At 46.1% G+C, this 71,041-nt stretch overlaps 3 protein-coding genes and 3 pseudogenes across 3 annotated transcripts; 5 read left to right on the top strand and 1 right to left on the bottom strand.

Moving 5' to 3' along the window:
* The first annotated feature begins 17,657 nt into the window (after positions 1–17,657).
* On the top strand, positions 17,658–18,708 carry LOC149744384 (melanoma-associated antigen B1-like). Its single transcript, XM_089903885.1, is given in 2 exon segments — positions 17,658–18,676; positions 18,678–18,708. Coding segments are annotated over 2 exon segments (1,050 nt in total).
* A 9,650-nt stretch (positions 18,709–28,358) lies between these two features.
* LOC111171204 (melanoma-associated antigen B4-like) lies at positions 28,359–29,496 on the top strand (annotated as a pseudogene).
* A 16,467-nt stretch (positions 29,497–45,963) lies between these two features.
* On the top strand, positions 45,964–47,479 carry LOC149744383 (melanoma-associated antigen B3-like). The gene has a single exon (XM_089904656.1). The coding sequence runs from the start codon at positions 45,968–45,970 to the stop codon at positions 47,000–47,002; it is 1,035 nt and encodes a 344-aa protein (XP_089760782.1). The 5' UTR covers positions 45,964–45,967; the 3' UTR covers positions 47,003–47,479.
* A 6,464-nt stretch (positions 47,480–53,943) lies between these two features.
* LOC149744382 (melanoma-associated antigen B1-like) lies at positions 53,944–54,375 on the top strand. The gene has a single exon (XM_089904942.1). The coding sequence runs from the start codon at positions 53,944–53,946 to the stop codon at positions 54,373–54,375; it is 432 nt and encodes a 143-aa protein (XP_089761068.1).
* Positions 54,376–56,341: 1,966 nt separating this feature from the next.
* Positions 56,342–57,001, bottom strand: LOC149744381 (ubiquitin-conjugating enzyme E2 D3 pseudogene; annotated as a pseudogene).
* A 9,110-nt stretch (positions 57,002–66,111) lies between these two features.
* LOC149744380 (melanoma-associated antigen B1-like) lies at positions 66,112–67,168 on the top strand (annotated as a pseudogene).
* The last annotated feature ends 3,873 nt before the right edge of the window (positions 67,169–71,041 follow it).

Genomic DNA, 71,041 nt, shown 5'->3' with positions numbered 1-71,041 from the left:
CACTGAGAGGCTTGGTGAGGTGCTTCCAGGTTGCTGGAGCTCTGCCATTGAAATCAAGGCTGGTTAGGGTTTAAACAAAAAAAGAAAAAGAGAGGAGACACAAATTACTGGTATCAGAAATGAAAGAGGAACCAGCTCTGCTAATCCCATGGACAGTAAAATGATAATAAAAGAATACAGTAGACCCTTGAACAACACAGGTTTGAACTACAGAAGTCCATTTATACACAGGTTTTTTTTTCAATGAATACTACAACACTACATGATCCACAGTTGGTTGAGTCCTTGGATGCAGAACCATGGATACGGAGGGCCTACTATAAAGTTATGCGTGGATTTTTTACTGCAGAAGGAGTCTGTGGCCCTAACCACCACATCGTTTAAGCGTCAACTGTATTTTGAACTCTACACCCACAAATTTGATAAAAGGTGAAATGGACCAATTCTTTGAAAGACACCATCTACCAAAACTCACACAAGGGGAAATAGGCAATCTGAGTAGACTTACAACTATTAAAGAAATTGAAATCAATAATTAATAACCTTCCAAAATAGCAAGGACCAGGTCCAAATGGTTTCACTATTGAATTTCACCAGACATCTAAGAAACAAATGATACCAGTTCTCTACAATCTGTTCCAAAAAATAGATGCAGTGTGAACACCTCGTAACTCATTTTATGAGGTCAGCATTATCTAGTACCAAACCCAGGCAAAGACATTACAAGAAAGGAAAACTACCAATCAATATCTCTCATGAACATAGATTCAAAAATCCTCAGCAAAATATTAGGAAATAAAATTCAACGATGTATAAAAAGGATTATACACCACAACCAAATGTGTATTCCAGGTATCCAAGGGTAGTTCAAAATTTTAAAGCCAATTAATGTAATTCATTACATCAACAGGCTGAAGCAGAAAAATCATACGATCATATTAGTGGATGCAATAAGAACATTCAACAAGATACAACACCCTTTCATGATAAACTCTCAGTAAACTAGAAATGGAGGGGAAATTTTTTCAACTTGATAAAGAACATCTTCAAAAAGACTGCAATTAATATCATAATGGTGAAAAACTAGATACTTTCCCCCCTAAGATGGGGAACAAGGCAAGGACGTCCCCTCTCACTACTCTTTATCAAAATTGTACAGTACAATTATAAATTGTACTGTAAACCCTATGTAATGTAATAAAAAAACACAAGAAAAGGAAGGAAAATTTAGAAGAGGGAGTAAAACTGTCTTTGTTTGCAGGTGATGTTATTGTCTATATAGAAAAATCTCAAAAAATTGACCAAAAAACCCCTTCTGGAACTAATAAGCAATTATTGCACAGATGCAGGATTCAGGGTTAATATAAGAAAGTCTATTGTTTCCTATATATCGGCAGCGAACATTTGGAATTTGAGTATAAAAAGTAAAATACCATTTACATTAGAAGCAAAAAAATTAAAATACTTAGGTATGAATCTAACAAAATTTTATAAGGTCTATATAAGGAGAACTACAAAACTGATGAAAGAAATCAAAGATCTAAATAAATGGAGAGATATTCCATGTTCTTGGATAGGAAGACTCGATATTGTTGAGATGTTAGTTATTCCTAACATAATCTATAGGTTCAACACAATCCCAGTGAAAATCCCAGAAGTTTACTTTGTGGATACCAACAAACTGGTTCTAAAGTTTATATGGAAAAGCAAAAGTTCCAGAATAACCAATTCAACACTGTAAAGGAACACAGTTGGGGGACAGGCAGTACTCTAGTTCAAGACTTACTCTAAAGCCACAGTAATCATGACAGTGTGGTGTTGTTAAAAGAATAGACAAACCAGCTTAATGGACCAAAAACCCCAGAAATAAACCCACACAAATATGAGCAACTAATTGTTGACAAAGGAGCAAAGGCAATCCAGTGGAAAAGGATAGTCTTTTCAACAAATGGGGCTTAACAACTGCCATTCATATTCAAGAAAATGAATCTAGACACTGACCTTATATCTTTTAAGAAAAGTGACTCAAAATCAATCATAGACCAAAATGTAAAATGCAAAAATATAAAACTTATAAAAATATAAAACGATAACAGAAGAGAAAATCTAGGTGACCTTGTGTTTGACAATGAGTTTTTAGATACAATACTAAAAGCATGCTCCATGAAAGAAAAAATAGCTAGGTTAGAGGTCATTGAAGTGAAAAACTTCTGCTCTGCAAAAGACACTCTGTTAAGAGAATGCAAAGACAAGGCACAGCCAGGGAGAAAATATTTACAAAAGCATATCTAATAGAGGACTTGTATCCAAAACATATAAAGAGCACTTAAACCTCAACAACAACAACAACAAAATGAACAACCCAATTTAAAAGCTGGCAAAAGATCTAATCAGCTTACCAAAGTAGACATACAGATAGCAAATATGGCACATATGAAAAGATGCTGCACATCATACGTCATTAGAGAATTGTAAATTAAAACATCAATAAGATACTACTACACACCTATTAGAATGGCCAGAATCCAAAACTCTGACAGCATCAAATGCTGGTGAGGATATGGAGCAACAGGAGTTCTCATTCATTGCTGGTGGAGATATAAAATGGTACAGCCACTTTGGAAGATAGTTTGGAAATTTCTTACAAAGCTAAACATAGTCTTGCCATATTTTAGCATTCGTGCTCTTTGGGATTTATCCAAATACATTGAAAATTATGTCCACATAAAAACCTACACAGGAATGTTTATAGAAGATTTATTCATAAATGTCAAAATTGGAAGGAACCAAGATGTCTTTCAGTAGGTGAATGGATAAACAAATTGTGATGCAGTCATGCATGCAATAGAATATTATTCTGTGATAACAAGAAATGAGGTATCAAGCCATGAAAAAAAAAATGGCAGAAACAAGCATAGTGTTACCTGAAAGAAGCCAATCTGAGGGAATTTCCTGGTGGTCCAGTGGTTAAGACTCCGTGCCTCCACTGCAGGGAGTCCAGGTTCAATCCCTGGTCGGGGAAGTAATCCTGCAAGCCACACAGCACAGCCAAACAAAACAAAACAAAGCAGAAGAAGCCAATCTGTAAAGGCTATATATACTGTATAATTCCACCTGCAGTTAAGTCCCCTACATATGAACAAGTTCCATTCCGAGAGCACGTTGTAAGTCCAGTTTGTTCCTAAGTCCAACAAAGTTGGCCTAGGTACCCAACTAACACAATCGGCTATATAGTGCTGTACTGTAATAGGTTTCTAATACGTTTGCATCTTTGAAAGTTCGCAACTTGAAGGTTCGTATGTAGGGGACTTACTGTATATGACATTCTGGAAAAGGCAAAACTATGGAAACAAAAAGATCAGTGGTTGCCAGGTGCTGAAGAAAGGGGGAAGGAGGAATAGTTGGAGCATAGGGAATTTTTTTAGAGCAGTGAAACGCTTCTGTATCAGAGAGAGAGAGGAAGGGGAGGGAGGAAGGAAGGAGAAACAATTTGTATAGATCAGCATTTTCTAATAGCATTTCCTACATTAATGGACATGTTCTATATCTGTGCTGTCCAGTATGAGAGCCACATGTGACTACTGAACATTCGAGATGTGGATAGTGCAGCTAAAGAACTGAATTTTAAATTTTATTTAATTTTTATTCATTTAAATTTAAATAGTCACATGTGGCTAATGGCTACTGTGTTGAACAGCACAAGTATATATACTTTTCTCAATTGAGAAAATTCAGTGTTGAAAAACATCTTTTGGGTAAGTCATTTTTGAGAGTCTACTACACTTAAAATACTAACTTTAAATATTCTGCATATTAAAAGAAGTAAAATCTGTGCTCCTCCTCCTGGAAATTTATTTGAGGGGAAATGCATGAACAATTAAGTAACAACTGAAATGTGACCTATGAAATGTAACCTCTACACATAACCTACAGACACTACTTTCAACTGTAAGTGTGAGGATATAAAGAAACTTAATTATAAGGATAGAAGTGAAAAGAGGTTAATAAATAAATGAAGTCTTTAAAAGGAATGGAAAAAGAATATTATATGTGACCTAAAACCTGTTTTTATTCTCACCTACCAAAAAATTCTAGATATTAGTAGTGCCCTAGGAGGGTTTCAAGTAACATTTTGAGACATTCTTATTTTATTCATCCTGTCACAATTTGGACAGTTTGAGGCCTGTATTTTAATAAATGTCCATAGCTAGCTTAAAAATGTTCATTACTGGAGGAAAACTCAGCACTTGAATATGATCATCAAAAAATTTCAGAGAAGTTCCAGAATATCTATAGACTTCCCATTAATATGTTTAAATTTAAATGAAAAACACCTTATCTTCTGGGAAAACCTTAATTTCTAAAAGTTTAACACTTCTTAATGAAGTGCTAACAAGACATCAGTGTGGGTAACAGTGTGGCTCCAAAGTCGGCTTCTCATCAGAATCACTTGAGGCTAAAAAAAATGGTTCTGAAGAACCTAGGGGCAGGACAGGAATAAAGACGCAGACATAGAGAATGGACTTGAGGACACGAGGTGGGAGAAGGGTAAGCTGAGACAAAGTGAGAGAGTGGCATGGACATATATACATTACCAGATGTAAAATAGACAGCTAGTGGGAAGCAGCCACATAGCACAAGGAGATCAGCTTGGTGCTTTGTGTCCACCTAGAGGGATGGGACAGGGAGGGTGGGAGGGAGACGCAAGAGAGAGGAGATATGGGGATATATGTATAGGTATAGCTGATTCACTTTGTTATACAGCAGAAACTAACACAACAATGTAAAGCAATTATACTCCAATAAAGATGTTAAAAAAATAAAAAATAGGGCTTCCCTGGTGGCTCAGTGGTTGAGAGTCCGCCTGCCGATGCAGGGGACGCGGGTTTGTGCCCCGGTCCGGGAGGATCCCACATGCTGCGTAGCGGCTGGGCCCGTGAGCCATGGCCGCTGAGCCTGCACGTCCGGAGCCTGTGCTCCGCAACGGGAGAGGCCACAACAGTGAGAGGCCCGCATACCGCAAAAAATAAATAAATAAAAAAAATTAAAAAGAGCAAAAATTTTAATTCTCTGTGAAGAAAAAAAAACAAAAAATCTCGATTCCAAGGCTGCTCTTGGGTTACAGTGGGCCTAGAAATCTGTATTCTCAGTAACTCACCAAGTGATTTCAATTATGGGGGGTATGGTACCCATTCTTTTTAAGAGCTCACAATTTCTGTTGCCCATTGCTTTGCCTCAGCTAATGCTGAGAGACTGGAAAGAACCCACCGCTTCCCCAGTATCCTGTCATTTTGTTTTACTTCCAGTGTTCCCGTTTCCCATCCCACTCGCTGCAAAACACACAAATCCACTTTCCCCCTACATCACTTGTATGACTCTCAGCAGCATGATTGTGCATTCTAGATATGTGAATGGACTCTGAATTTAACAAAGATCTCCTTTAATTTAAACAGAGCTCTAATTTAAAACAGTGCTCCTTTAATTTCAACAGCTATTCATTTATATTGTAATATCTTTGTACCTTTTATTTATCATTTGATATTGATCTGGATTTTGAATCCTTAGTGTTTTTTTGTCATTACTCTTAGTGTGGAGTCCATTTTGTTCTTTCAACAGCTTACCTATGTCTTCACCTTCTGTGGAGTACTGAAAGCCAGGGAAGTCTTGGTTCTATCGATTTGGACTTGGATGCACATTTGATAAAATCCAGAACTTAAGGCCCCGTCTCTTTAGATCACAGACAGTTGATCTAGACTTCTAGCTTTCAGTCGCAAATGTCACATTAAGTCCAACTCATTAACTAAATATCTAACAAATGTAGGCCACTTGGTCATTGGGTGTTTAGTCGATATTAAAGTCTGGAGAAAAATTACATTCTACATTCTACACGTCAATCGCTGACGAAGCCTGAAATTCAAACCCTGACGGTGGATTTTTGTTTCCGTTTATTCTTGCTCTCTGAATATCCTATGCAACTTTTAAGCTATTTTCTCTGTAGGGTTCTTCTTTTAAAAGAAAAATCATTGTCAATGGCTTAAACAAAGTCCTGCAGTAATCAAAGCAGTATATAGTCATACGATGAAGAAAAGTAGGGAGGAATAATTAAAAGAGCAGCATTCTTTTCTTGGGGCTGAGTTTCTTTACCCATCTGCAAACTGAAAAGAACTAACTAGGTGGTAGGAGTCTGCCATTGTTCACTAGGTGGTTTGTGTATGCCAAGCTGAGATTTTTTCAGAGTCTTCCAAAATTGCCTAGTAACTAATAGAAAGAATAGTTTGATAACAGCAGATGTCTCTGAGTAGTGGAGATTATATTGTTATTGTTGTTTTTCTTTGTGCTGTTCCTACTTCCCTCCCTCTCTATAACGATCACTTTAAACATTAATATTTTTGAATAGATTTTTACAATGAAGTGGAAAAACCAGTTAGAAGAAACATAAGAATGATTTTCTAAAATTAAACTGGAATTTTGAAAAACTGATAATCCTCTTAAACATTGATTGAGGTTTTTTGGGGTTTTTTTTGCGGTATGCGGGCCTCTCACTGTTGTGGCCTCTCCCGCTGCAGAGTTTTAGTTTATGCCAAATGTCTCTCAAAGGTGAACTCGCTAAACACCAGTACTTCTGACTCTATGTAATGTATTATCCTTAATTGACATTGATATTCTATAGAAGAGTTTTACGCTTTCATGATTTCCTGAAAATGAAAGTAAGTTTTTCACCTTTCTGTAAGCAAAAAGTTCTTCTAATTCCTTGGATTTTTAAAAGCTACCACCTAAAGAAAGCATAGAAGTTATCTTTTTTTTTTTTTTTTTGGTGGTACGCAGGCCTCTCACTGCTGTGGCCTCTCCTGCTGCAGAGCACAGGCTCCGGACGCGCAGGCTCAGCGGCCATGGCTCACGGGCCCAGCCGCTCCGCGGCATGTGGGATCTTCCCAGACCAGGGCACGCACGAACCCGTGTCCCCTGCATCGGCAGGCAGACTCTCAACCACTGCACCACCAGGGAAGCCCCTGATGGAGATGTTTTTATTTTGACCTGGGTTTCTTGCTCTATAATGAAAGAATGGTATTTGGTAGCACATAATTATAAAACTTGAAGTTGCCTCCCAATATCAATGGGAACTCTAAAGGTGTGTTTTCAAATGAAAAGATTTTTAGTAAAGTCACAAAGCCCTGTTACAGTTCCCTGATGAATAATTTTATAATATTTTAAAATCATATACATATCCAAATATCATAGAGGGAAATATTTAAGTACTAAAATCCCATTGAAGAGGCATTGCTAAAATACATGCCGGAGGCACAGGTTTCAGAAATGGTTATATTTAATATCTTTATTAATTAGCTAGTACATGACTAAAACAATATTTTAATGACAGTCATGAGTTTTGTTCCACTGAGAGATGAAGACACTAATGAATACTAAAATTACCCAGGAGATGCACTAATATAGCTCTAAATATGTTACTTATATGCTGTTTTTTTTTAATGTCCGCTATCTTGAGCCACCATCTTGTTTCTCTTTTATTTGAAATCCTTTGAAATACAGCATTTAAGAAAGTAACTTGCTCAGATCAACATACTTCTAATTACCTGTATATACCCTAAGTCCAAATCACAAGATAAAGGCTGGGTTTGCATTATAGCTTTGCCTAGGAAATTGCTTTAGTTTTTAAATTTATTTGAACTGTAAAGAGGAAAACGGATGTGTGTTTTTAGCTGTACTCCTCTAGACTTCTGCAGGCATCTCTGGGTCATTGCTCTCAGCCCCTGTCTCTATTCCCTGCCTTTGTCTTTCCCAGATCAACTATGTGTGTCTTCTGCAGGAACATGGCCTGCACCAGTTTCTGAACTAAACACTGTAAGAATAGCAGAAAGAATACCAATAACCTCAATCCTAACATCTGGAGAAGTCCAGAATCAGGTCTTTTGAAAGACACAGTACCCTGTACCACTTGGATGAATTGCAGGCACTTGTGTAACTTCCTTATTACTGTGTTCCCCTGCCACTTCCACTATGTAAAACCAGTTTATAAGATAGAATTTCTCCCTTGTGGTTTCCAAACATTCCCATTCTCCACTGAGCCTGAATACCTACCCTGTAGTCACACCTTTATTTATTTATTTTTTTTTTAAATTTTTTTATTTTTGCGTTACGCAGGCCTCTCACTGTTGTGGCCTCTGCCGTTGCGGAGCACAGGCTCCGGACGCGCAGGCTCAGCGGCCATGGCTCACGGGCCTAGCTGCTCTGCGGCATGTGGGATCTTCCCGGACCGGGGCACGAACCCATGTGCCCTGCATCGGCAGGCGGACTCTCAACCACTGCGCCACCAGGGAAGCCCCTGATGGAGATGTTTTTATTTTGACCTGGGTTTCTTGCTCTATAATGAAAGAATGGTATTTGGTAGCACATAATTATATGTAGCACCAAAGGTAGCACCTTTTGATTAGGTCCCCTACAGCTGGGCTAGCTCTAGCATATTTTCTCCCTGGAGCTTTGGGTACTTACAAAATATGCATCTACTCTCCTTTAAGTAGCTGTAACATAGTAGTATTCTTTGGGAAATTTAGGATGACCTATATTTAACATGACCCTTAGAGTATGTCTCTCAATGATCAGGCATCTCAAGCAAGTTTTGGATGTGGTTGCATCCTATTGACTCTAAATTGAAATTTTGGAAAAGTATCAAGAGTTGATATTTCATGTCACTTATTAAGGTCTTTGTGCTTTAGATATCATCTTTATTGGCACTAAAGCAGCCATTTTGTTTTGAAAATGTGCCTGGCCAGTCTTCTTGCCCCATCCAAGGGCCACTATACTGTAACTGAAAACATTCAGAAAAACATAAGCTGAGGATCTGCCAGGAACATCATAGACAGCATCTCCAAAATGTTCTGTGTTGAAGTCCTGAGATTCGATGTGAAAAAAAAAATGGCAGGAGGACGTGCTTTTCATGGTCAAATATGTTAAGAAAACTCATCATGCTGTATTATCCCTCTTGGAGTTTCTCAGTGCATATTGGCATATTGAGGGCTTTGGGAAGTCTTGCAGTGAAAACAAAACCAGAAACTAAAACTTACTCAACTTTATTTAAATAATTTGCCTTTTTTGGAAGAGCACCTATTATTACTTCACAGGCCCTGTTTTTGAAAATACTGATGTAAACACCACTCCAGCACTGATTAGGGGGTATATTTGATTTCCTGTAACAATGTCTCAGCAAGACATGCAGGCACAGTCTGACGTTCCACCTGTCATTTTTGTCACTCTCTCCCCAATAGGTCCCTGGCACGCCCTCAAACTTGCTTTTCACTGAGTACCATGATTTCTCCAAATACCTCCCATATGAACTGAGAATAATATAACTCCAGAAGAGAGGAACCTCAGAGGCCTGCTGCACCCCTGCCCTGAGACCTGGGAGGCCCAGACACTTTCAAGCTAAGGACCCTCACTTCGCCCTCAGGTAGGTTTGCCAGACATCCTGTTAATAAAAAAACAGGTCCTATATTTCTTTGTCCAGTGTTATTTTCTCCTCAGACGACTCAAGGAAGTGAGGCCTGAAGGGGATGAATGACCCCAGTTAGGCAGAGGGAGGAATTCCATACTCTGTCAGGAGTCAAGGTGAAGAACCGGCGTGAGCGGTGAGGGGACTACTTACCCCAGAAGAGAGGGTGTCCCCCAGAGTCAAGGCCCTGCTGTCAACCTTGGGAGGACCCAGACAGAGGTGACTCCTCCTTGTAGGAGTCTCAGAGAGATGAAGGCCTCGATCTGAAGGGAGATGGCCTCAGGTCAGTTGACTGAGTGTCCCAGGAACTGCTAGGAGTCACAGTGAGGACCCTGAGTGAGGACTGAGGGGAATACTCTAATACCAGTGCACCTAATAGAGCCCATTTCTCCCTGCCCTACCGTGAGCCCTGGGAGGTCTCCAACTTGGTTGGCCGGCTGAGCTGTGAAATGCCTTCTCAGTTCCTTCTTCAAGTACTTGTGGAACAAACAGGACAGGAGACTTGTGAGGCCCTAGAACACTGCCCTTAGGAAAAGTCTGGTGGAGTTGGCCTTCATCAGAGCAAATAAAATTGAGTTTACCAGCTGACACCACTTATATCTTCCTCCTCTTCCTTAGCCTGTGGTGGCCCATTGCCATGCCTCCTACCCACACTCCTGCCTACTGGTACCAACAAGAGCTGTCATGCCTCAGTATCAGAAGCAGTGGTGCTGCACGCATGAGCAATGCTTTCAGGCCCTCAAGGAGACCCAAAGACTCAAAGTCAGGAGTGTTCATAGGCATCTCATCAAGCAGGACTCCAGTGGTCAAATAGAGGAACAAAGTCAGAGAACCATACACTTTGCCAGACACTAAGAAGTTGCCCAACACACTCTTGACTAGAAAGTGGTTTTGGTGGTAAATTCCCTGGTTCTCAGTTATCAAGTTAAAGAGCCCATCACAAAGGCAGACCTGGTGAATAATGCCCTAAAAAATGATGAGGAGCGCTTCACTTCCTGGGATCCTTAGGGGAGCCTCTGAGCACATGGAGCTGGTCTTTGAGGTTGATGTGAAAGAAGTGCACCACTCCTATGTCCGTCTCAGAAAACTGGACCTCACCTAAGATGAGAGGCTGAGTTACGTAAAGGGCATGCAGAAGATCAGCCCCCTTGTGACTGTTCTGAGCCTATTCATGAAGGGCAAGTATATCACTGTGCGAGGGATGGGATGTGTCCTGTGCTCTTGTGCCAGAGCAGGAGAACACAGTATGCAAATGAAATGTTTCATTCACATCGTCTTCAGGGAGTTTCTGAGAAATAAGTGTAATTCTCCTTTGAGGCAAGATGGTAAGAAGCCACTGGGCACCTTTGCACTGGGCTGGGAGGGTCTAAGCCCTCTCCATCAAAAGGGCATTCAAATTAAGTTATCATGTGTTTAATCTGATAAACTCTATATAGAGTTCTGGGTTTTTGGTGATGGTTAAATTAATGAAAACAAGGGTAGTTTAGATGGAAGGGCTGCTTGTAGGGAGGGAAGTTGGTGATCCTTGACACAGACTTAGGGGGTTTGTGTTGTATCTAACTGGGAAAGTATATCTTGTAGTCATATTGAATAATTTATCATGTAATAGGGAAATATTACTTAGTTTTTCTTGCTAATTGGCATTTTGGATGATTGGGTTTTCTTTGTTCTAGGTTGCCACATATTTTCTGGCTTCTCCTGGAGTTAAAAAAAAAAAAAAAAACCAACCCCAGCAGAGTGGGTGGTATCATGGGGTCCAAATTAATCATAGTAATAAATGCCACGTTGAAGTCTCAACACAGGCCAGTCACTGTGCCAGACACTTAACACATATTAACCACCTTTCACTAGTTCTACAAGACAGAGCTTGCCAAACCCACTTCTTAGATGCAGAGCCCGGTGCTCACAGAGTTTAGTAATGCACCCAAATTCATATGGCTGTTAAGGGACAGGTTTGAAACTAGATCCTGGGTCTGGATTAATCAAGAGCCCACACTATTCCAGTTCTCCAAGGCTGAGGCCCACCTTGTGTTTCTTATATTCAGTTTTCCTCTTTCTTCTTAAAAATGCATCTCAGGCAATAAATAAAAGAAAAACTGTGCTCATGCTACTGGGTTGGAATACATTCCCAGAGCAATATGGATACCAAAGTAAATGACAGGCATGAATAAAGAAAAGGAAGCTAATACTCATTGACTGATCATCTTCATGTGCAGTGTCAGATAACCTCAGAAGATCATCCTGGACGGCCCTTCCGCATAAAATCTACATCTGTCATGATGGAATTTACACTAGCCTCTGAGTCTGGCTGGTGAAGAGAAGGAAAATATCAGTGTATTTTTCCCCTGATACAATACCACCTGTCTGGAACTCCTGCCTTATGCTTTAGCTTCCCCATCTCACATCGCTCCTAAGGCAGGGACCAAGGTTTGCAGAGGGGAAACTGCTCAGGTGTTTGCAAGGATGAGGTATTTCTCAGGAAACCTTTAATCCAAGAGCCAGGAGCCAAGCGGATTGCCTCAATATTAGAGGGCTTAGAAGACCAACACCCCAGAATACAGGGAGTCACACCTAGACAGGCTTCCACCTGCTGTCGGATTTAGAGAGCCTCAGATAGAGCTGTCAGGCTGAGCATGCCCTCACGTGTTCTTCAGACTTCTCAGGGACTTAAGAGCCTTGGCCTAAAAACAATGGAAGGAGATAAGCAGAAAGAGTCCCAGTCTTTGATAGATATGAAGGTAGGGACCCTGAATGAGGAATGATGGAAGGACCCAGCCAGAACAGGGAGTTTTCTGTAAAGTCTGACTCAGGCCATCAACCCTTGGAAGTCCAGAACAGTCCTGGCTGGATGCGGCTCATCCTGGCTTCCAGTTGGAGGTCTCCAGAACGGGAGTACCTTGATTTGATGGGAGCAGCCTCAAGTTAGCAGACAGTGGAGTCCCTAGGCTGGTCAGGTATCTGACCAGACTCTGAATAAGAATGAGGGAACCACACACCCCAGAACAGAAAAGTCCCACAAATCCCCCAAATGCTGTCAGCCCTGGGATGCCCAGGACAGATGTTTGAGGTAGAAGAACCCCCTCCGTCTCCCTGAGGAGTCTCATGGAGTTGAGGACCCTGGACTGGTGGGACAGCCACTGATCTACAGAGAGAAAACTCAGGCCTAAACAAGAGTCAAGAAAATTACCTGGCTGTTATGAGGGGACCCCCAAAAGCAGAGAGGGCCAAAGAGAATTCTGTACAGGTCTTAGCCCTGGGAGACCCAGAAGAGCTACTGCTGAGTCGTCCACCCGTGTGTTGTAGTTTATCTTATGACAGGGCCGAAAGGAAGCGCATCACACGAGATGAATTGTGCCGAAGCACAGCAGTAGAGGGCCGCCGCTGGCTCAGGCAAAACAGCGCCGTCTGTCCTGCTGTGGTAGCTTTTATTAAAGCATTATCTAGGTTTACACTTTAAGACTTGTTTTCTTAACGTTTCAGAAATGCCAAAGCAGCAACCTATGTTTTTATTAATTATACAAGCAATAATTGGCTTTCTTGAGAACCTGCCGTGCTTCGTCCTTGAGCGCAAAAGCAGCACAAAGTTCCCACCATTATTTTGATTATACTGAAGTAGCACAAGGACATTTCCTTGCGTTCCCACCATTCTGATTATACTGAGGACATCTCATGGATCAGTGCCCAAAGCGCTCAATGCTTCTTCGCAGGCCCCCGGTTTGCCGGGGGGGCTCAAAACAATCAGGACTGTTTGCAGTTCTGGCTTATTCGCCAGCCCCCAGTTTGCTGGGGGCGGGCTCATGGGTCACATCTCCTTTCCATGTCCTCAGTTATTCCACTACACCGTGTGATCTCAGGGAGGGGAGGGCCTCATCTACCAGGATCGGACTCCAGTTCTGCAGAGGGGGACGTCTTGGCCATAACCAGAGTCAAGGTGAGGACCCTCGGTGCTAATGACGGGGTCTCTTCCCCAAGGAGGGAGGCTCACAGGGTGGCGCCCGTCTTGTCAGGCAGAGATGGTCGGAGCAGCGCCCTGACTTCCCCCAGCTAGGGCCTCGTGGAGGTGAGGGCTTGGTTCGGAGGCTGGAGGACCCAAGACCATAGAGGGAGGGGTCCCGGGCTCTGATAGACGGCACCGGCAGGACACAGGGATCGCTGAGCCCTGAACAGTGGGCATCCCCGCAGAGTCCCGCACCTGCCGTCAGCCCTCGGAGACCCCACGCAGCTCCGGATGCGGCTCCCCCCCGACTTCCGCTTCGGAAGCGAGCAGCCCGACCGGGAGCCGCGGCGTTTGTTCTGCCGAGCCTGGATTTTCAGGACTCGTCCGGAGCCGCGGTGAGGACCTGAATGTAGCCTGAAGGGACCTTCCCTCCCCCCCTCCCCCCATAACAAAGGTAACCCCCCGCCTCCCGCCCCTGCCTGCCATCGGCAGCGTGGGACCCTGATCTGACCTATATGCCAGAGGAGTTGCCGTCTGGAGGGCCTCAGAGAGTGGAGGGCCTGTGTCTAGAGGGGGCGGCTTCTTAGGCAAAGGGTGTAGTCTTGTCCCCAGCAGGTGAAAAGTGGGACCTTCAGAGCTGACGAGGGTCCCTCCTTCCGAAAGGCGTGACTGCACGGGCCCCCCTCCCGCCTTCACTCGCGTGATGCTCTAGAGTAATTCAGGCTGAGAGGACCCCTCATTTCTGCCTGGGGTGGGAAGTGGGGTTGGGGGCTAGGGGACGTTCGGATAGAGAAAGGCCTTTATGGAAAGGGGGCAGGACTTCCCTGGCGGTCCAGTGGTTAAGACTCCTCGCTTCCACTGCAGGGGGCGCACCTTCGATCCCTGGTGGGGGAACAAAGATCCCACATGCCACATGGTGCGGCCAAAAAGAAAGGGCGGGGGCGTGGACCAAGAGGGTGTTATGTACGCTAAGTGAACTAAGTCAGACAGAGAAAAACAAATACTGTATGATTTCACTTACACGTGGAAGCTGAAAAAACAAATTAACAAACAACAGAACAGGAACAGTTATAGACACAGGGAACGAACAGGTGGTTGGGGGGAGGAGAGAAATTACGTGAGGACAATTAAGAGATACAAACTACCAGTTACGAAGTAAATACGTAAAGGGTGTGAAATGTAAAACAAGAGGTAGTTGGATGGATGGATGGATGGATAGATAGATAAGGCAACCCCATTAAGCTTAGGGAGGAGACTTGGCCCTAAAAGAAGCAGAGGTAGGACCATCGGTGTTAGTAAGCAGACCTCTCGTGAAAACAGGGAACTGCACAAATCAGCAGCCCTGCTCTCAGACCTGGGAGTCCCCAGATAAGGTAGCTGGAATGCGGAGCCCCCGACTTCTCTTCTAGCTACTCAGGGAGGTGAGTGCTTCGGCCTGAGGCATGTAGATTCGGGTCAGTGGAGGGAGGAATCCCAAACCCTACCCGGACTGGACGCCAGAGTCCTGAATGAGGACTGAGGGAGCCACCAACTCCAGAACAGTGGGGTCGGAGAGTCCCACCCTTGCTGTTACCAGGCGTAGCCGGGCCCCAGATCAGCTTTGGCAGAATGAGGCTCACTCTGACTGTAAGCTCAGGTCCCAGGAAGATGAGGACCTTTTCTGACGGTCATGGGCTCACGTCAGCAGAGGGCAAAGTCCCAGGCAGGGTGCAGAGTCAAGGTGAAGATCCTGAGTGAGGAAATGGAGACTGCTCCATACACAGTGGAGAGAGCTGCATGTCATGCCGCCCCTGCCGTTAGCCCCGGGAGGCCCAGGGCAGAGCTGGCAGGCTCAGGTGCCCCCTAACTTCTGCCTGTGGGGTCTGAGGGAGATGAGGGCCTTGGTTTAAGGGCTGGCTGCCCGGTTCAGCAGGAGAAGAGGAGTCCCAGGCCATGATCCATGTCAAAGCACAAATTCTATGTGAGGAATGAGACAGCCGACTCCCCCAGAACAGAGGAGACCCCACAAAGTGCCACCTCTGCCTTCGCCCTGGGAAGCCATGTTTAGCGCTCTCAGGCTGAATTGCCCTCTCAGTTCCTCCAAGGGTGGTCTCAGGGACGTCAGGGTTTGGGTCTAATGGGAGAGGCCTCATTCAACATAGGGAAGAAGCCTGGTTCCTAACGAGAGTCAAGGTGGTGACACCGAGTGAACATGAGGGAGCCCCACCCCGAAAGAAGTGAACCACATAGATTCTCATCCCTACTCTCAGACCTGGGAGGGAGACTCAGGCATGGTGACCTGATGAATATCACTCACGTTTTCCCGGACCATGGCAGGGAGGTGAGGAACCTCCTTGATGGGAGTATGGGCTCAGGTGAGCAGCCGGAGGATTTCCAGGTAGTGCCAGGAACCAAGGAGAGGACCCTGAGAATTGAGGGGACCACCTACACCACCATAGTGAGGGCCACAGAATCTCTTCCTGCCTGTCAGCATTGCAAGTCCACACACAGTTGTAGCCAGAGAGACAAGAACATTTTCTTTCTAGCCGGTCTCGGGGAGTTGGGGGCCTTAGTATGAGGGGATAGACGTCAAGTCAAGACACAGAGGATGTCCAAGTCCTGCTGTGCGTCAGGGTGTGGACACTGAGGGATGATGTAGAGGCACACCCACCCAAAGCAGTGGGGGCCCACAAACTCCCACCCCCCTCAGCCCTGGGAAACCCCAGGTAGAGGTAGCCTGATGTGTCACCCCTCACTTCGGGCCCCAGGGACCCAGGCAGATGTGGGCCTTGATCTGAGGCCAGAAGACTCAGGTGGGCTGAGGGAGGAGCGTAGATGCCGTCTGAGTGAGGGCGAAAGAGGCCAACGATGCCGCAACAGTGGGGTCCCGCGGAGTCCAGCCCCTGCTACCAACCCAGGGAGGGCATGGATGGGGGTGACTGGCAGTGGCTCACCCTTTCTTTCATCTCGGGGATCTCAGGAAGGTGAGAATCTTAATGTAATGCAAGCGAACTCGGATCGGCGGAGGGAGGATTTCCGGGATTTGCCAGGACTCACGGAGAAGATGCTGAGGACTGTGGGGGGGAAGTCCACCCCGTGCCAGCGGGGACGGCGCAGAGTCCCTCTCCATTGTCGTTCCTAGAGGCGCCCCCGGGCACAGATGTGAGGCCGAAGTGCCCATCAGTTCCCCACTCGGAACTCACAGGGAAGTCAGCATCTTGGTGTGATGGGTCAGCAGAGGGAGGAACCGTAGACCCTCCCCTGAGTGAGAAATGGGGACCGTGAGGGAGGACCACACGTTATAGGGCCTCAGCCTGCCTGCTGCAGCTTTCAGCCTCTGGAGACTAGGGGCGCTGTGGCCAGGTAAGGCCATCGTCACTTCCACTCTTCGGTCTCAGGGAGCTGTGGGCCTTACTGGGAGGAAATGTCCTCAAGTCAAGAGAGAAAGGAGCCCCCAGATCCTCCCAGGAGACCCAGTGGGGACTGTGAATGACGACTGAAGGTAGCACACCCCCCTTCCACCGAATCAAAGGCATAATAAAGAGTCCTGCCCAGGCCTCTGCTCAGCCCTTGAAGGCCCAGAGCATGGTTGTCAGGCAGAGGCTCCTCATTTCTTTGTATCATTTCTAAGGGAGATGAGATCCTTCGTCTGAAGGTGCCACACCAGGGGCAGCAGGGGGGGTCCCAGACCCTTGGTGTCGACAAGATGAGGACGCTGAATGGTTGAGGACCAACAGGTTCAGGACAGAGCAGGCCCCACACAACTGTCAGCGCTGTGCACCCCGGCAGTGTCCATGACGCAGTTCCTTCTCGTGGGCCCCAGGGAGCTTTGAGGTGTCATCTTTAGAGCAGCACAGGAAAGAGGTCCCGGCCCTACCAAGAGTCGATGTGACAATCCTGTTTGTGAACGAAAGGGACCCTTGGAACCCAGAGAGGGCCTACCCTACCAGGATCCGTGGTCACCGCCTTCAGCCACAGGCAGGGCTGGCAGGCTGTAGCCTGTGGCTCACTCTCTCGCTTCATACACTGGGTTCTCGGGGGGACAGGCTGACCAAGAACAAGAGCCTAGTGGTTCCTAAAGCAGTGCCCTCAAGGAAACGTGCAGAGCGGCCTTCTTCAGGTCAGGGTGGGACCTCCCTGCTGAAGGTGCTCACACCCTCTCACCTTCCCTCCTCCAGGTTCTAGCATCACCTGCTCTCCTGCCCACTCCCCCGCTTGCTGTCCCTGCCCATAGTCATGCCTCGGGGGCAGAAGAGTAAGCTCCATGCCCGTGAGAAGCGCCGCCAGGCCCGGAGGGAGACCCAGAATCTCGGGGGTGCTCAGGCCACTGCAGCACAGAGAGAAGAGTCGCCCTCATCCCCCTCTTCTCTTTCTCGGGGTACTCCCCTGAGCTCCCCTGCTGCTGGCACTCGCCAGGAGTCTCAGGGAGCCCCAGCCACTAGCTCTCGTGCTGCAGGAGTTTCAGGCCCAGGATCTGATGTGCGTGCCAAGGGCCAGGTACAGGCGAGGAAAAGTTCCTGCCGGGCCTCAGCCTCCGGTGAGAGCTCTCAGAGAGATCCTCTAATCAAGAAGGTGGGAATGTTGATAGAATTCCTGCTGGAGAAGTATACAATGGAAGAGCCCATTATAAAGGCAGACTTGCTGAAGCTTGTGAACAAAAGGTACAAGAGGAAGTTCCCTGAGATCCTCAGGAGAGCTGCTGAGTGCGTTCAGCTGGTCTTTGGTCTTGAGTTGAAGGAAGTCAAGCCGGGTGGTGATTCCTATACCCTTGTCAGCAAGCTACATGTCAGCGATGATGGTCGTCAGAGCAGTGGCTGGCGGTTTCGGAAGAATGGGCTTCTGATGCTTCTCCTCGGTGTGATCTTCTTGCATGGCAACCGCGCCTCTGAGGAGGAGATCTGGGAATTCCTGAATGTTTTGGGTGTTTATGTTGGAAGGTGGCACATAATCTTTGGGGAGCCCAGGAAGCTTATCACAGAAGATCTGGTGCAGGAAAAGTACCTGGTGTATTGTCAGGTGCGCGACAGCGATCCCCTGCGCTATGAGTTCCTGTGGGGCCGGAGAGCCCGCGCTGAAACCACCAAGATGAAAGTCCTGGAGTTTGTGGCCAGGGTCGCTGGTACCGTCCCCAGTGCCTTTCCAGTCCATTATGAAGAGGCTTTGAGAGATGACGAAGACAGAGCCCGATCCCAAGCCAGAGCTGCAGCCAGGGCTCTAACTCGTATCAAGGCCAGTGCGCCTTCCAATGTCATGTCTAGCAGTTCCTCCCACCCTTAGTGAGGTCTGAGGCAGCTTTGTCACTTTGTGTTTGACCAACGCTGCCAACCTTTTCAGTAGTGAGAGGCTAAGCTGGGGCTGGAAAGATCATAATATATATCTTCTTTGTGTTCCTGTTTTACACTAGTATCTTTCAAATGTTGTTTCTTTTACTAGAATGTTTCTTCAGATTCAGAATCCAAGTTTATAAATGACATGGATCACATATTTGTTGTTGTTTATCAGGTTTAAGCCTAAGAGTTTAGGTAGTGTGTAGTACGATGTGAAAACCCCTAGCATCTTTCTGGGGTTCTGGACTGAGATAATATGGCTTTGGAATAGGAATTTTCTTGGAAATGTGAAAGAATGCTGTGGTTTTAAAATGAAACAGTAAAGTTTAGTCAAATTTTGGTTTGTCTTATTCACCTTTGTCTTTCTCTTTGTAAAATTCAAAGATACACACCTAGATGTCCTTAGCTTATGCAAGAATGCCGACACAATTAGATAGTAATAAATTACATTCCTCACCCAGTGCCTCATTGATTCCCATCTGTAATTGAGCATCTGCTCTTTGGAAGGTTCTGTGCTGGTAGTGATGATGCTAAGATAAAAAAGACCCTGCACCTGCCTGTAGATGTTGAGAGTATAAGAGCAGCGATTATATAAGGAAGGTGGTGTGATGAAAAAACCCAGTGAGGATGGTGGGGAGAGAGTCCAGATGAGAGCAGTGAAGTATAAATTCTCTTAGCCAGAACACTTTGAGGCTTGGTTATTTTGCAAATCCCTCCTTGGGAGGTAATTTTAAGTTGGCTGCATGGTGGGCTAGATGAGGCCGTGATAATGGTGAGCAGGGGTCCAGTGCTTTTGCCCCGGTGCAGGTGAACACAGTGCCCAAACAAACCAGGTGTTTTACGCATATTGTCTCCTTTGTGGTGGGATGCTGAGAAGCCCCTGTGCTGGCACTCTGTGCCCTGGGCTGGAGGAGCCCCAGCCCGCTCCGTTAATTAGTTATCGGGTTTTTTTAATTGGAGTATAATTGCTTTACAATGTTGTGTTAGTTTCTGCTGTGCAACGAAGTGAATCAGCTCCACGTATACATATATCCCCTCCCTGCTGGACTTCCCCCCACCCATCTAGGTGGTCACAGAGCACCAAGCTGAGCTCCCTGTGCTGTACAGCAGGTTCCCACTAGCTATCTATTTGACACACGGTAGTGTACATAGGTCGATCCTAATCTCCCAGCTCATCCCACCCCGCCTTCCCCCGTGTCCACATGTCCGTTCTCTATGTCTGCGTCTCTGTTCCTGCCCTGCAAAGAGGTTCAACTGTACCAGTTATCTAGATTCCACATATATGCGTTAATATATGAGATTTGTTTGTCCTCAGTGTAATCTGGCAGAACTCCTAAATGGGCCCAGATTTTGGTGGTGATGAAACACGTGAAAATCGGGGTGGGGGGGCGGGTTTGGGAGGCAGGGGAATTATTGGTCCTTGACACAAATTCTATAAGGTTTGATTTGCATCCTGGTGGAACCCCTGCCTCCACAAATGAAACAACATATTCTCTGATAGGGAAAATGTACTCAGGGTTACTTGCTAAGGAGCACTTTGGTTAATTCATCTTTCTTTGTCCTAGAGGCCCGCATAGTCTCTGACATCTCCTGGATAAAATGAAAAATTCCTAGAGATGAGGGTATCTCTAGGACAGAGAAGACCAGTCTCTTCTGGTATGAAAATAAGCATCATAATAACTGCCATGCATGAAAGACCCAGACATCGCCAGCCGCTGTGCCAGGTGCTTTACATATATCACATATGTTCCGACAGTTCTATAAGATGAGGCTTATCAAACCCACTTGGCAGACAAAGAACTTGCAGTATTCTCCGGACTGGTAAAGTGACAGAACCGGGAGTACAGCCCGGTCTGAATTCCTCCAGAGCCCATACTGTTCCACTCCTCCCAGCCTGAGGCAGCCCTTCTGTCTCTTAATCCATTTCTCCTCTCACTGCTCCGTGACGTCTCTCAGGCAATAAGAAAGAGGAACTTGTAGCCAAAATATTAAAAGCAGGCCTAAAGAAGGAAGGTGAACATGAGAATCAGACACCATTTGGGGATTGTCTGTGGGCTTCGTTTACCTAGGATCCTCCTGCCCCTCGCCCCAGGCTTCCCTGAGAGCTGATTGCCCCGGTCCCGGCACGGGGGTCCAGTCCCAGCACTTTCCGGCATCACAGCGCCCTGCCCCTGGGTCTTCCGCAATGTGCCCTCGTGTCCAGACTGGAAGCTGACCTGCTGGCCAGCTCTTCGCTGCATCTTCCTCTGGAGGCTGCACTCAGCTCCCGGAGGAACAGACAGCCCATATGCCCTGCCCTTCCCTGACTCGGAGCATCCCGACTCCCCACAGATCCCGTTCGTCACCGTGGACCCCGGGGACAGCAGCTGCCCTCTCCATGTATCTGTTCACTTCAGACAGTGACGTTTACACACCTCCTCATCCCCACTGCGTGCCTCCACCACATTCTCAGTGTTTGCAAACCTGCTGGTGACGAGACTCTGATTTGGTATGGACTCTACAGGGCCTTGGCTTATAACCCCAAGGCTAGGGAGGCCTTGTTTGAAACAACGTGATATTTGCAGTAGGATTTTAATGAAGTGTCTTCTTTGAATCTGGCCACTGAATCCATACACTGATGAGTGAACTTAATTAAGGGGTCCAAAACCAAAGCCTTCTTCCTAAGTGGTAAAGGAGGAGGGACCAAGGAAATCACTGTGTAAGCAAACATCTGCTGAGGCTGAATTCCTAAAAACCCATCTTGGAGTCCTTCTTGGAGGTGGAAAATGGTTCTTTGGCAGACATGCTAGCCTTGAATAACAAGGAAAAGTAATTCACCATCCTCCCAGTAATTCTTGTCTGTATCTGTCCCAGGGGAGATGCTGTTTGTTCAGTATGCTTAATGGCACCTGTTCGGGTGTTCAGGTATGTTCAGTCAGGTGGTGGGTGGCTATGATTTTGACCGTGCAACCAAAAGTTAGGAGAAAATTCCCAGCCTACTGAGATTACACAGGTTATTGCAATTGGCAATGCAGAAAGGTACTGGTGAAAGCCCTCTCTGCTGAGATGTACAGGGTACTTTTGGAAATGAGATGGAATCCTGTATTTGAAAACATGTCTTACATAGTATGCACAAGAAAAAATTGGTGAATTTCAAGGTAAATTTGGCCTTCTCAGAAACTCCTCCAACTAACTAAGAGGGTTGTTGTCATAAGCAATTGCAATAGTCGCTCTCTATTGAGCACATACTATACACCAGTTTATGGGAGACTGCAAACCTCATCCACATCCTGTCTTGCTCTCCTTGGGTTCCTGGGGAGACTATATTCCCAGTCCACTTGTAATTAGGAAGGGTCACCTCCAGACCAAGGCACGAGGGAGTCAGTATGGCACCTCTGTGCTTTCTCTTCCATTCGGCAGCAAACAGAGAGAGCCCGTGTTGAGGTGTGGAGCCACGTGACGTACATAGCCGGGATCTCGGAGTCATCTGTGAGCAGTGAGCCTCTGCCAACCTTCATCAGATTTTATGTGCACAAGAAACAAACTTTTGTTGTGTTAAGTCATTCAGATATCAGGTTTTCTCTGTTGCATCAGTTAGCAGTTACTTAATCCGAGTGATACACAACTACTATTTCTACTCTTAGGCTCATTTAAATGTTTTAATGACAGAGCTAATCATAGCATATATATTCTTCTTATAAAAACTTCTTACACACATAAATCACAATCTCCCCCCTTACAACATTGCTCGAAGATTCAGCCCCCTTTTCAAAAGTAACCACAGTTAACTGTCTGGTGTGTGTCATTCTAAAGCTGATTTGAGGCTTCTTTGTACATAGATGTGCTACAAAAATATGTTGAATTTTTAACACACAGGGGCCACAGTGTACATATTGTTCTGTGACTTGCTCTTGTAACTTAATGGAAGTGAATGCAAGATCTTTCTGTGACAGCACTTATAAGACCCACCTCACTTTTTAAAACTGTCATCACCGTTAGAAAAGGTCCCAGCCAGCCCTCTGGTCCTAAGCTACAGCGTGAAGTAGAGCCCCTCAGCCAACCTGTAGATCTGTGAGAACAAACAGTTGTTGTGTTAGGATGCTAAGTTTTGTGGCTCTTCATGGGGCAGTGGAAGTTTACTAATAAGTATATTAAGGGCTAGCGGTTCATATTTTAGTTTTTTATGTTCTTTGTCTTCCACAGGGAGCACATACTATTCCTAAAAATATTTTTAAGGTTAAGAAAAATAAACTTCAAAAGGCATGGGAAGCTCTAATTACAGGCGTTAGGGAAGCCTTTAAAATGGGAAAAATAAGCAAATAATTTACAAAAGAAGAGTGAAGTGACGCATGATTATTTCTCCTACAGAATGAAAACAAAAGGATTACCTATAGACTATTCTCTCTCCAGCTGGTGGATTGATAGAGAGAAAATTTATATCAGAGGATAAGTTCCTGATAGTTCATGAGTTTCAACATAGTTCTGGAGCATGTTTATCTCACACCATCTAGAAAGGCAACATGCAGTACGTAAGAGCATGAGATTCTGGAACCAGACACCTGGTCTTTCAATCTCAGCGCTACCATTTACTAGTTGTGTAATCTTGGGTAAATTCCTTAACCTCTTTGTGCCTCTTTTCTTATCTGTAAAATTGTGATGATAATAATACCTAACTATGAGATTATTTTGAGAATTAAGTGTAGGGCATTCAGCACGGTGCCCACGAATTCATAAGCATTATATATGTGTTATCTATTATTTTATTATCAAAGCATTTTGCTGAGTTTTCATTGAAGGATTAATTGACATTTAATACAGGAAGAATATGGGCCCTATAGATAACCTTAACACTTAAAAACTACAATGTAGAAATACTAACCTCTGAGAGGGAATCTGTCACATCTGTAGTCCCTAAAGCACTATCGGATGATTTCCATTAATATTAATTAGGTCAATAAAAAGTATTAATGTTTAAATACAAGCCATGGTTATCAGAAAAATTTATTAGCCTTAATACTTCACTCCCCATTTGTATAGGATAAATGAGGTAATTCAAAAGAGAGAGATTTTATGTTTTATCATTAGTAAATAGCTAAGCAGTGAAGAACTGAGGAACTCAGCTTTGACCGCATCTTGGACTAAGTGAGATTTAAGGATTGTTTGGTATCCAAGGATACCTCTTAATGTAATTTCTATAAATCTGAGAAGAAAAGAGATTGTGATGATCTCATTTGAGAGTAATATGTGGAAGAAGGACCGGAATACGTTGGAAATGCTGCCTAACCAAAGCATTGTTTTCATGTATATTTTATAGTTTTTAAGTGATTTTTTTAGCTTAATGTTTTCTAGCTGGAACATTTTATGTCATAATTACTAGTCTCATCAGAGATTTCATTTTTATTTATACAGATATGTGGAATCTATGAGTAGATGTGTGCATTTAGGCCAGTTGGACCTCCTTTAGTTTACATCAACGTACTTTTGGAATTTGGTATTCTCCTTTTTCAAGTATAATGCATATATATCTGGCACAGCTTCCTGCTTGACTCTATTGTTGTGCCTTATGTAAAATGACATTTAGTTTGCTTCTCATTGATTAGAACCAATAACATAAGTCATAATTATGTCCTGGAATAATATGCATTTCTAGTCTGGCTGCACTGTAGGTGGTGGGATATGGCCTGGGAAGCTAATCATCCTTTATCATTTCTTTCCACTTGGGAGAGGGCACCCAGAACGCTAAACAATCGACTTCGTAACTAAATATATAGGATAAAGTTGTTTATAAATTGGGGTCTCTTGTACGAAGGGGAAATACTAAGACCACTCTTTTTGCAAAACATAAATGGAGAACTAAGGCAAAGATGCTTCAATCAGAATTTATGTCATCACCTCAAGATTTCAAGCCAAACCACAAGACTAGTACACTGTAATGTGTACATGTGTTGTGATGTCAATGTCCAATTCAAGTTAACTCTACATTTTATTGACCTGATGAGCACATTTGTTTGCTAAAGCCAAAAGACAATGCAGGTTCCCTGTCAGGCTGTTATGATTGAGAGACCCCCTAAATTGTTTGGACTTAATTGGCTCAATTATTCCACATTTGGGAATCCATGGAAGGGTCTCTGTTCTGGAACACTGATGCGTGTGAGACTGTTGTGACTGTTCTGTCCTTTGCAAAATATTCTACTGCCTTGGCTTCTGTATTAGTCAAGATAAGCTAGGTTATGTTAGAGTGTCAAATTAATCCTGAAGTCTCAGTGTTTTACCACAACAAAGGTTTATTTCTCAACCACACTACATGTTCAATGGGTATGGGGCAGGGAGGGGCATTTGGGGGTTTTCTCTGGGACTTACCTATTCACTGAGGCAGGGGAGAGTGGACAGAGAGTCCCTAAAGGGCTCTTCTCTGATTCACCCAAACCCATCACTTCTTCTCCCATTTCATTGGCTGAAACCAGTCATAAATCCTCGGTTAGCCTCAAGGGGTCTGAAAAATGGAGCTTTCCGTGTGCCTGAGAAGAAGGAATGTAGAATTGGGTTTGGCGAGCACAGCCCTGTCTGCTACAGTTTTTAAGACACTGCCCTGTCCTGGTTCTTCTGCCTCTCAACCTGCTTTTTCTCTGCCTCCTCAATGGACTTCTTTTCCGTCACCCCTTGGGGAACGGGTGCTCTCCAAGTTACCACATCCGGTCCACTATTGTTGTTCTCCCCACCACTATCCCCAGGTGACTTCATCCACTCCTCCAGCTCTAACTGCAGACTGTCTGCTGCTGACTTGCAGATCTATTATCCCAAGCCCTGACCTACCCACAAAGCTTCAAACATAAATCCAACCATGACTGATTCGAGGATATCTCAAACTCCATGTGAAAAAATATAAACACATGAGTTTTTCCCCCAACCTCATTCGTCCTCTTCCTGTATTCTTTGTCCCAGTTAGCGGCAGCATCGTATTTCCAAGTCTAGATTCCTCCCTATCATTCCCACCTCCTAATTTTGTACGCCATCTCAGCTAGGCTGTGCTGCACAGTTGTTTAGTCAGTTATCAGTCTAGATGTCCACCGTGAAGGTATTTTTTAGATGCGATTAATAGATACATCTGTAGGCTTTGAGTAAAGCGGATGACCACCCGTAGTGTGACTGGGCCTCGTGCAATCAGTTGAGGGCCCCAAGACCAAGGACTGAGGTTTCCTGAAGGAATTCAGCCTCAAGACTGCAACACAGGGACTTCCCTGGTGGTCCAGTGGCTAAGACTCCGTGCTCCCAATTCCGGGGGCCCCGGTTCGATCCCTGGTCAGGGAACTAGATCCCACGTGCATGCTGCAACTAAGAGTTCCCATGCCGCGACTAAAGATCCCGCATGCCACAACGAGGACCCGGCGCAGCCAAAATAAATATATAAATATTTAAAAAAAAAAAAAAAAAAAGGACTGCAACACAGAAACCCTGCCTGACTTTCCAGTATGCCTGCCCTGCTATACAGACCTTGGACTCAAGACTGTAACATCTGAGTTTCTAACCTACTGGCTTGCTCTATGAATTTCAGCCCCCTGACTTCCCCCAGCTAGGGCCTCGGGGAGGTGAGGGCTTTGTTTGGAGGCTGGAGGACTCGGGACCATAGAGGGAGGGGTCCCAGGCTCTGATAGACGGCACCAGCAGGACGCAGGGACCGCTGACCCCTGACCCCTGACCAGTGGGCGTGCCCGCAGAGTCCCGCCCCTGCTGTCACCCCTCGGAGACCCCACGCCGCGCCGGATGCGGCTCCCCCCGACTTCCGCTTCAGAAGCGAGGAGCCCGACCGGGAGCCGCGGCGGTTGTTCAGCCAAGCGTGGGTTTTCAGGACTCGTCCGGAGCCACGGTGAGGACCTGAATGTAGCCTGCAGGGACCTTCCCTCCCCCCTCCCCCCATAACAAAGGTGACCCACCTGCATCCCACCCCTGCGATCTTGTTCTTGGAGGCCCCAGCAGAGCTATCGGGCTGACTTCGGCCTAGGATGCCTCAGGCAGAAGGCCTTGGTCTGTGAGAGTAGCGCTGATTCTACAAATGGAGAAGATCTGAGTCCTAGATGACGGTCCTGAGTGCTAGTGAGCAGACCTCGGCCCCCAAAGCGGGCCACACTGAGCAGCGCCCCTGCTCTCAGCTCTAGGAGGCCCTAGCAAGGTAGACAGATGTTGAGTGACCTAAATTCCCCTCTAGTGACGAAGGGAAATGAGGGCTATCTCGTGACTCCCAAACTCAGGAGAGGAGGCTCCGGGCGGAGCTGGCAGGCTGTGGTGCCCCCTCATCTCCTCTGGAGATGGTCTCAGGGAGATGAGAGCCTTGGTCTAATGGAATAAGCCCAATTCAGCAAAGGGACCTAGTCCTCAGCAGCATTCATGGTTGTGACACCGAGTGAGGATGGGGGCCCCTCCCACAAGAAACGGGGCAGCGTAAAGCACCAGCCCTGTTTTCAGGCTTGGGAGAATTGGGTATTTTGACATGAGTTGCATTCACTTATTCCCAGGACATCTCAGGGAGGTGAGAGGCCAGGTCAAAGGGGGCAGCCTCGGGTTGGCAAGGGAGGATTTCAGGTTATGCCAGGTGTCATGGTGAGAACCTTGAGGACTGTGGGGATGCCCCACATGAAAGCATTCAGGCCACAAAGAATCCTCACTATTAGCATCCCTGGGAGACCTCAAGCATAGATGTCAGGCAGAAATGCCCATCAGTTCCCACTACAGGCTAACAGGGAGATAAGGGTCTTGGTCTGAGGAGAGTGGTCCCATGTCAGCAGAGGGAGAAATCTTAGACCCTATCGGGAGGCACATTTAGACCTTGAATTGGGATCTTGTGTGGGACCACAAGGACTTCAACCTGCCTGCAACAGCTTTCATTCTTGGGAGACCACGTTTAGTTAGATACGGTCATCTTCACTTCCTCCTATTGGGACACAGGCTGGTTGGCTCTTACTGTCATATAGGCATCAATTCAGGCAAAAGTTGAGCTTCTCTACCAGGAGCCCAACTGAGGAACCTGAGTGAGGACTCAAAGTGTCCAGCCCAACGCTTGGATTTCAGCCCAAGAAATCTCTGGGAAGGACTGTCAGGTAGAGCGTCTGCTTCACTTCTTTATATCACGTCTAAGAGAGGTGAGGTCCTTAGTCTGAAGGTGCATCCGCGAGTCAGCAAATGGAGAGTGGTGCCAAGCCTTTTAAGGAGCCAAGGTGAGGACCTCGAATGATGATCGCGACGAACTCAGGATAGAAAGGACCCTACTGAGCTCGCGGCTCTGGTGTCCCCTGGCAGGGAGGTGGACTGAGGCACCCCTTCACTTCCTTCTCCTGGATCGCAGGGAGGTTTGAGGTGTCAGCTGAAGAGTAGCAGCGGGGAGGGTGCCCAGGCTCTGCCGAGACCTGACATGATAATATTGAAGATGAACCGAGAGGACCCCACTGCCAGCACCTGTTGTCACCTGAGTAAATCCAAGGCAGGGCTGATAGGATGCAGAGTAAAACTCTAAGGCCTCTGTGGTTCCTCTATGGGATTCTGGGAGGACAGGCTGACCGGGACAACAGGAACCTTGTGTGTTCCCAGAGCAGTGCCCTCAAGGAAGCTTGCAGAGGCAGCCTTTGATAAAGCCAAGGTGGAATCTCCCTACTTTAAGGTGCTCACGTCATCTCATTCTCCAGCCTCCAGGTGTCCAAATCACCTGTCATTGGCCCACACTCCTGTCTGCTGTCCCTGACCACAGCCACCATGCCTCGTGGTCAGAAGAGTAAGCTCCGTGCTCGTGAGGAACGCCGCCGTAACAGAGGTGAGACCCAGGGTCTTCATGCTCAGGCCACCACAGCAGGGGTAGAAGAGGCCACTTCCTCACCCGCTTCTGTTTCTCAGGGTACTCCCCCGAGCTCCGCTGCTGCTGGCACTCGCCAGGAGCCTCAGGGAGCCCCAGCCACTAGCTCTCGTGATGCAGGGGTTTCATGCCCAGGATATGATGTACGTGCCAAGGGCCAAGTTGAGGAAAGTAAAAATTCCTCCCAGGCCTCAGCCTCCAGTGATCCTGGAAAGGATCTTGTAACCAGGAAGGCAGGGATGTTGGTGCAGTTCATGCTGTATAAATATAAGATAAAGGAGCCCATTAAAAAGGGAGAAAAGCTGAAGATTGTCAACAAAAGGTATAGGGAGCACTTCCCCGAGATCCCCAGGAGAGCCTCCGAGTGCATGGAGCTGGTCTTTGGCCTAGAATTGAAGGAAGTCAAGGCCAACAGTCATTCCTATGCCCTTGTCGGCAAGCTAGATCTCACCGATGATGGGCGTCGGAGCAGTGGCGGGCGGTTTCGGAAGAATGGGCTCCTGATGCCTCTCCTCGGTGTGATCTTCTTGCATGGCGACCGCGCCTCTGAGGAGGAGATCTGGGAATTCCTGAATATTTGGGGTGTGTTTGATGGAAGGAGGCACTTCATCTTGGTGGAGCCCAGGAAGCTTATCACAGAAGATTTGGTGCAGGAAAGGTGCCTGGAGTACCGCCAGGTGCCCAGCAGTGGTCCGCCATGCTCTGAGTTCCTGTGGGGCCCGAGAGCCCGCGCTGAAACCAGCAAGGTGAAAGTGCTGGAGGTTCTGGCCAAGATCCATGATACGGTCCCCACTGCCTTCCCAGCCTGGTATGAAGAGGCTTTGAGAGATGAGGGAGAGAGAGCCCGAGCCAGGGCTGCAGCCAGGGCTGGCACTACTGCCACTGCCGTGCGCGTTCCAGGGCCACATCCAGCCTCTCCTCACACCCCTAGTGAGGTCTGAAGCCCACCCATTCTTCACTTTGTGGTAGGAAAAGCCTGTTAACCAGTGTTCCTGATATGCTTAAATAACTTGTTGACTTTTTTCCTGCATTTTTAATTGGTGTTCCTTTCAACAGAAAGTTTATTTAGATTCAGAATATAAGTATATGAATGACATGGATCACACACTTATTGCTGTTTGTCAGATTTAGGAGTAAGAATTTTGTTTTTTGAAATACAAATTGGAAATCCTTAAATCACTTTTGTGGCCCAGAACAGGAATAACATCACTTTAGGATAAGAATATCCTTGGAAACATGAAAGAACACCACGCTAAAATAGGATCAGAAGATAGCTAGGTAGTAGCTAGATGGAGAGATAAGATAGATAAGACAGCTAGAGAGCTAAAGTCAAAGTTGATCAATTCTTGGTTTGCCTTACTCCATTTAGTCTTTCTTTTGTAAATTTAAAAGATATATACTGGATTTGCTTATGGTTTTCAAGAATGTTTGAGAATACAAATTATAGCAAATGATTTGTTCATGACTCTTATTTTACACAAACATTAACTGAGCATCTGCTCTTAAGAAGTCTCTGTGCTCGTACTGGGGATGTTTAATCAAAAAAGTCCTAGCCTCTGCCCATGCAATTACAGTTTCTCAGAGAAGCTATTATTGTATGGAAAAGGGTGAGATACTCTCTACTTCAAGAAGAGCAAGTAAAAAAGCAGGGTAAAGAGAGGGTGGAGAGAACATATTCCTTAGTTTTCATTGTTAAAAGCAGAATTTTGGCTGATTGGGAGGATTTTTTCCGGCTAGAATGCTGCATATTCTCTGACATATCTTAGATGTAAAAAAAAAAAAAAAAAAAAAAAAAAATCCCAGCTGGATCGATGGTAACGTCTGAGGTCAAGATAATCATAGTAATAACTGCCATTCCCTAACGTCTCAATACAAGACAGGCACAGTGACAGATGCTTTCCATACATTACATATATTCCACCAGTCCTACAAGACAGGTCTTATCAAACTCACTTCACAGCGAAGATCCTGAGGCTCATAGAGTTAGAGTTTGGTAATGTGCCAAATTTCATAAGGCTAGTAAATGACAGGGGTGGGACTAGACTCCTGGTCTAAATTACTGTAGAGCTCGTACTGTTCTCCTCCTCCTACCCTGAGACACATCCTGTGTCTTTCATTTCAGTTGTTTTCTCAGTACTTCAAACTTTGTCTTAGGTGATAAAAAGAATGGCCTTGTGCTCAAACTACTGGATTGGAATACGTAGCCAGAGCAGTAAGAATACCAAAATATTTGAGAGGTATAAATAAATAAATGAAAGAGACAATATTCGCTGACAGTATAAGCATCTACATTTGCGATGTTAGATAACCTCAAAAGGCTAGGGGCTCTCAAAATCATCCTCACAGTCTCTTCCCTGTAGAAAGTAAATCTATCAGAACAGAAGTGACGTGGGAATCTTCATCTGGCTGATGAGATAGACTAGATCAGTGTACTTTTTTTCCCTGACAGGCTACCACCACCTGTTCTGGGACTCCTGCCTTGTGCTACAGCTTCCCCATCTCACATTACTCCTGGGCCGGGGACCCATTCTCTGTAAGGTTTGCAGAGCGAAAACTGCTCAAGAGTTTGCAGAGATGTGGAATTTCCTAAGCAGGCTTTAATCCAAGAGATAGAAAGCAAGATGAGGGCCCCGTGTAGGAGGACTGAGGAGACCAAAGCCCAGAATATTGGGGGGTGGTCATTGGGACACCAGTCCTGTCTGCTATCAGACACAGAGGGTCTCAGGCAGACCTGTTAGGCTCACCGTACCCTCACTTATTCTTCAGGCTTCTTGGGGCCATAAGAAATTTGTCTAAGGGCGGAGTTCTCAGGTTGGTAGAGGAGAGAGTGTGAGTCTCTCACAGAAATGACAGTGATAAACCTGAATAAAGACCCAGCCAGAACAGTAGGACCCCATAAAGTCCCATCCCCTTTGGCAGCCCCCTGAGGTCCAGAACAGTCCTGGCTGCTTGTGACTAACACTTTCAACTCAGGTCGCGGGAAGGTGGGGACTCTGGGGATCAGCAGAGCCCTCAGCCTTAGATCAGCAGAGAATGGAGTCCCAGGAAGTGTGCAGAGTCATAGCGAAGACCCTGTCTGTGGACATGGGGACCACTCAGTCCACCACTGTCAGGGCTACACTTAGCCCCTCCTCTGCTGTTAGCCCTGGGAGGCATAGGCAAGAGCTGGCACGGTCAAGTGCCCCCTGACTTCTGCCTGGAGGGTGTCAGGGAGGGGAGGACCTTGGTTTATAGGCTGGCTGTTCAGCAGAGAGTGGAATCCCAGGCGTGACACTGTCAAAGTAAAAGTCCTGTATGAGGAGTGTGGCAACCAACTACCCTGTTACAGATACATCCTTAGAAAGTCCCGCGTCTGTAGTTGGCATGGGGAGGCAATAGACAGGGCTTTCAGACTAAGTTTATCCCTTATTGCCTGAAGGAGGATGGTTTCAGGGACTTAAAGTCCTTGGACTGATGGGGGAGGCCTCATTCAGCAGAGGAAGGGTACCCAGCTCCTAACAGGAGTCAACATGATGACACTGACTGACAATGAAAGGATCTCTCCCAGAAAGAAGGGGACCACATAGAGCACTGTCCCTGTTGTCAGACCTGAGGCTATGTCACTTAGGCATGGTGACATGATGCGTCATACTCACGTCCTCCCAGAGCTCTCATGGAGGTAAGGAACCTCATTAAAAACCAATGTGCTCAGTGACTCTCCTTAGGATCTCAGGGAATTGTTCCCTGTACATTTTGTTGACAACCTTCAGCATGTCTACCTTCATAATGGGCTCTTTTATATTTCTGCAGTAGGAATTGCCTGCCGATGCAGGGGACACGGGGTCATGCCCCTGTCCGGGAAGATCCCACATGCCGCGGAGCGGCTGGGCCCGTGAGCCATGGCCGCTGAGCCTGCGCGTCCCGAGCCTGAGCTCTGCGACGGGAGAAGCCACAACAGTGAGAGGCCCGCGTACCGCAAAAAAAAAGCTCATATTTTGTTTTGTTTGGGGTTGTAGTCTGAGCATAGTGCATAGTATACAGTAGGTACCTTATATTTAATCAATAAAGGCCGAAAGAAAGACTATAAATAAGGGAAAGATCGTCAATTTGTGGTTTGCCTAAATCCTTCTCATGTTTCTTCTTGTAAAAGTGGAAGTCATACACCTGGATTTGCTTAGATTATTCAGGAATGTAAGAGAAATTAAATTTTAATGGATTAGGCCACATGCTTACTCCTTTTTAATTTCCCAATCATTAATTGAGAATGAGCTCTTTGGAAGGCATCATACTAGTACTGTGGATGCTTCCCCCCGCCACCCCCGAAAAAAAGCCCCCAAACAACAACCACCACAAAAAGAAGGTCTAGCCCCTGCCCATTGAATTTTGGAGTCTAGGAGCTGCTATTATATAAAAAGATGGTGGGATGCACTCTATGACCTAAAGAACAAGTAAAAAGTAGGGTTAAAGAGGGCAGGCAGTTGGAGCTGAAAGCAATCAAGTGTAAATGGCCTGAGGCAAGGCAGTTTGGCGCCTTAGGAAAATGCAAAGCCTTCAGTGAGAAGTAATTTTAAGTGAGGTTGCCTGGTGGGCTAGATGAGACTGTGGGAGTGGTGAGCCGGCCAGAGCCTCAGATGGAGGGCCTCAGAGAATCCAGAATCCACTGGGCTGGCAGTCTTTGCCCTGGGTTGGGGGGGCCAGAGACCTCGCCATTAAAAGCGTACTCAATTATTCTATCTTGTGTGTAATTTGGCAAATTCTAGGCAAGTTCTAGATTTTTGTTGGTAGTTAAATAAGTGGAAATAATGGTTATTTAGAAGAAAGGGTAGCTGGTAGGGAAGATACTGGTCAGTGACAAAAATTCTAAGGACTTTGAGTTGTTTCCAGCTAGGAAAGATTCTCCCACAAGCGCATTATGTATTATATCCTCTGGTGTGGATATTACATGATTGTCCTTGCTAGGCAGCATTTTAGTTAATTGCGACTTCTTTGTCTTGCTGTTTGGTTAATGTGCTCAAGCTCACAGGGCTAGTGAAACAGCACGTAAAACAGTTGATCAGCTTAAACTGGTTTTGCCTCCTTAAATAGGTTGTTGATTAATCAAACCTTGTGTTATTTTACAGAGACAGAACTGCACATCTCCAAGAAGCAACCCATGACCCCAGGATGACCCTGGAACCAAGATCTTCAGTCTGCAGAACTCAGAGAATAGAAATGTTGCCTGGAGAGCCCGTGACAATCCTTCAATTAAGGAAAATCTGGCCTCCAGCCGCATGAGTAGCTTATATGGACTAATTCAAGACTAGCCAATTAGCTTCCAAGTTTGAAATTACCCTGACCCCTTAAATTTCACCCAGACCTCTGGCTTGAGGTGAGATTTGAGAGACTTGTCTCCTGTGTTAGTCGGCTTTGCAGTAAAGCTCTTTTCTCAAAAACTGTTGCCATAGTGTTGGCTTCTGTGCACACAGTACGGTGAGCCCTTGTTCAGTAAGTTTTGGCAACCCAGGTGAGATTTAGGTCTTGTGACCGCCTGCCTGAGGCACTGTAGCCCCTGGCAGAGAGTGGGCCCTCAGCACCAACCTTGAGTAGCCCGCCTAGACTGAATTTGTCTAGAAGGTCGGCTCTTGGGTTCCTGCTTCCCCGCCATGGCACTCGAGGCTCCTCGGGCTACTTTCACTTTTGAGAAAAGAAACAGCTCCTGGATCAGACGTCTTTTGGGTGAGTAACCTTGTTAAAATGTGCCTGTACCTAAATTGTCTAATAATCTCAGCGGAATTGTGGGTTAGAGTCCTGCCTGGGGGAGTTTTTTTTGCTCGGGATAGAGTCCAGGTTAGAGTCCTAAGGCTAGGATCGTGGGCTAGAGTCCCACCCTAAGAGAGACAGTACAAAAGGTTACAGCTGCTGAGGTACTCAAAGGATTGGGTTAAAGTCCCAGGCCTTTGGATTTGTTTGCCTATGTTTGTTCAGGTCTGACTGTTATATCTGTCAGGATTGGCTAATGGGAGTTGGCTATTGGATGACTGTGGCAAAACTTTATTAAACCTGATTGACATTAATGAGGGTCCTCTGACTCAGGAGATAAAAGACCTTGCTCCTGGACTGGAAACCTTGCTTTACAGGGTGATGGGGTTTTTCACCCATGCCTAAGATGATTGCCCGGAGGTGGTGTTACACGTGTATATTCCTTTTTTGTTTTTTTGTTGCTTTATTGGAGAATAGTTGATTTACAATGTTGTGTTAGTTTCAGGTGTACAGCAAAGTGAGTCAGTTATACATATACATATATTCGTTCATTTTCAGATTCTTTTCTCATACAGATTATCACAGAATATTGAGCAGAGTCCCCTGTGCTACACAGTAGGTCCTCGTTGGTTATCTGTCTTATATATAGCAGTGTGTATGTTAATCCCAAGCTCCTGATTTATCCATTCCCCCCCGCCCCACGTTTCCCCTTTGGTAACCATAAGTTTGTTTTCGATATCTGTAAGTCTGTTTCTGTTTTGTAAGTAAGTTCATTTGTGTCATTTTTAAAAATTAGATTCCACATGTGAGTGATATATGATATTTGTCTTTCTGTCTGACTTATTTCACTTAGTGTGATAATCTCTAGGTCCGTCCACGTTGCTGCAGATGGCATTCTTTCTTTCTTTTTTTATGACTGAGTAATATTCCGTTGTATATATGTACCACGTAGTTTTTATCCATTCCTCTGTCGATGGACATTTAGGTTGCTTCCATGTCTTGGCTGTTGCAAATAGTGCTGCAGTGAACATTGGGGTGCGTGTACCTTTGCAAATTATGGTTTTCAATGGATATGTGCACAGGAGTGGGATTGCTGGATCACATGGTATTTTTTATTTTATTTTACTGGAGTATAGTTGATTTACAATGTGTTAGTTTTAGGTGTACAGCAAAGTGATTCAGTCACACATATACGTATATTCGTTCATTTTCAGATTCTTTTCTCATACAGGTTATCACAGAATATTGAGCAGAGTCCCCTGTGCTATACAGTAGGTCCTCGTTGGTTATCTGTCTTATATATAGTAGTGGGCGTGTTAATCCCAAGCTCCTGATTTATCCATTCCCCCCCGCCCCACGTTTCCCCTTTGGTAACCATAAGTTTGTTTTCGATATCTGTAAGTCTGTTTCTGTTTTGTAAATAAGTTCATTTGTGTCATTTTCTTTTTCAACACATTTTTTAAACATCTTTATTGGAGTATAATTGCTTTACGATGGTGTGTTAGTTTCTGCTTTATAACAAAGTGAATCAGCTATACATATACATATAGCCCCATATCTCTTCCCTCTTGCATGTCCCCTGCATTGGCAGGCAGATTCTTAACCACTGCACCACCAGGGAAGTCCCGGAAAAAAGTTTTTATCTCAGAAGGCAGTGCGATAGTATTGGCTTCTATGCATGTCAGGCAGTGAGCCCTTGCTGGGTAACACTAGTAAATGACAGGCCTGGGACTAGACTCCTGGTCTGAATTCCTCTAGATCTCACACTGTTATACTCCTCTTGGCCTAAAGCAGAGCTTATATTCCTTGACACTCAAATGTATCTTGGGATAAAGATAAGGACTGTGTGGCTAAAGAACGGGATCCGAATCTATCCAAAGCATTGAAGAATACCTCAGTAAATGCCAGTTAGGAATAAGAAGGAGGAACAGGAATAAGGAGAAGAAACAGATGCTGCTCAGTGACAACAGGATCGTCTCTATATGCAGTGTCACATAACCTCAATCAGGGGAAGCACAAAACCATCGTGGACAGCTCCTTTCCTTTAGAAATATGCGCATATCTCAGACGCTGTGGGTTGGGTTCTAGGTCACCACAATAATGCGAATATTGCAATAAAGTAAATCGCACGAAATTTTGGGTTTCCCAGTGCTTATAAAAGTTGTTAATCCTATTGTACACTTACTAGACAGTGTCTAAAAAAAATGTACACATCTTAATTTAAAAATACAAAACAGTGGGCTTCCCTGGTGGCGCAGTGGTTGAGAGTCCGCCTGCCGCAGGGGACACAGGTTTGTGCCCCGGTCCGGGAAGATCCCGCATGCCACGGAGCGGCTGGGCCCGTGAGCCATGGCCGCTGAGCCTGCGTGTCCGGAGCCTGTGCTCTGCAACGGGAGAGACCACAACAGTGAGAGTCCCGCGTACCGCAAAAAACAAACAAACAAAAAACAAAAACAGTTACAAGAATAACAAAGATAACTGAGCAGAGAACCATAAGAAAATAATGAAAAAGTTTAAAATATTTCAAGAATTAACAAAATGTGGCACAGGGACCCCACGTGAACACATGATGTTGGGAAAACGGCACCCATTCACATGTTCAATGCACGGTAACCACAAACTTACAATTCGTAATAAAACAATATCTGTGAAGCATGATTAAGTGAAATACGATAAAAAGAGGTATGCCTATAAATCAATTAAAACAAGTCACAGAAGAGGCTAACTCTGGCTATTGAAAAGGACAGAAGAGCATTATTTTTCTCTGGGAGCCCACCCCTGTCCTGGGCCCCCTGCCTTATGTTGCATTTTCCCCATCTCACGTCAAGTCTGGGACATGAAACTACAAGGTTTGCATTAGGTACGCTGCTCAAGAGTTTGCAGGGATGTGGCATTCCCCAGGAACCTTTTAATCCAAGAGATAGACAAAAGGAACACCACCTCCCCCCCCCCCCGAAATGAGTGAGGACTGGAGAGACAACCACGCCAAAATATAGGTCATTCAGAGACCTGCCCAAACGTGCTCTCAGACCTAGAATGCCCAGGCAGGGCATCCTCTCTTGTAAGTCTCATAGTTTTCAGTGAGGTCAAAGTCTTGGTCTAAGAAGAACAGCCTCAGTTCAGTAGAGGGAGAAGCTCAGGTTGGAGGGTCAGGGAGGATCCGGTCCCGGGACTGGCCAGGAGTATGGTGGGGCCCCTGAGTGAGGAAAGAGGGTATCACTAGACCCACAAATGAGGGGGCTTTACAGACCCCTGCCCCCATTCTTAACCATGAGGGGCCCCAGGCAGAGCCATAGGGATGAGAAGCCTCCTCATTTCTGTCTGTCTGGTCTCGGCGAGGGAAGAGCTTTGTCTATCAGGATCAGGTCCCAGTTCTGCAAGGGAAGGGGTCTTGGCCATAACCAGGCAAACCAGGGTCAAGGTGAGGACCTCAGTGCTAATGAGAGCGTCTCTCTCCCAAGGAGGGAGGCTCACGGGGTGGCGCCCCTCTTGTCAGGCAGAGATGGTCAGAGCAACGCCCTGCCTTCCCCACTAGGGACTCGGGGAGGTGAGGGCTTTGTTTGGAGGCTGAAGGACTCGGGACCACAGAGGGAGGGGTCACGGGCTCTAATAGATGGCACGGAGAGGCCCGCGAGGGAGGATCATGGGACGGCTGACCTCTGAACCCCGGGATCCCATAGAGCCCCGCGCGTCCCGTCAGCCGTTGGAACCCCACACGACGCAGCCGCAGCCGGTAGTGGCTCCCACACTTCCGCTCCGGGGGCAAGGAGCTGGACGGTTGTTCACGGCGTTTTGTTCGGCCAAGGGCGGATTCCCAGGACTGACCTGCAGTCGAGGTGAGGACCTGAATGCGGACCCAAGGCATCCTTCCCCCCCTCCCGTAACAAAGGTGACCCCCACAAATCGCGCCTCTGTGATCGAAAGTGGAAGGTTCCCGAAAAGCTGTTAGGCTGAGTTCTGCCTGGAAATTCTCAAGGGGGAAAGCCTTAATCTAAGAGAGAATTTCCTGATTCTGTAAATCAAGGAAACCTAGGCCCTGACTGAAGTCAAGGCGGGGGGTGGGGTGGGGGGCGGGGGGAGGGGCGGGGCCTGAGTGCTAATGAGAGCGTAGAGATGGCAACAAAGCCGCACCCATGCACTCAGTTCCCGGAGCCTCCAGGCCGGGGTGGTCGTATATAGCAGGCCCAGACTTCCCCCCCACCCCCAGGAGCTCAAGGAGGTGAAGCTTGTGGGCACAGTTCAGTAAAGGGAGAAGTCCCAGGCTCTGACAGATTCCAAGATGGGCACCCTGTATGTAGGACCTAGGGACCACCGGCTCCAGAACACTGGAGTACCACAGACCCCCGCCCCTGCTGTCAGCTGTCAGAGACCCTGAGTAGTTGTGGCCGGATGTGAGTCATCCTGACTTCGGCTTCAGAGGTTCCAGGAAGTGAGAACTTTCATCTGAGGGCCATGCCTCCGGCCGGCCAAGAGGAAATTCCCAGTACTGGTCTGGAGTCAAGGTGAAGGCTTTGAGTGGGGAGTGAGAGGTGCCACTCGGCCCATAACAAACTGCACTAAGTCTCGCTGCTGCTGTAGGCCCTGGGAAGCCCCAACAGAGCCATCAAACTGAGTTCTGCCTGAGATGTCTCGGGGCTGGGAGGGCCTTGGTCTAGGGAGTAGCTCCATCTTGCAGATGGAGGATACCTAGGTCCTAACTGAGGTGAAGGGGAGGGCCCTAAATACTGATGAGGGGGCCTCTCCCCATTTAGGGGTGGCATCACAAAGCAGCGCCCCTACACTTGTGGGAGGCTCCAGCCAGGGGTAGTCATATATGTAGGACCCTGACTTCCCCCTCTAGAGACTCAGGGAATTGAGGGCTTTGCTCTGAGGCTGGACTACCCAGGTTATTGGTGGGAGGAGTCCTAAGTCCTACACAGAGTTCGGGTCGGAGACCTGAGTGAGGACTAAGGTGAACACCGACTCTAAAATGTAGGGTCTCATAAATTCTGTCCGTGTTCTGAGTAGAAACCAAGAGTATCTGTCAAGCGGAAGCACTCTTCTCATTTGTCTGGAGAGTTCAGAGATGTGCGGGTGTTGGACTAATTGAATAGCCTCAATTCTGCAGAGGGAAGAGACCCAGGGCTTTATAGGAGTCAGGGTGAGGACCCTGAAAGAACAGTGATGATACCACTCACCCACAAACAGAGGAGACAACAGAGAGTGCCCCCCTCCTTGCTTGCAGCGCTGGGTAGCCCAGGTATGGAAGTCAGGTGTGTGTGAGCCCTCCTTTATTTTTTATTTTTTTAACATCTTTATTGGGGTATAATTACTTTACAATGGTGTGTTAGTTTCTGCTTTATAACAAAGTGAATCAGTTATACATATACATATGTTCCCATATCTCCTCCTTCTTGCGTCTCCCTCCCTCCCACCCTCCCTATCCCACCCCTCTAGGCGGTCACAAAGCACCGAGCTGATCTCCCTGTGCTATGCGGCTGCTTCCCACTAGCTATCTATTTTACGTTTGGTAGTGTATATATGTCCATGCCTCTCTCTCGCTTTGTCACAGCTCACCCTTCCCTCTCCCCATATCCTCAAGTCCATTCTCCAGTAGGTCTGTGTCTTTATTCCTGTCTTACCCCTAGGTTCTTCATGACATTTTTTTTCCTTAAATTCCATATATATGTGATAGCATACGGTATTTGACTTTCTCTTTCTGACTTACTTCACTCTGTATGACAGACTCTAGGTCTATCCACCTCATTACAAATAGCTCAGTTTCGTTTCTTTTTATGGCTGAGCAATATTCCATTGTAGATATGTGCCACATCTTCTTTATCCATTCATCCGATGATGGGCACTTAGGTTGTTTCCATCTCCGGGCTATTGTAAGTAGAGCTGCAATGAACATTTTGGTGCATGACTCTTTTTGAATTATGGTTTTCTCAGGATATATGCCCAGTAGTGGGATTGCTGGGTCATATGGTAGTTCTATTTGTAGTTTTTTAAGGAACCTCCGTACTGTTCTCCATAGTGGCTGAACCAATTCACATTCCCACCAGCAGTGCAGGAGTGTTCCCGTTTCTCCACACCCTCTCCAGCATTTATTGTTTCTAGATTTTTTGATGATGGCCATTCTGACTGGTGTGAGATGATATCTCATTGTAGTTTTGATTTGCATTTCTATAATGATTAATGATGTTGAGCATTCTTTCATGTGTTTGTTGGCAGTCTGCATATCTTCTTTGGAGAAAAGTCTCTTTAGGTCTTCTGCCCATTTTTGGATTGGGTTGCTTGTTTTTTTGTTATTGAGCTGCATGAGCTGCTTGTAAATTTCGGAAGTTAATCCTTTGTCAGTTGCTTCATTTGCAAATATTTTCTCCCATTCTGAGGGTTGTCTTTTCGTCTTGTTTATGGTTTCCTTTGCTGCGCAAAAGCTTTGAAGTTTCATTAGGTCCCGTTTGTTTATTTTTGTTTTCATTTCCATTTCTCTAGGAGGCAGATCAAAAAGGATCTTGCTGTGATTTATGTCGTAGAGTGTTCTGCCTATGTTTTCCTCTAAGAGTTTGATAGTTTCTGGCCTTACATTTAGGTCTTTAATCCATTTTGAGCTTATTTTTGTGTATGGTGTTAGGGAGTGATCTAATCTCATACTTTTACACGTACCTGTCCAGTTTTCCCAGCACCATTTATTGAAGAGGCTGTCCTTTCTACACTGTACATTCCTGCCTCCTTTATCAAAGATAAGGTGACCATATGTGCGTGGGTTTATCTCTGGGCTTTCTATCCTGTTCCATTGATGTATCTTTCTGTTTTTGTGCCAGTACCATACTGTCTAGATTACTGTAGCTTTGTAGTATAGTCTGAAGTCAGGGAGCCTGATTCCTCCGGCTCCGTTTTTCGTTCTCAAGATTGCTTTGGCTATACGGGGTCTTTTGTGTTTCCATACAAATTGTGAAATTTTTTGTTTTAGTTCTGTGAAAAATGCCAGTGGTAGTTTGATAGGGATTACATTGAATCTGTAGATTGCTTTGGGTAGTAGAGTCGTTTTCACAATGTTGATTCTTCCAATCCAAGAATATGGTATGTCTCTCCATCTATTTGTATCATCTTTAATTTCTCTCATCAGTGTCTTATAATTTTCTGAATACAGGTCTTGTGTCTCCTTAGGTAGGTTTATTCCTAGATATTTTATTCTTTTTGTTGCAATGGTAAGTGGGAGTGTTTTCTTGATTTCACTTTCATATTTTTCATCATTAGTGTATAGGAATGCCAGAGATTTCTGTGCATTAATTTTGTATGCTGCAACTTTACCAAATTCATTGATTAGCTCTAGTAGTTTTCTGGTAGCATCTTTAGGATTCTCTATGTATAGTATCATGTCATCTGCAAACAGCGACAGCTTTACTTCTTCTTTTCCAATTTGGATTCCTTTTATTTCCTTTTCTTCTCTGATTGCTGTGGCTAAAACTTCCAAAATTATATTGAATAAGAGTGGTGAGAGTGGGCAACCTTGTCTTGTTCCTGATCTTAGTGGAAATGCTTTCAGTTTTTCACCATTGAGGATGATGTTGGCTGTGGATTTGTCATATATGGCCTTTATTATGTTGAGGAAAGTTCCCTCTGTGCCTACTTTCTGCAGGGTTTTTATCATAAATGGGTGTTGAATTTTGTCAAAAGCTTTCTCTGCATCTATTGAGATGATCATATGGTTTTTCTCCTTCAGTTTGTTAATATGGTTTATCACATTGATTGATTTGCGTATATTGAAGAATCCTTGCATTCCTGGAATAAACCCCACTTGATCATGGTGTATGATCCTTTTAATGTGCTGTTGGATTCTGTTTGCTAGTATTTTGTTGAGGATTTTTGCATCTAGGTTCATCAGTGATGTTGGCCTGTAGATTTCTTTCTTTGTGACATCCTTGTCTGGTTTTGATATCAAGGTGATGGTGGCCTCATAAAATGAATTTGGGAGTGTTCCTCCCTCTGCTATATTTTGGTAGAGTTTGAGAAGGATAGGTGTTAGCTCTTCTCTAAATGTTTGATAGAGTTCGCCTGTGAAGCCATCTGGTCCTGGGCTTTTGTTTGTTGGAAGATTTTTAATCATAGTTTCAATTTCACTGCTTGTGATTGGTCTGTTCATATTTTCTATTTCTTCCTGATTCAGTCTTGGCAGGTTGTGCATTTCTAAGAATTTGCCCATTTCTTCCAGGTTGTCCATTTTATTGGCATAGAGTTGCTTGTAGTAATCTCTCATGACCTTTTGTATTTCTGCAGTGTCAGTTGTTACTTCTCCTTTTTCATTTCTAATTCTATAGATTTGAGGCTTCTCCCTTTTTTTCTTGATGAGTCCAGCTAATGGTGTATCTGTTTTGTTTATCTTCTCAAAGAACCAGCTTTTAGTTTTATTGATCTTTGCTATTGTTTCCTTCATTTCTTTTTCATTTATTTCTGATCTGATTTTTATGATTTCTTTCCTTCTGCTAACTTTGCGGTTCTTTTTTTCTTCTTTTTCTAATTGCTTTAGGTGCAAGGTTAGGTTGTTTATTTGAGTTGTTTCCTGTTTCTTAAGGTGGGCTTGTATTGCTATAAACTTCCCTCTTAGAACTGCTTTTGCTGCATCCCATAGGTTTTGGGTCGTCGTGTCTCCATTGTCATTTGTTTCTAGGTATTTTTTTATTTCCCCTTTGTTTTCTTCAGTGATCACTTTGTTATTAAGTAGTGTATTGTTTAGGCTCCATGTGTTTGTATATTTTACAGATCTTTTCCTGTAATTGATGTCTAGTCTCATGGCGTTGTGTTCGGAAGAGATACTTGATGCAATTTCAATTTTCTTAAATTTACCAAGGCTTGATTTGTGACCCAAGATATGATCTATCTTGGAGAATGTTCCATGAGCACTTGAGAAAAATGTGTATTCTGTTGTTTTTGGATGGAGTGTCCTATTAATATCAATTAAGTCCATCTTGTTTAATGTATCATTTAAAGCTTGTGTTTCCTTATTTATTTTCATTTTGGATGATCTGTCCATGGGTGAAAGTGGGGTGTTAAAGTCCCCTACTATGAATGTGTTACTGTCAATTTCCCCTTTTAAGGCTGTTAGTATTTGCCTTATATATTGAGGTGCTCTTATGTTGGGTGCGTAAGTATTTACAATTGTTACATCTTCTTCTTGGATCGATCCCTTGATCATTATGTAGTGTCCTTCTTTGTCTCTTCTAATCGTCTTTATTTTAAAGTCTATTTTGTCTGATATGAGAGTTGCTACTCCAGCTTTCTTTTGGTTTCCATTTGCATGGAATATCTTTTTCCATCCCCTCACTTTCAGTCTGTATGTGTCTCTAGGTCTGAAGTGGGTCTCTTGTAGACAGCATATATATGGGTCTTGTTTTTGTATCCATTTAGCCAATCTGTGTCTTTTGGTGGGAGCATTTAGTCCATTTACATTTAAAGTAATTATCGATATGTATGTTCCTATTCCCATTTTCTAAATTGTTTTGGGCTCGTTATTGTAGGTCTTTCCTTCTCTTGTGTTTCTTGCCTAGAGAAGTTTCTTTAGCGTTTGTTGTAAAGCTGGTTTGGTGGTGCTGAACTCTCTCAGCATTTGCTTGTCTGTAAAGGTTTTGATTTCTCCATCAAATCTGAATGAGATCCTTGCTGGGTAGAGTAATCCTGGTTGAAGGTTTTTCTCCTTCATTACTTTCAGTATGTCCTGCCACTCCCTTCTGGCTTACAGAGTTTCTGCTGAGAGATCAGCTGTTAACCGTATGGGGATTCCCTTGTGTGTTATTTGTTGTTTTCCCCTTGCTGCTTTTAATATGCTTTCTTTGTATTTAATTTTTGACAGTTTGATTAATACGCGTCTTGGCGTATTTCTCCTTGGATTTATCTTGTATGGGACTCTCTGTGCTTCCTGGACTTGATTAACTATTTCCTTTCCCATATTAGGGAAGTTTTCAACTATAATCTCTTCAAATATTTTCTCCGTCCCTTTCTTTTTCTCTTCTTCTTCTGGAACCCCTATAATTCGAATGCTGTTGCATTTAATGTTGTCCCAGAGGTCTCTGAGACTGTCCTCAGTTCTTTTCATTCTTTTTTCTTTATTCTGCTCTGCAGTCGTTATTTCCACTATTTTATCTTCCAGGTCACTTATCCGTTCTTCTGCCTCAGTTATTCTGCTATTGATCCCATCTAGAGTCTTTTTCATTTCATTTATTGTGTTGTTCATCATTGTTTGTTTCACCTTTAGTTCTTCTGGGTCCTTGTTAAATGTTTCTTGCATTTTGTCCATTCTATTTCCAAGATTTTGGATCATCTTTACTGTCATTATTGTGAATTCTTTTTCAGGTAGACTGCCTATTCCCTCTTCACTTGTTAGGTCTGGTGCATTTTTATCTTGCTCCTTCATCTGCCGTGTGTTTTTCTGTCTTCTCATTCTGCTTATCTTACTGTGTTTGGGGTCTCCTTTTTGCAGGCTGCAGGTTCGTAGTTCCCATTGTTTTTGATGGCTGTCCGCAGTGGCTAAGGTTGGTTCAGTGGGTTGTGTAGGCTTCCTGGTGGAGGGGACTAGTGCCTGTGTTATGGTGGATGAGGCTGGACCTTGTCTTTCTGGTGGGCAGTTCCACGTCTGGTGGTGTGTTTTGGGGTGTCTTTGGCCTCATTATGATTTTAGGCAGCCTCTCTGCCAATGGGTGGGCTTGTGTACCTGTTTTGCTAGTTGTTTGGCATAGTGTGTCCAGCACTGTAGCTTGCTGGTCGTTGAGTGAAGCTGGGTGCTGGTGTTGAGATGGAGATCTCTGGGAGATTTTCCCCATTTGATATTATGTGGAGCCTGGAGGTCTCTTGTTGACCAGTGTCCTGAAGTTGGCTCTCCCACCTCAGAGGCACAGCACTGACTCCTGGCCGCAGCACCAGGAGCCTTTCATCCACACGGCTCCTCAGTTTGGGATGGTTCGTTCTCTATTCAGGTATTCCACAGATGCGGGGTCCATCAAGTTGATTGTGGAGATTTAATCCGCTGCTCCTGAGGCTGCTGGGAGAGATTTCCCTTTCTCTTCTTTGTTTGCACAGCTCCCGGGTTTCCCCTCCTTTATTTCTGATGGTATCAGATTGGTGAGAGCCAAGGCAAGGACCCTGAATGAGGACTGAGGACCCCAAGGAGCCCAGGACAGAGTCCCATAGAGTTGTCAGCTGTGGGTGCCCCCTGGCAGGGGTGCTGGGCTGAGGTGCCCCTTCACGTCTTCTTAAGGTATCCCAGGAAGATGAGGACCTGGGTCTGAGGTATAAATTTAGAGCAGCACAGAGGAGGGGGCCCAGGCCCTGCCCAAAGTTGATATGATGGTCCTGCATATGAACTGAGGGGACCCCAATGCTCCAGAGTAGAGGGGGCTCCACAAGGACTAGATAATTGCCCACTGCTGCTCTCAGCCCCAGTAAGCACCAGGCAGGGCTGGCAGGCTGCAGCCTGAGGCTCACTTTAATTATTTCCACAGGGTTCTTAGAGGACAGGGTGATCAGAACAGGAGTCCTGTGTGTTCGTAGAGCAGGACCCACATGGAAACCTGAAGAGCGGCCCTCTTAAAGGCAGGGTGGTACCTCCCTGCTGTAGGCGCTCACACCCTCTCATCCTCTCGCATCTCTGCCAGATCACCCCACTGTCCTACCTGCGCTCCTGCCTTTTGTCCCTGACCACAGTCACCATGCCTCGGGGGCAGAAGAGTAAGCTCCGCACCCGTGAGAGACGCCACCAGGCCCAAAGTGGGACCCAGGGTCTGACGGGTGCTCAGGCCACTGCAGCTGAGGAGGAAGCCGCCTCGTCTTCATGTCCTTCTCTTCCTTGGGTTACTACTCGGAGAAAGCCGGGTGCTAAGTCACGTAGCACTCTCAAGAGTTCTCAGAGGGCCCTAGCCACCACCACTCAGCCTGCATGTGTTTCTCCCGCAAGATCAAACAAAGGAGCCAAAGGCCAAATGAAAAAAAAGCACAGTTCCTCTCAGGCCCCCGTCTCCGCCGTGCGGTCTCAAAAAGGCCCTCTAAGGAGGATAGCGAGTGTGTTGGTGCAGTTCCTGGTGCACATGTATAAAATGAAAAAGCCTGTTAGGAAAGCACATATGCTGAAGCTTATCGATAAGAAGTACCAAAATCGATTCCCTGAGATCCTCAGAAGAGCTTCTTTCAGCATGGAGATGCTATTTGGTGTTGACTTAAAGGAGGTCGACCGTACCAAGCATACTTATACCTTTGTCAGCAAAATGGCTCTCCCCAACGATGGGACCGTGAGCCGTGGCAGCGGGTTACCCAAGACCGGTATCCTGATGTACATCCTGGGTGTGATCCTCATGAAGGGCAACTGCGCCACAGAGGAGAATATCTGGGAGTTCCTGAATAAGATGAGAGTCTATGCTGGGAAGAGGCACTTCATATTTGGGGAGCCCAAGAAGCTCATCACCCAAGATTTGGTGAAGCTGAAGTATTTGGAATACCGGCAAGTGGCCAACAGTGATCCAGCGCGCTACGAGTTCCTGTGGGGCCCGAGAGCCCATGCCGAAACCAGCAAGATGAAAGTCCTGGAGTTCCTGGCCAAGGTCAATCACACCGTCCCCAGTGCCTTCCAGTCTTGGTATGAAGAGGCTTTGAAAGATGAGGAGGAGAGAGCCCAAGCCAGTGGATGCTCCAGTGTTCTGTCCAGCTCCTCCCACACAGAATCTGAGGCAAATTCTGCACTTTGTGGCTGAAGAGAGCATTCACTATTTCAAGTAGTGTAGGGCTGGGTGTGACAGAGGGAACACTGTATAATACCTTTGTGTTCCTGTTCTGTATGGGGAATTTGGAAATACGTCTTTGTTTTTTGCTGTTTTTCAAACGTTACTCCTAAATGAAATTTTATTTAGCGTTAGAATGTAAGTTTATGAATTACATCAGTCATACTTACTGTTGTTTATCAGGTTTAAGAATAAGAGTTTTGCTGTTTTGTAAAACATATTGGGAAAACTTCCATCTTATTTAGTAATTTGGTGGAAGATAACATGGCATTGCAATATGCAATTCCTTGAAAATGTGAAAAAGTTAAGTATAGTATAGTATAGTATACTGGATGTAGTATAGTATAGAAAAAGTAAGATGGTCAATCTTTGGTTTACTAATTCCTTTTACTCTGTTTTATAAAATTAGAAATAACAGTATGTGCTTGGCTCATTCAAAAATGTAGAATTAAATCATAATAAATTAGACCTCGTGCTCACAGGCTCGTTTATTCCCCAAACATTAATTGAGCATCTGCTCTTAGAAGGCTCCTTGCTAGTACTGTGAGAGCTGAGAAGAAGAAGACCTAGCCACTGACCATAAAATTATAGAGCCGAGAAGCAGCTATCATATAAAGAAAATGGTGATGTATACTCTAAGACCAAAAGGACAAATGAAAAGACAGGATAAGAAAGGAGAGGGGTGGTTTCACATGATAGCAGTCAAATGTAAATTCCCTGATGCAAGGCAGTGGTGGGCCTTGGGAAAAATGTAAGTCCTTCAGTGGGAGGTAATTATAAGTTAGGTGCGTGGTGGGCTAGATGAGACTGATAATTTTGAGCAGGGGCCAGATCCTCAGATGGTGGGCCGTACAGTTGAAAGACAAAGCCTGGAATGGGAAACTGCCCTTAGCAGTTACAGGCACACTTCATTTTGTTGCGCTTTGCTTTATTGTATTTCACAGATAGTGCTTTTTCTTTTCTTTTTTAACAAATTGAAGGTTTGTGTCAACCTTGCTTCCAGCAAGTCTTTCAGCGCCATTTTTCCAACAAGGTATTCTCACGTCATGTCTCTGTGTCACATTTTGGTAATTCTCACAATATTTCACACCTTCCACCAGCAAAAAGATGGACTCGCTGAAGGCTCAGATGATGGTTAGCAGTTTTTAGCAGCAAGGTATTTTTTAATTAAGGCATGTACATTGTTCCTTGACAGAATGCTATTGCACGCTTAATAGGCTGCGGTATAGTGTAAACATAAATTTTATAAGAGCACTGGGAAACCAAAAAATTCTTGTGACTCGCTTTATTGTGCTATTCACTTTATTTTGGGGGTCTGGAACCAAACCTGCAATATCTTCGAGGTCTCCTTGTACTTTGGGGTTGTGGGTAAATCAGAGAGAAATCACCTGAGGCAGGAATAGATTGTGTCCTGTGCTCTTGTCCCAGTGCAGGTGAACACTATGCAAATTAGATGTTTTATTCACGCTGTCATGTCTCCAGGGAGTTTCTGAGAAATAAGGGTGGTACTCCCCTGAGGGGGGATGCCCAGAAGCCACTGGACTGGCACTCTTTGCCCTAGCTGGGGGAGCCAGAGCCCACTCCACGAAAAACAATCATTCAAATTAGGTTATCTTGATTGTAATTTGGCAAACTCTAGGCAAGGAGTAGATATTCGTGGGTGGTTAAATGAATGAAAGTGGGAGTGGTTTATAAAGAAGGGCAACTGAGAGGGAGGTAAGTTTTAGGTCCGTGAAACATTTTAGAGCTTCGTGTTGCATCTACTGAGGAAGTCTACCTCATGTTGACCTTGAATGACATACTCTAACAGGGAAATACTAGTTTTCCTTGCTAAGCAGGATTTTGCCTGATAGGGGTTTCTTTGCCCTAGAGCCCTGCTTATTCTCTGGCATCTCCTGGATTGAAAGTTAAATCTCAGTGTAGTGGGTTGAAGCTCCAGGGGACAAATTAATCATAGTAAGAACTGGCATCCTTGAAAGTCTCAGTACCGGCCAGGCAATGGGCCAGGCACTTCACAGGCATTATATAAATTCTATCAGTCCCCAAGGCAGAGCTTCTCAAACCCATTTCACAGATGAAAAGACCGAGGCTCACAGAGTTTGGTGATGTGTTCAGTTTCACACAGCTGTTAAGTGACAGTGTTGGAACTAGACTCCTGGCCTAACTAAGTCTGATGCCCACACTTTTCCATTCCTCCCAGCCCGAGGCCAACTTTGTGTTCCTTAATTCACCTTACTTCTCACTCACTACAAAATATATCTCAGGTGATAAAAAGGAGGGCTCTGTGCCCAAAACACTGGATGGGAATACATAAGCACAGCAATAAGCGTATCAAAGTAGTTGAAAAGGGTGAAGAAAGCAGAGGAAGATATTTAGTCACAGTATGACCATCTACATATCCAAAGTCAGATGATCTCAAAAGATCAGGGGCTCAGAAAATCGTGCTGGACAGCCCTTCGCATTTGGAAGTTCAATCTATTCAAAGAGGGGTTACATAAAAGGCTACGTGTTGCTGGTAAAGAGAAGGGAAAAACCAATGTATTTTTTTTCTTTGACAGCACATCCATCCTGCCTTGCGTTACAACTTCCCTACTTCACATCACTCCTGGGACGGAGACCCAGTCTCTGAAGGGTTTGCAATAGGGAAACCAGTCAAGAGTTTGCAGGGATGGGCCCTTTCCCAGGAAGCCTTTAATCAAGAAACAGGAGCCACGATGAAGGGCCCCTTACGGGTGGCCTGGGGAGAGCAACATGCCAGGCAAAGTTGTCAGCCTGAGCATGCCCTCACTTAACTCTTCAGGGTCCTCAGGGACTTGTGAGTCCCACCTAGGAGGATGAGCTCAGGTCAGTAGAGGGAGGAGTCCCAGTCTCTGCCACATGTGGTGGTCAGGACCCTGAATGAGGAATGAAGGAAGCACACCTGCCACCCCCGAACAGTGTGTCCCATGGACTCCTGACCCTGCCTTCAGCCCTCAGAGTCCCCAGACAGCCTTGGCAAGATGTGGCTGAACCTGATTTCCACGTAAGAGGTTGAGAAAGTGAAGACTTTGGCCTGAGGTTGGCCAACTCAGGTCAGTAGAGATAGGATTTCCAAGGTGCGCCAGGAGGAAGGTGAGCAGAGAGAAGAGTTCAGGGCCCACCAAACCCATATCAGCGGAGACCTCACAGAATCCTCCCTGTTGCCGTGACAGATCCTGGTGTAAATGTCAGGAAGAGACGACCTCATATCCTTCTCGGGGATCACAGAAAAGTGAGGAACTTGGTTTGAGGGGGAGGTCCCAGGGCAGTAGAGGGGGGAATCTTAGGCCTTCACGTGAGTCAGATTTAGGGTACTGAGTTAGAACCCTGAGTGGGATCACCATCATATGGTCTCAACCTGCCTGATACAGTTGTCACTCATGGCGTGGCAGGTGTGGCCAAGTAAGGCCACCCTCACCTCCTCCTATTGGATCTCAGGGAAATAAGAGCCTTTCTCTGAAGAAATGTCCTCAGGTCGAGAAAGAGGGGAGCCTCAGGCCCTGCCAGGAGTCAAATCAAGGAAACTGAGTGAGGACTGAGAGGCCCACCCACTCTTGCATAGAGGGGAAAACTGGCCCTGCGCCTGCACTCAAGACTTAAATCCCCAGGGAAGGGTGTGAGGCTGAGCAACAACCACCACCCCCCATCAGTTTTTTTTTTTTTTAGTTCACTTTAATTTTTTTTAAAGCAGTTTTGGGTTCACAGCAAAATGGAGCAGAAAGTACAAAGAGTTCCCATGTACCCTCTTCCCCGACACAGCTCACACCTCCCCCACTATCAACATCCCCCATCAGAGTGGGCCGTTTGCTACGATCTATGAAGCTACATTGACACATCATTAGCACACAAAGTCCAGAGTTACATTAGGCTTCATTCTTGGTGTTGTACACTTTGTGGGTTCCGACGAACGTATGATGACTTGTATCTACCATTATAGTGTCATACAGAGTAATTTCACTACCCTAAAAATTCTCTGTGCTCTATTCATCCCTCCCTGCCCCCAACCCCTGGCAACCACTGGTCTTTTTGCTTTTTCTATAGTTTTGCCTTTTTCCAGGATGTCATGTAGTTGGAATCACGCAGCATGTAGCCTTTTAAGATTAGTTTCTTTCACTTAGTAATACACGTCTAAGGTTCCTCCATGTCTTTTCATGGTTTGATATTTATTTCTAGCACTGAACAGTATTCCATTATTTATCCGTTTACCTGCTGAAGGACACCTTTGTTGCTTTTAAGTTTTGGCAATTATGAGTAAAGCTGCTATAAACATCGGTGTGCAGGTTTTTGTGTGGAGGTAAGTTTCCAACTCATTTTGGTAAATACCAAGGAGCATGATTACTAGATTGTATGGTAAGAGTACGTTTAGTTGGTTTTTTTTAAAAAAAACAATTTATTGAGGTAGGATGGACGTACAAAAACCGTACATATTTAATGTATACAAATTGATGAGTTCGGAGATAAGTATCCACTTGTGAAGCTATCAGTCACCACAGTTTATGCCATAAACATATCTATGACCTCCAAATGTTTCCTCCCACCCTTTTTATTTTGTGTGTGTGATAAGAACACTTACCATAAGATTTAACCTGTTAGAAAGTGTACAATGTAGTATTCTTAACTATAAACTCTATGCTGTATAGTAGATCCCTAGGATTTACCTTGCATAACTGAAACTTTGTAACTTTTGATTAAAACCTTCTCATTTTCCCCATCTCCATAGCCCCTGGCAACCACCACTCTACTCTCTGCTTCTCTGACTTTGACTATTTTAGATTCCTCATATAAATGACATCATGTAGTATTTGTCCTTCTGTGTCTGGCTTATTTCACTGGAACATAATGTTCTCTAGATTTATTCACGCTGTCATAGCTGGAGAAGTTAGCTTCTTTTTAAAGCTGAATGATATTCCATTGTATGTATACTTTACACTTTCTTTATCCATTCATCCATCGGTGGACATTTAGGTTGCTTCCATAGCTTGGCTATTATGAATAATGCTGCAGTGAACATGGGAATGCAGATATCTCTTCAAGGTCCTGATTTCAATTCCTTTGGATAGTAGTGGGATTGCCGACAATATCATATGTTATTTTTGATTTTTTTTTTTTTTTTTGCGGTACGCGGGCCTCTCACTGCTGCGGCCTCTCCCGCTGCGGAGCACAGGCTCCGGACGCGCAGGCTCAGCGGCCATGGCTCACGGGCCCAGCCGCTCCGCGGCACATGGGATCCTCCCAGACCCGGGCACGAAGCCACGTCCCCCGCATCGGCAGGCGGACTCTCAACCACTGCACCACCAAGGAAGCCCTATTTTTGATTTTTTGAGGAGCCTCCATACTGTTTCCCATAGTGGCTGGACCAATTTACATTCCCACCGACAGTATAGAATATGTTTAGTTTACTGAGAAGCTTGCAAACAGGCTTCCAAAGTGGGTATACCATCTGCATCACCACCAACAATGAAAGCGTTCTTGTTGAATCACAACCTCACCAGCATTTGGCGCTGTCAGTCTTCTGGATTTTGGCACGTAGTGGTTTCTGGTTGTAATTTTAATTTGCAGTTCCCTAATGGTACATGATGGTGAGCATCTTTTCATATGCTTGTTTGCCATCTGTATATCTTCCTTAGTGAGGTATCTGTTCATATCTTTTGTCCATTTTTTTTATCGGGTTGTTAGTTTCCTTCTTATTGAATTTTAAGAGTTCTTTTTATATTTTGAATAAAAGCCTTCATCAGATCTGTCTTTTGCAAATATTTCCTCTGAGACTGTAGCTCATCTTCTTGTTCTCTTGATGGTGTATTTTTGCAGATTAGAAGTTTAAGGGAATGAAATTTAGCTTATCAATTATTTCTTTCATGGATCCCCATCCCATTTTTTATGAGTTCTGGAAGGAGGTGAGATCCTTGGTCTGAAGGTCCAGCCCCCAGTCAGCGAAAGGAAGAGTCCATGACCCTGTGCGGTATCCAAGTGAGGACTCCAAATGATGACTTAAGATCTAACAAGCTCAGGACAGAGAGGTACCCACAGAGCTTTAACTACTGGGTTCCCCCTGATAAGAGTGGTGGGCTGAGGTGCCCCTCTCACTTCCTTCTTGTGGGTCCCGGAGAGCTTTGGGGTGTCAACTTTAGAGTAACAGAGAGGGGAGTTTCCAGGCCTTGCCAAGAGCTGTCATGATAATCCTGAAGCTAAACATAGAAGACCCCCTACAATGAAAAACACAAGTGGCCCTACTATCAACCGTGCTGTCACCCTAGTCAGTAAAACACAGGGCAGGCAGGCTGCAGCCTAAGGCTCACCGTTTCTCCACTGGGTTCTCAGGGACAGGTTGACCAGGAGAACAAGAGCCCTGCAGAGTCCTAGGGCAGTGCCCTCAAGGAAACCTGCAGAGATGGACTTGGTTAAAGCTTATGTGGAATCTCCCTGCTGAAGGTCCTCACACCATCTCATTCCCCCTCCTCCTCCCTCCTCCAAGTGCGGGCATCACCCACACTCCCGCCTGCTGTTCCTGATCACACTCATCATTCCCTAGGGTCACAAGAGTAAACTCAGTGCTCGTGAGAAATGCCAGCATGCCCGGGGTGAGACCCAGGATCTCCAGGGTGCTCAAACCACTCAGCAGGGAAGAGTCCCCCTTCTCTTCCTCTCCTGTTTTGGGGATGTTTCCTTGGACTCCCCTGTGACTGGCATTCCCAGGAGCCTCAGAGATCCACATCCACCATCGTTACTTCTCAGCTGTTTCATGCACAATGTCTGAAAAAGATGTCAAGAGCCAAGATGAGAAAGTGCACGTCGTTCTAAAGCCTCAACCTCCACTGAGAGCTTACGGAAGGACCTTCTAACCATGAAGGCAGGGATGTTGATGCAATTCCTACTGCAGAAATATAAAAGAGCCCATCATGAAGGTAGACATGCTGAAGGTTGTCAACAAAATGTACAGGGAACAATTCCCTGAGATCCTAAGGAGAGCCACTGAGCACGTGGAACTGGTCTGCGGCCTTGACTTGAAGGAAGTCAAGCCGGGTGGTGATTCCTATGCCCTTGTCAGCAAGCTAGATCTCACCGATGATGGGCGCCTGAGCAGTGGCGGGCGGTTCTGGAAGAATGGGCCCCTGATGCCTCTCCTCGGTGTGATCTTCTTGCATGGCGACCGTGCCTCTGAGGAGGAGATCTGGGAATTCCTGAATATTTGGGGTGTTTTTGATGGAAGGAGGCACTTTATCTTGGTGGAGCCCAGGAAGCATCACAGAAGATTTGGTGCAGGAAAATACCTGGTGTATCATCAGATGCGCGACAGCGATCGAGAGCCCAAGCTGAAACCAGCAAGATGAGAGTCCTGGAGTTTTTGGCCAAGGTCGATGATAGGGTCCCCACTGCCTTCCCAGCCTGGTATGAAGAGGCTTTGAGAGATGAGGGAGAGAGAGCCCGAGCCAGGGCTGCAGCCAGGGCTGCAGCCAGGGCTGGCACTACTGCCACGGCCAGTGCACATTCCAGGGCCACATCCAGTCGCTCCTGTCACCCCTAGTGAGGTAGAGGCCGATTCTTCACTTTGTGGTTGGAAAAGCCTGTTAACCAGTGTTCCTGATATGCATAAATTCCTGTTGACTTATTTTTTTGGTAATTTTCAAGTGATTTTCTTTTCAAAAGAAAGTTTATTTAGATTCAGAGCAAGCTTATGAATGACATGGGTCACACACTTATTGCTCTTTATCAGATTTAGAAGTAAGAATTTTGTGTTTTGAAATACAAATTGAAAAATTTTAAATCATCTATGGGATCCAGAACAAGACTGCATGGAATTGGAATAGGGATATCCTTGGTAATGTGAAAGAACTCCACAGTAAAATAGGATAAGAAGATAGAGAAAACAAATTAAAATTGTTCACCTGTGGGTTTGGCGTACTCCAGTCTTTCTTTTCCAAAATTTAAAAGATATACACCTTTTAAAGTCAGGAAAAGATATATACCTTTTGCATTTAGGATGTGCTTAAATTATTCAAGAAAATATGAGTTTATGGGACTGTAAATTGATGCAGCCACTATGGAAAACAGTATAGAGGTTCATCAAAATATTGAAAATAGGACTACCGTGTGATCCAGCAATTCCACTCCCGGAAATTTATCTGAAGGAAAAGAGAACAACAACTGTTTTGAAAAGATATCTGCACCCCCCATATTCATTTATTTACCATAACCAAGACATGAAAACAACGTAAGTGTTCATTGATGGATGAATGGATAAAGAAAATGTGATACACACACACTCACACACACAGTCATACTCTCATTCTCCCTCGGATATTATTCAGCCATTTAAAAAAAAAAAAAAAGGAAATCCTGCCATTTGCAATAACACAGAGAGACAGACAAAGACAAATACTATATGATCTCACTTATATGTGGAAATTAAAAAAAAAAAAACACCCAGGGAACAGGTTGGTTGTTGCCACAGGTGTGGGGTGGAGGATGGATGAAATGGGTGTAAATGGCCAAACGGTACAAACCATTTACAAAATAAAGAAGTCCTGGGGATGTAATGTACAGCATGGCGACTATAGTTAATAATACTGTATTGTATATTTGAAAGTTGTTAAGAGAGTAGATCTTTTTTAATTGAGGTATAGTTGATGTACAATATTTTATAAGTTTCATGTACACAACAGAGTGATTCACAATTTTTAAAGGTTATATTCCATTTACAGTTCTTATAAAATATTGGCTATATACCGTTTGTTGTGCAATATATCCTTGTACCTTTTTTATTTTTATTTTTTTGCGGTACGCCGGCCTCTCACTGTTGTGGCCTCTCCCGTGGCGGAGCACAGGCTCCGGACGCACAGGCTCAGTGGCCATGGCTCACGGGCCCAGCCGCTCCGCGGCATGTGGGATCTTCCCAGACCGGGGCACGAACCCGTGTCCCGTGCATTGGCAGGCGGACTCTGAACCACTGCGCCACCAGGGAAGCCCGCTTATTTATTTTATACATAGTATTTTGTATCTCTTAATCCCCTATCCTTCCCCTGCCCCTCCCCCTTCCCTCTTCCCACTGGTAACCGCTAGCTTGTTCTCTGTATCTGTGAGTCTGTCATATTTCCCTAGTTTGCTTTATTTTTGAAATTCTCCATATAAGTGGTATCATACAGTGTTTTTCTTCCTCTATCTCACTTATTTCACTTAGCATAATACCCTCCAACTCCATCCATGTTGTTGCAAAGTGGCAAAAGTTCATTCTTTTTTATGGCTGACTAGTATTCCATTGTGTGTGTGTGTGTGTGTGTGTGTGTGTGTGTGTGTGCGCGTATAAAGAAGATGTGGTGTATACATCTTGGCAATTGTCAGTAATGTTGCTATGAACATTGGGGTGCGTGCATCTTTTCGAATTAGTGGTTTTTTTCCTTTTTTAACAGTAATTTAAAGTTTATTCTGGCTATAATGCAGGTTATTCTGACTTTAAGGTAGCATACCTGGCATACTTCTGAGTCCGTTCCTGAGAAATTCTTTTGTACTTCTGTCTCTCTGTTTTATAGATCCATGCAGTCTATGGCACTGGGGGGGTCATCTGGGTTTGGATCATATAGCAGTGAACAAATGGATGAAGGAACGTTAGAAACAAAGGAGGAGACCACTGTGATCTTAGAATATTGAGACAAATGCTGCCATTAGTGTTAATGTCTGAATGATAAATTCTTGTTGCAAATGCAACCTTAGGTAGTTTGAAGGGGTAGTCTGTAGGAAAATGAATGGTCAAATGGAATACACCACCTTGATATGGGTTTTCATTAGCTTCCATAATTGTGGCTTGCCAATGAAACATATTATCCCCAGCTGGACCTGCAGAACAGCGTGCTGGAGGGTCACGGGCCAAATCACTAAGTTCCTTATTAATCCCTTTCAGCACCATAGTCTGTGCTTTTCCTCTGGCCCCTCACAGTCTTGGTGTGTGCTCAAAGATCCGGTCAAAACTCTTGATTATCCGGGCGGCTGGGAAGGACTGTCTCTTCATCCTATCCTGGCTCTGCCAGACACAGGCACCTTCTTACTAAACAGAGAGGTTGGACTGGGAGGGTGGGGTCAGAGGCATGTAGACGAAGCTGGGGGGAAGGGTAGATGAGCAGTGGAAACCCTTAGACTCAGAGAACCATCGAGAACCTGAAGGAGACCATCCAACTTAGTGAGGGGGTGGGGTTGTTGTTTTTTGTTTGTTCGTTTGTTTCTTTTGGATACATACCCAGGAGTGGAATTGCTGGGTCATATGGTAGCTCTGTTTTTACTTTCTGGAGGAACCTCCATACTGTTTTCCACAGTGGCTACACCTATTTACATTCCCACCAACAGTGTACACATCTCCACGTGCTTGCCAGCATTTGTTATTTCTGTTCTTTTTGATGATGGCCATTCTGATAGGTGTGAGGTAATACCTCATGGTAGTTTTAATTTGCATTTATCTGATGATTAATGATGTTGACCGTCTTTTCATTTGCCTGTTGGCCATCTGCATGTCTTCTTTGGAAAAATGTCTGTTTAGGTCTTCTGCCCATTTTTTCGATTGGGTTATTTGGGTTTTTTTTTTAACTGTTGAGTTATATGAGCTGTTTATATATTTTGGATGTTAACCCCTTATTGATCATATCATTTTCAAATATTTTCTCCCATTCCACAGGTTGTCTTTTCATTTTGTCAATGGTTTCCTTTGCTGTGCAAAAGCTTTTAACTTTAATTATATTCCATTTGTTTATTTCTGCTTTTATTTCCTTTGCTTTAGGAGACAGATCCAAAAAAATATTGCTATGATTTATGTCAAAGCGTGTTCCACCCATGTTATCTTCTAGGAGCATTATGGTTTCCACTCGTATATTTAGGTCTTTAATTGGTTTTGAGTATATTTTTGTATGTGGTGTTAGAGAATGTTCTAATCTCATTCTTTGACGTGTAGCTGGACAGCTGCACGTCAAAGAATGAGATTAGAACATAAACAGAATTTGGCGATACAACAAAAGGAAATATGCATTTACATTTGAGCCAGTAACTCCAATCTTTCAGAAATTAACCCCGAAGGCACATCCACAACAATGTGAAAATACTGCAATGTCCGTGAATATATTAATTGATAAAAACATGGTATATTCACAGAGTGGAGCACTATACTATGTAGCTATAAAAAAGAATGAGCATGATCTTTGTAAACTAGTATGGGGTGCTTGCAGGATAGTTATGGATATAGATGTATAAAAGAATGTGTGAGTTTGGGGCTAATGTCAATGATACCAAGCCCAGTGCCTTCCCATCCTGGTATGAAGAGGCTTTGAGAGATGAGGAAGAGAGAGCCTGAGCCAGAGCTGCAGCCAGGGCTCATACTGCTACGCTGGCCAGTGGGTGTTCCAGGGCATGTCCCAAAGCTCCTCCGGTCCCTAGTGAAGGCTGAGCAGATACTTCACATTGTATTTAAAGAAAGCAGGCAGTCTTCCAACTAGTGGAGGGCCAAGGTGTGGCTCCTGGGAACACAACATATAATATATTTGTGTTCCTAGACAATATGCATAAATCGGAGATTTTTCTTTTTTCTATTTTTAAATGTTGTTCCTTTCAATTAAAGATGTGTTTAGCTTCAGAGTCTAAGTTCATTAATGACATGACTCACACATTTAGTGCAGCTTATCAGGTTGAGAAATAAGAATTTTGGTATTACGTAACACAAACTGGAAATCCTTGAATCATTTCTTGTCATTCGGAACATTGGAATATGGATTTTTTGTGAAAAAGGAAATTATTCCACAGTAAAGTCTGTGTGATCATGAGATACAGAAAAAAAAATCTGAAGTTATTCACTTCTTGTTTGTTTTATTCCTTTTAGTCTTTCTTTGTAAAATTGAAGTATATATACCTGGATTCGCTTATTTAAGAATGTGGGAGAAGTGAAATCACAGTATTTTGCCTTCTTGCACATGTGCTCTTTTTTTTATTAATCTTTTTTTTTTTAATTTATTAATTTTTAGCTGCGTTGGGTCTTGGTTGCTGCGAGGGCTTTCTTTAGTTGCGGCGAGTGGGTCTACTCTTCATTGCGGTGTGCGGGCTTCTCACTGCGGTGGCTTCTCTTGTTGCAGAGCACGGGCTCTAGGCACGTGGGCTTCAGTAGTTGTGGCACGTGGGCTTCAGCAGTTGTGGCTCGCGGGCTCTAGAGCGCAGGCTCAGTAGCTGTGGCGCACGGGCTTAGTTGCCCCGCGGTATGTGGGATCTTCCCGGACCAGGGCTCGAACCCGTGTCCCCTGCATTGGCAGGCGGATTCTTAACCACAGTGCCACCAGGGAAGCCCTGATCTTTAATTGTTCAAATATCAATTTAGCGTCTGCTCTTCAGAAGGCTTTTGGATGGTACTGGGGATGCTAAGAAACATAGACCCAACCCCTGCCTGTAGAATTCTAGAGTCTAAGAGCAGCATTCATAGAAAGCAGCTGGTGAACGAAGATCTAAAGGCCCAATAAAAATAAGGGGTAAGAAGTGGGGGTTGAGGGGTTCCTCATGAGGAGTCTAGTGTAAATGTCCTGATGCAAGGCACTTTGAGACTTCAGGACAATATAAAAGTCCTGCAGTGGGAGATAATTTTAAGTTAGGCCGTAGGGTGAGCCAGCCAGTGAGGCTGTGGAAACACTGAACAGGGGCCAGACCCTCAGATGGTGGGTCTCAGAGTTGAGAGACTTAAGCCTGGAATGGAAAACTGCCCTTAACAGTTACTTTGAAATCATGAGTAAGCCAGAGAGAAATCTCCACCCGGGGCAGGGATGGAACGTGCCCCGTGCTCCTGTCCCAGTGCAGGTGAACACAGTGCACAACCTAGGTGTTTTATGCACATCATCTCCAAGGAGTGTCTTTGAAATAAAGGTGACTGGAGTCTGAAACTGGAAACTCAGAAGCCAGTGGGCTGATACTCTTTGCTGGGGGACAAGGAGTCAGAGCCCATTCTATTAAGAGGGCATTCGCATTCAGGTTTTTTTTTTTTTTTTTGGTTGTAATTCCGCAAAGTCTACGAGAGGTGTAGATTTTCGGTGACGGTAAAATTAATGACGATAGGGGTTGTTTAGTTTAGATGAAAGGGCAGCTTGGAAGGAAGAAAGAGTTAGTCTTGGAAGCAAATTCTAGAATATTTGAATTTCATTCAGTTGGAAGGAAAATATAATTTTCATATTTGATTTATTGGGGAAATTAAAGATTCTTTGTAAACAGCATTTTGGACTGATTTGGTGTTCCATGTCCTAGAATGCCACATATTCTCTGATATCTCCTGGATTTAAAAATTCCTTCAGGGTGGGTGGTATCGTCTGCAGCCAAAATAATCATGATCATGGTAAAAACAGACATTGTGTAAAGTCTCAATGTGGTCCAGGCGCTGTGCCAGGTGTTCTACGTACATTACCTGCATGCCACTAGCCCTGCAAAATAGGGCTTAGCAAAGCCACTTCACCTGAGGCTCACAGAGCTTGGTGATGGACCTGAGTTCACACAGCTAATAGGTCACATGGCTGGGACTGGACCTCTGGTCTGAATTTGTCCAGAGCTCGCGCCATTCCACTCCTCCCAGCCTGAGGCTGATCATGAGTCAGTTAATTCACTGTCTTCTACCACTTCAAAATGTATCTTGAGTGATGAGAAGAAGGACTCTGTGACCAAAACACGGGATTGGAATACATACCCACAGCAGCACGAATACCGAAATAAACAAGAGATATGAATAAAGGAGAGAAAGAGATAATGCTCGGTAACAATATGATCATCTGCGTGTGCAAAATCAGATACCCTCAAGTGATCAGGGGCTTACAAGATTACCTGGCTCTGTCCTTCTGTGTAGAAAGTAAATATTTTAGAACTACCCTAAGTCTGGCTGGTGAAGAGAAGGAATATATCAGCTTTTTTTCTCTGGCAGCGTAACATCTGTCCTGAGTTCCTTAATTTGTGCTGCATTTTCCTAATCTTACATCACTTTCGGGACAGAGACCCATTTTCTCCCAAGATTTGCAATAGGGTAACCGGTCAAATGTTTGTAGGAATATGCGTTTCCCAGGAAGCCTTTAATCAAGAGACAGAAGCTGATATAAGAACCCCCATGAATGAGGACCGAGGAGACAATCACCCCTGAATATAGGAGTTATCCAAAGACTAAGGAGAGTGACCTCAGTTCCGTAGAAGGAGTGCCAGGCTTTGTTAGATGTAGTGAGCATGTTGAGTGAGGAATCATGGAAGGACCCAGCCAGAACAGTGAGGTCCAATAGAGTTGCATCCCTGCTGCCTGTTCTTGGAGGCCCCAATGGACTAGGGTCATATGAGGATCACCCTGAGTTTCAACTTGGAATTCTTACAAGAGTAGGACCTTGATGTAAGACAAGCAGCTTCAGGAAAGCAGAGAGTGGAGTTACAGGATTGATCATGTGTTAAGGTGAGGATCTGAATGTGGACTAAGGGTAGCACGCACAGCATAAAAGGAGGCCCCGGAAAAATCTCTGATGCTGTCATCCCCAGGAAGCTCTGGCCATAGATGTCAGGTTGATTTCAGCCTGGAAAGTCTCGGTGAGGTGAGGGTCTCTGTCTAATGGGGTTGGCCTCGGTTTTGCAGAGAGAGAGAGAGAGACCTGAGCCCTAACAAGAATTCATGTGACGATGCTGAGTGTTATGAGGGGACCCCCAAAAGCAGAGGGGGCCAAATAGAATTCTGTACAGTTCTTAGCCCTGGGAGACCCAGAAGAGCTACTGCTGAGTCATCCCCTCATTCCACCCGTGTGATCTCAGGGAGGGAAGGGCCTCATCTAGCAGGATCGGACTCCAGTTCTGCAGAGGGGGACGTCTTGGCCGTAACCAGAGTCAAGGTGAGGACCCTCAGTGCTAATGAGGGGTTCTCTCCCCCAAGGAGGGAGGCTCACAGGGTGGCGCCCGTCTTGTCAGGCAGAGATGGTCGGAGCAGCGCCCTGACTTCCCCCCACTAGGGCCTCAGGGAGGTGAGGGCTTGGTTCGGAGGCTGGAGGACCCGGGACCATAGAGGGAGGGGTCCCGGGCTCTGATAGCCGGCACCGGCAGGACGCAGGGACCGCTGAACCCTGAACAGTGGGCGTTCCCGCAGAGTCCCGCCCCTGCCGTCAGCCCTCGGAGACCCCACGCAGCGCCGGATGCGGCTCCCCCCGACTTCCGCTTCGGAAGCGAGCAGCCCGATCGGGAGCCGCGGCGTTTGTTCGTCCGAGCGTGGGTTTTCAGGACTTGTCCGGAGCCACGGTGAGGACCTGAATGTAGCCTGAAGGGACCTTCCCTCCCCCCTCCCCCCTTAACAAAGGTAACCCCCCGCCTCCCGCCCCTGCCTGCCATCAGCAGCGTGGGACCCTGATCTGACCTATATGCCAGAGGAGTTGCCGTCTGGAGGGCCTCAGAGAGTGGAGGGCCTGTGTCTAGAGGGGGCGGCTTCTTAGGCAAAGGGTGTAGTCTTGTCCCCAGCAGGTGAAAAGTGGGACCTTCAGAGCTGACGAGGGTCCCTCCTTCCGAAAGGCGTGACTGCACGGGGCCCCCTCCCGCCTAGACTCGCGCGATGCTCTAGAGTAATTCAGGATGAGAGGACCCCTCATTTCTGCCTGGGGTGGGAAGTGGGGTTGGGGGCTAGGGGACGTTCGGGTAGAGAAAGGCCTTTATGGAAAGGGGGCAGGACTTCCCTGGCGGTCCAGTGGTTAAGACTCCTCGCTTCCACTGCAGGGGGCGCACCTTCGATCCCTGGTGGGGGAACAAAGATCCCACATGCCACATGGTGCGGCCAAAAAGAAAGGGCGGGGGCATGGACCAAGAGGGTGTTATGTACACTAAGTGAACTAAGTCAGACAGAGAAAAACAAATACTGTATGATTTCACTTACATGTAGAAGCTAACAAAACAAATGAACAAACAACAGAACAGGAACAGTTATAGATACAGAGAGCAAACGTGGTTGGGGGAAGGAGAGAAATTAGGTGAGGACAGTTAAGAGATACAGACTACCAGTTACGAAGTAAATGCGTAAAGGATGTGAAATGTAAAACAAGAGGTAGTTGGATGGATGGATGGATGGATAGATAGATAAGGCAACCCCATTAAGCTTAGGGAGGAGACTTGGCCCTAAAAGAAGCAGAGGTAGGACCATCAGTGTTAGTAAGCAGACCTCTCGTGAAAACAGGGAACTGCACAAATCAGCAGCCCTGCTCTCAGACCTGGGAGTCCCCAGATAAGGTAGCCGGGATGCGGAGCCCCCGACTTCTCTTCTAGCTACTGAGGGAGGTGAGTGCTTCGGCCTGAGGCATGTAGATTCGGGTCAGTGGAGGGAGGAATCCCAAACCCTACCCGGACTGGACGCCAGAGTTCTGAATGAGGACTGAGGGAGCCAACAACTCCAGAACAGTGGGGTCGGAGAGTCCCACCCTTGCTGTTACCAGGCGTAGCCGGGCCCCAGATCAGCTTTGGCAGAATGAGGCTCACTCTGACTGTAAGCTCAGGTCCCAGGAAGATGAGGACCTTTTCTGACGGTCATGGGCTCACGTCAGCAGAGGGCAAAGTCCCAGGCAGGGTGCAGAGTCAAGGTGAAGATCCTGAGTGAGGAAATGGAGACTGCTCCATACACAGTGGAGAGAGCTGCATGTCATGCCGCCCCTGCCGTTAGCCCCGGGAGGCCCAGGGCAGAGCTGGCAGGCTCAGGTGCCCCCTAACTTCTGCCTGTGGGGTCTGAGGGAGATGAGGGCCTTGGTTTAAGGGCTGGCTGCCCGGTTCAGCAGAAGAAGAGGAGTCCCAGGCCATGATCCATGTCAAGGCACAAATTCTATGTGAGGAATGAGACAGCCGACTCCCCCAGAACAGAGGAGACCCCACAAAGTGCCACCTCTGCCTTCGCCCTGGGAAGCCATGTTTAGCGCTCTCAGGCTGAATTGCCCTCTCAGTTCCTCCAAGGGTGGTCTCAGGGACGTCAGGGTTTGGGTCTAATGGGAGAGGCCTCATTCAACATAGGGAAGAAGCCTGGTTCCTAACGAGAGTCAAGGTGGTGACACCGAGTGAACATGAGGGAGCCCCACCCCGAAAGAAGTGAACCACATAGAATCTCACCCCTACTCTCAGACCTGGGAGGGAGACTCAGGCATGGTGACCTGATGAATATCACTCACGTTTTCCCGGACCATGGCAGGGAGGTGAGGAACCTCCTTGATGGGAGTATGGGCTCAGGTGAGCAGCCGGAGGATTTCCAGGTAATGCCAGGAACCAAGGAGAGGACCCTGAGAATTGAGGGGACCACCTACACCATAGTGAGGGCCACAGAATCTCTTCCTGCCTGTCAGCATTGCAAGTCCACACACAGTTGTAGCCAGAGAGACAAGAACATTTTCTTTCTAGCCGGTCTTGGGGAGTTGGGGGCCTTAGTATGAGGGGATAGACGTCAAGTCAAGACACAGAGGATGTCCAAGTCCTGCTGTGCGTCAGGGTGAGGACACTGAGGGATGATGTAGAGGCACACCCACCCAAAGCAGTGGGGGCCCACAAACTCCCACCCCCCTCAGCCCTGGGAAACCCCAGGTAGAGGTAGCCTGATGTGTCACCCCTCACTTCGGGCCCCAGGGACCCAGGCAGATGTGGGCCTTGATCTGAAGCCAGAAGACTCAGGTGGGCTGAGGGAGGAGCGTAGATGCCGTCTGAGTGAGGGCGAAAGAGGCCAACGATGCCGCAACAGTGGGGTCCCGCGGAGTCCAGCCCCTGCTACCAACCCAGGGAGGGCATGGACGGGGGTGACTGGCAGTGGCTCACCCTTTCTTTCATCTTGGGGATCTCAGGAAGGTGAGAATCTTAATGTAATGCAAGCGAACTCGGATCGGCGGAGGGAGGATTTCCGGGATTTGCCAGGACTCACGGAGAAGATGCTGAGGACTGTGGGGGGGAAGTCCACCCCGTGCCAGCGGGGACGGCGCAGAGTCCCTCTCCATTGTCGTTCCTAGAGGCGCCCCCGGGCACAGATGTGAGGCCGAAGTGCCCATCAGTTCCCCACTCGGAACTCACAGGGAAGTCAGCATCTTGGTGTGATGGGTCAGCAGAGGGAGGAACCGTAGACCCTCCCCTGAGTGAGAAATGGGGACCGTGAGGGAGGACCACACGTTATAGGGCCTCAGCCTGCCTGCTGCAGCTTTCAGCCTCTGGAGACTAGGGGCGCTGTGGCCAGGTAAGGCCATCGTCACTTCCACTCTTCGGTCTCAGGGAGCTGTGGGCCTTACTGGGAGGAAATGTCCTCAAGTCAAGAGAGAAAGGAGCCCCCAGATCCTCCCAGGAGACCCAGTGGGGACTGTGAATGACGACTGAAGGTAGCACACCCCCCTTCCACCGAATCAAAGGCATAATAAAGAGTCCTGCCCAGGCCTCTGCTCAGCCCTTGAAGGCCCAGAGCATGGTTGTCAGGCAGAGGCTCCTCATTTCTTTGTATCATTTCTAAGGGAGATGAGATCCTTCGTCTGAAGGTGCCACACCAGGGGCAGCAGGGGGGGTCCCAGACCCTTGGTGTCGACAAGATGAGGACGCTGAATGGTTGAGGACCAACAGGTTCAGGACAGAGCAGGCCCCACACAACTGTCAGCGCTGTGCACCCCGACAGTGTCCATGACGCAGTTCCTTCTCGTGGGCCCCAGGGAGCTTTGAGGTGTCACCTTTAGAGCAGCACAGGAAAGAGGTCCCGGCCCTACCAAGAGTCGATGTGACAATCCTGTTTGTGAACGAAAGGGACCCTTGGAACCCAGAGAGGGCCTACCCTACCAGGATCCGTGGTCACCGCCGTCAGCCACAGGCAGGGCTGGCAGGCTGTAGCCTGTGGCTCACTTACTCTCGCTTCATACACTGGGTTCTCAGGGGACAGGCTGACCAAGAACAAGAGCCTAGTGGTTCCTAGAGCAGTGCCCTCAAGGAAACGTGCAGAGCGGCCTTCTTCAGGTCAGGGTGGGACCGCCCTGCTGAAGGTGCTCACACCCTCTCACCTTCCCTCCTCCAGGTTCCAGCATCACCTGCTCTCCTGCCCACTCCCCCGCTTGCTGTCCCTGCCCATAGTCATGCCTCGGGGGCAGAAGAGTAAGCTCCGTGCCCGTGAGAAGCGCCGCCAGGCCCGGAGGGAGACCCAGAATCTCGGGGGTGCTCAGGCCACTGCAGCACAGATAGAAGAGTCGCCCTCGTCCCCCTCTTCTCTTTCTCGGGCTACTCCCCCGAGGTCCGCTGCTGCTGGCACTCACCAGGAGCCTCAGGGAGCCCCAGCCACTAGCTCTCGTGCTGCAGGGGTTTCAGGCCCAGGATCTGATGTACGTGCCAAGGGCCCGGTTCAGGCAAGGAAAAGTTCCTGCCGGGCCTCAGCCTCCGGTGAGAGCTCTCAGAGAGATCCTCTAATCAAGACGGTGGGAATGTTGATAGAATTCCTGCTGGAGAAGTATACAATGGAAGAGCCCATTATAAAGGCAGACTTGCTGAAGCTTGTGAACAAAAGGTACAAGGGGAAGTTCCCTGAGATCCTCAGGAGAGCTGCTGAGTGCGTTCAGCTGATCTTTGGTCTTGAGTTGAAGGAAGTCAAGCCGGGTGGTGATTCCTATACACTTGTCAGCAAGCTACATGTCAGCGATGATGGGTGTCAGAGCAGTGGCGGGCCGTTTCAGAAGAATGGGCTTCTGATGCTTCTCCTCGGTGTGATCTTCTTGCGTGGCGACCGCGCCTCTGAGGAGGAGATCTGGAAATACCTGAATGTTTTGGGTGTTTATGTTGGAAGGTGGCACATAATCTTTGGGGAGCCCAGGAAGCTTATCACAGAAGATCTGGTGCAGGAAAAGTACCTGGTGTATCGTCAGGTGCGCGACAGCGATCCCCCGCGCTATGAGTTCCTGTGGGGCCGGAGAGCCCGCGCTGAAACCACCAAGATGAAAGTCCTGGAGTTTGTGGCCAGGGTCACTGGTACCGTCCCCAGTGCCTTTCCAGCCCATTATGAAAAGGCTTTGAGAGATGAGGAAGAGAGAGCCCAAGCCCGATCCCAAGCCAGAGCTGCAGCCAGGGCTGGTACTCCTGTCAAGGCCAGTGCGCCTTCCAAGGTCATGTCTAGCAGTTCCCCCCACCCTTAGTGAGATCTGAGGCAGCTTCTTCACTTTGTGTTTGACCAACGCTGCCAACCTTTTCAGTAGTGAGAGGCTAAGCTGGGGCTGGAAAGATCATAATATATATCTTCTTTGTGTTCCTGTTTTACACTAGTATCTTTCAAATGTTGTTTCTTTTACTAGAATGTTTCTTCAGATTCAGAATCCAAGTTTATAAATGACATGGATCACATATTTGTTGTTGTTTATCAGGTTTAAGCCTAAGAGTTTAGGTAGTGTGTAGTACGATGTGAAAACCCCTTGCATCTTTCTGGGGTTCTGGACTGAGATAATATGGCTTTGGAATAGGAATTTTCTTGGAAATGTGAAAGAATGCTGTGGTTTTAAAGTGGATGAAAGCAAAGTAAAGTTTAGTCAAATTTTGGTTTGTCTTATTCACCTTTGTCTTTCTCTTTGTAAAATTCAAAGATACACACCTAGATGTCCTTAGCTTATGCAAGAATGCCGACACAATTAGATAGTAATAAATTACATTCCTCACCCAGTGCCTCACTGATTCCCATCTGTAATTGAGCATCTGCTCTTTGGAAGGTTCTGTGCTGGTAGTGATGATGCTAAGATAAAAAAGACCCTGCACCTGCCTGTAGATGTTGAGAGTATAAGAGCAGCGATTATATAAGGAAGGTGGTGTGATGAAAAAACCCAGTGAGGATGGTGGGGAGAGAGTCCAGATGAGAGCAGTGAAGTATAAATTCTCTTAGCCAGAACACTTTGAGGCTTGGTTATTTTGCAAATCCCTCCTTGGGAGGTAATTTTAAGTTGGCTGCATGGTGGGCTAGATGAGGCCGTGATAATGGTGAGCAGGGGTCCAGTGCTTTTGCCCCGGTGCAGGTGAACACAGTGCCCAAACAAACCAGGTGTTTTACGCATATTGTCTCCTTTGTGGTGGGATGCTGAGAAGCCCCTGTGCTGGCACTCTGTGCCCTGGGCTGGAGGAGCCCCAGCCCGCTCCGTTAATTAGTTATCGGGTTTTTTTAATTGGAGTATAATTGCTTTACAATGTTGTGTTAGTTTCTGCTGTGCAACGAAGTGAATCAGCTCCACGTATACATATATCCCCTCCCTGCTGGACTTCCCCCCACCCATCTAGGTGGTCACAGAGCACCAAGCTGAGCTCCCTGTGCTGTACAGCAGGTTCCCACTAGCTATCTATTTGACACACGGTAGTGTACATAGGTCGATCCTAATCTCCCAGCTCATCCCACCCCGCCTTCCCCCATGTCCACATGTCCGTTCTCTATGTCTGCGTCTCTGTTCCTGCCCTGCAAAGAGGTTCAACTGTACCAGTTATCTAGATTCCACATATATGCGTTAATATATGAGATTTGTTTGTCCTCAGTGTAATCTGGCAGAACTCCTAAATGGGCCCAGATTTTGGTGGTGATGAAACACGTGAAAATCGGGGTGGGGGGGCGGGTTTGGGAGGCAGGGGAATTATTGGTCCTTGACACAAATTCTATAAGGTTTGATTTGCATCCTGGTGGAACCCCTGCCTCCACAAATGAAACAACATATTCTCTGATAGGGAAAATGTACTCAGGGTTACTTGCTAAGGAGCACTTTGGTTAATTCATCTTTCTTTGTCCTAGAGGCCCGCATAGTCTCTGACATCTCCTGGATAAAATGAAAAATTCCTAGAGATGAGGGTATCTCTAGGACAGAGAAGACCAGTCTCTTCTGGTATGAAAATAAGCATCATAATAACTGCCATGCATGAAAGACCCAGACATCGCCAGCCGCTGTGCCAGGTGCTTTACATATATCACATATGTTCCGACAGTTCTATAAGATGAGGCTTATCAAACCCACTTGGCAGACAAAGAACTTGCAGTATTCTCCGGACTGGTAAAGTGACAGAACCGGGAGTACAGCCCGGTCTGAATTCCTCCAGAGCCCATACTGTTCCACTCCTCCCAGCCTGAGGCAGCCCTTCTGTCTCTTAATCCATTTCTCCTCTCACTGCTCCGTGACGTCTCTCAGGCAATAAGAAAGAGGAACTTGTAGCCAAAATATTAAAAGCAGGCCTAAAGAAGGAAGGTGAACATGAGAATCAGACACCATTTGGGGATTGTCTGTGGGCTTCGTTTACCTAGGATCCTCCTGCCCCTCGCCCCAGGCTTCCCTGAGAGCTGATTGCCCCGGTCCCGGCACGGGGGTCCAGTCCCAGCACTTTCCGGCATCACAGCGCCCTGCCCCTGGGTCTTCCCCAATGTGCCCTCGTGTCCAGACTGGAAGCTGACCTGCTGGCCAGCTCTTCGCTGCATCTTCCTCTGGAGGCTGCACTCAGCTCCCGGAGGAACAGACAGCCCATATGCCCTGCCCTTCCCTGACTCGGAGCATCCCGACTCCCCACAGATCCCGTTCGTCACCGTGGACCCCGGGGACAGCAGCTGCCCTTTCCATGTATCTGTTCACTTCAGACAGTGACGTTTACACACCTCCTCATCCCCACTGCGTGCCTCCACCACATTCTCAGTGTTTGCAAACCTGCTGGTGACGAGACTCTGATTTGGTATGGACTCTACAGGGCCTTGGCTTATAACCCCAAGGCTAGGGAGGCCTTGTTTGAAACAACGTGATATTTGCAGTAGGATTTTAATGAAGTGTCTTCTTTGAATCTGGCCACTGAATCCATACACTGATGAGTGAACTTAATTAAGGGGTCCAAAACCAAAGCCTTCTTCCTAAGTGGTAAAGGAGGAGGGACCAAGGAAATCACTGTGTAAGCAAACATCTGCTGAGGCTGAATTCCTAAAAACCCATCTTGGAGTCCTTCTTGGAGGTGGAAAATGGTTCTTTGGCAGACATGCTAGCCTTGAATAACAAGGAAAAGTAATTCACCATCCTCCCAGTAATTCTTGTCTGTATCTGTCCCAGGGGAGATGCTGTTTGTTCAGTATGCTTAATGGCACCTGTTCGGGTGTTCAGGTATGTTCAGTCAGGTGGTGGGTGGCTATGATTTTGACCGTGCAACCAAAAGTTAGGAGAAAATTCCCAGCCTACTGAGATTACACAGGTTATTGCAATTGGCAATGCAGAAAGGTACTGGTGAAAGCCCTCTCTGCTGAGATGTACAGGGTACTTTTGGAAATGAGATGGAATCCTGTATTTGAAAACATGTCTTACATAGTATGCACAAGAAAAAATTGGTGAATTTCAAGGTAAATTTGGCCTTCTCAGAAACTCCTCCAACTAACTAAGAGGGTTGTTGTCATAAGCAATTGCAATAGTCGCTCTCTATTGAGCACATACTATACACCAGTTTATGGGAGACTGCAAACCTCATCCACATCCTGTCTTGCTCTCCTTGGGTTCCTGGGGAGACTATATTCCCAGTCCACTTGTAATTAGGAAGGGTCACCTCCAGACCAAGGCACGAGGGAGTCAGTATGGCACCTCTGTGCTTTCTCTTCCATTCGGCAGCAAACAGAGAGAGCCCGTGTTGAGGTGTGGAGCCACGTGACGTACATAGCCGGGATCTCGGAGTCATCTGTGAGCAGTGAGCCTCTGCCAACCTTCATCAGATTTTATGTGCACAAGAAACAAACTTTTGTTGTGTTAAGTCATTCAGATATCAGGTTTTCTCTGTTGCATCAGTTAGCAGTTACTTAATCCGAGTGATACACAACTACTATTTCTACTCTTAGGCTCATTTAAATGTTTTAATGACAGAGCTAATCATAGCATATATATTCTTCTTATAAAAACTTCTTACACACATAAATCACAATCTCCCCCCTTACAACATTGCTCGAAGATTCAGCCCCCTTTTCAAAAGTAACCACAGTTAACTGTCTGGTGTGTGTCATTCTAAAGCTGATTTGAGGCTTCTTTGTACATAGATGTGCTA

This window comes from Delphinapterus leucas, chromosome X (genome assembly GCF_059928025.1).
Source record: "Delphinapterus leucas isolate spDelLeu-1000000601 "Yukka" chromosome X, BTC_Dleu_Yukka2, whole genome shotgun sequence".
Classification (NCBI taxonomy): domain Eukaryota; kingdom Metazoa; phylum Chordata; class Mammalia; order Artiodactyla; family Monodontidae; genus Delphinapterus; species Delphinapterus leucas.
This window is presented reverse-complemented; position numbering and strand designations above follow the sequence as displayed.

What these genes read in the sequence shown, in the direction of transcription:
- LOC149744382 (XM_089904942.1), top strand. Translation starts at nt 53,944, where the DNA reads ATGAAGGTAGACATGCTGAAGGTTGTCAACAAAATGTACAGGGAACAA.
- LOC149744383 (XM_089904656.1), top strand. Translation starts at nt 45,968, where the DNA reads ATGCCTCGGGGGCAGAAGAGTAAGCTCCGCACCCGTGAGAGACGCCAC.